This window comes from Trachemys scripta, chromosome 24 (assembly GCF_013100865.1).
Source record: "Trachemys scripta elegans isolate TJP31775 chromosome 24, CAS_Tse_1.0, whole genome shotgun sequence".
NCBI classification, from domain to species: Eukaryota; Metazoa; Chordata; order Testudines; family Emydidae; genus Trachemys; species Trachemys scripta.
The window spans coordinates 11,319,067-11,389,849 of NC_048321.1; the positions used below are offsets into that span (position 1 = coordinate 11,319,067).

Consider the following 70,783-nt stretch of genomic DNA (forward strand, 5'->3'; position numbering starts at 1 on the left):
TTGTTGCCCCGAGGCCCTTGACACCTGCACCCACATGCAGCATCTCGGAAGGGGCCATGCTGGGGGTGGAGCAGGAACAGGGCGTGGGAGGACCAAAGGAGAGAGGGCGTGGTCAAGTTGGGAGGGGGCGTGTTCCTCTGGCCCCATGGCAGGGATGCATGTTAGGGCAAAGACCGCCCGAAATGCAAACCCCGTGTCTCTCTCCCTGGAGGGGGCTGGCACAAGGAGACAGGGCAATTTGGCTCCTGTCTTAGCTCTGGCCCCAAGATGTTTGCTCCAATGGTTTAGCAGACTTGGTGATCTGGAGGCCCCTTCTTTGCTAGTGTAGACGTGCCCAGAGTCTGTCAGCCAATCTCGCACAGCTGGGCTGAGCACGGCGGCTGGGATGGGGGGGTTGTTTACAGAAGCACCATGGTCTGTAGCAGATTTGTTGCAGGACTAGTCCACCAGCAGGGTATTAACAGCGCCTTCAGCCTCCTACCCCACGCACTTCCTAGCATACAGACCTGATTCCCCAGCACACTGGACCACACACAGCCATTTGCACTGGTGCAAACTGAGTGTGAGAAGCTGCTGGTTCCAAGTGCTGGCGTTTCACGCTCCGGTGCCATGGAGAATTACATCCAGGGGCATGAGGGTACCCCCAACTCCAAATGAGTTTGCTGCTGTCCACAGTCCTCTCTGAGGAAGAGACGGGGCTGGATCTTCCATGGAAAAGGTGGAAGGGGAAAATAAGACAATGCAAAAGCCAAAGGAAATGACTCATGCCCCAAAACCATGGCACCTTTGTCAGGTGACTCATTCTGAGGACGATGAAGCACAAGTGGATTGGTGGGGGCAATGGGCCTGGGGTCTGGTTTCAAAGAAAACCGGATGATTTGGGGTGAGTGGGGGGGAAGACTCCCCCCCCACCTTGTTCTATTTGCTTAGCAAACTCTCCCTTGCACCCCCCCCGGAGCTCCTGCCATGAAATGGCAGGTGCTGATCACTGGATCATTCTGCAGCACATGTGCATGCACACACACGTGTTTGTGTGTCACGCATGTGCTCATGTGTACATGAACACACAATGATCTACTCTGCTGCTGCTAACGCTGAACTTTTCGTAGCTGACATTTCCGCGGGGTGCATCTTTTTATAGTTGTTGTCTGCAAAAAAGCAAGGTGCTATTTGCATACTCACACGTCCCCCACGGGCGTGGGATTTCTGGGGGCGGAGGATGGTGTGCTGGGGGTTATAAATGGAATATCCTGTCCCCACCGCCCCCAACTGGTGAGTGAGCGGCAGGCCATTCCCACAGGCCCTCTGTGGCTATGACTAAAGCCCCTGCTCTGGGCCAGGGGCCGTGACCTTAGACACATGAAATTACACTGGGGGCTTGCCCAGATTTCAGCCATCAGTGGTTATTCACCAAGGGAGCTACCCTGGTTCAAACCTGGCCTTTCGGGCCCCTGGCGTAAATTAGAGCTGCCTCTGAACGCTCTAGTTTACTGCCGCCTCTGGCCACGCCCCCTACTCTGGCCACGCCCCCTACTCTGGCCGGGCCATTGACCGAATTAGGCTAACTCTCTATAATCCAGCTGTGAGCAGTGCCCAGGCAGGGCCTTGCACTGGGCCAACTAACCTGATTTTACTTATACCAGGGCAACGTTTGTGTGTCAACCAGCTCTTAGTTTCCTGCCTCGGCTCCGCCGCCTAAGCGTCCAGCAGGTGCGATGGCCAGTGCTGTCAGGAGTCTGTCACCAGAGCCACGCAGGGGAGAGACTTGCTGGGGAAGCTCCAGATGCCTCCCCATCGACTCTGGCCAGCCAGTCCCCTGGGCTTTGGAGGCGCCAGCCGCTTCAGACGAGCGCGTTAGACGGACGAGCTGCTCCCCGTACTGGCATCGGGTATTCCACAGGCCTTCGCTGACTCCTCTGTTCTGTGGCGCAAATCAGGCACCTGGCCCACCTCCCTCTCCTTTGCCGTGAGGCCCCCAACAAACTCCATGAGCTGAGACCTGCCCATCAGAACCTGTATTGGCTGTTTCCTTGTGCTCCCCCGTCTGTCTGGAGCCACCTGTCGTCTCTTGTCTTATGCTGTAAGCTCTTTGGGGCATGCCTCATCTTTCTGTTCTGTGTCCGTACAGCGCCTAGCACTGTGGGGGGCTTGGTCCACGAGGAAGGCTCCCTCCCGGCGCTACCGTAAGACAAATAAACTACCGGCGGGGGGAGGCAGGGAGGGGGTGTATGGCCCAAATGGGGGAGGGGAATTTCACTGGCTATTTCTGAGCCTCGGAAATGTTCGGCTATTCCAGGGAGCCCATGGGGAAGGTGGGTTTGATTTATTTGGCCCCTCCCCTAGCTATTGATCCGAGACTTGCTCCCCCTGTAGGATCTGAGCTGCTGATTATCCGCAGAGCCCCCGTGGGGTTAGAATAAAGTCCCACTGCTCTGCAAGGCCTTTTAAACAAGTGTCCTGGATGGGGGGAGGGGGGAGGGAGGGCGGGACGTTGTATGTAAATCTCCAATTCCCTCTGATTTGGCTCAAATATTTCCCCCAGAAATTGCAGCTCTGGGCTGCTGCCTGAGTGGCGCCCGACCCCTAACGGCTGGCTCCAGTATGGGGTGCAGAGACATGTGCTTTCTTTTTTTGGTTGGAGCCCCCTCTTGGGGCAGATTCCTGTCATCACATGTTCACTGTCATCTCTCCTTTCTTCCAATTATATTGAGCCTTCTGGCCTCTAGTTTCCCTCTTGACTCCAGTCCCCTTCCCCATTCAACTGCTCTGTAATCAACAGTCCTAGGGCCAGATCCCCAGCTGGTGGAAATCCCCGTTACTCCGCTGGAGAGCTCCAAGCTGGGGAAACAGAAGCACGCAGAGAGGAAACGACTAACGATACACAGTGTGTCTCAGGCAGAGCTGGGACTGGACCTCAGGTCTGCCAAGGCCCAGTTAAGTGCTTTGTCCGCCTAGGAGCCTCGCAGTCAGAGTCGCCCTTGAAGAATGACACCAGGTCCGAGAGTAGGTGGCAAAGTTCCCAGGGAACAAACAACAAAGGTGCAATGGAAAAAAATAATGCAGAACGACGGGGGAGACTCCACCAGAGAGGGAAAAACATGCTCCGTGATGCAAGCTCTCCATCAATTAGATTTCTGCCCCATGGTCTCATCTCAAACATATCCTCTGCGTCTGCCTTAATGGAACTTAATTAGCGAATTAACTGGCTTTACTCATAAAGGCCCCAGGGGAGTGGAGCAACGATGGGCAAGGGCTTCAGCCGTGCAGCTCGAGGCGTGTCACAGACTAACATTGCTCAGAATGATCCACCAAGGGGGACACTGGCCATCGGCACAGGCCGCCTGGGTGGGGAGGGCGTCTGAGATCCAGCTCTTCTCCTGGAATGAGCCAGCACTGGGGGAAAAGGGAGAAAATACAGGATGTTTCCAGTGCCACGCAGTGCTCAGGGAGGCGTCCAGAAAACTCCAAAACCCCTCCCTTGTCATCTTTTCACTCCCCCCCCCTCACCTTCCTAGTTTTCCCTTTTAGTTAAATATCTTCTTGTCTTCCCTTGTCACGACAACATTCCCGTTGGTCACAGAGGGAGTGGAACCTTTAAATTAGGGGACAAATATGGAGGGAAAACAGCGGCTTAGAATCCAGTCCAGGCAGAAACCGATTAAAAGTAGCTCGAGCTACCCCCGCCCTGGCTAACTGGCGTGTTTTCTACAATCACATTTTCCTATTTTTCAAGCGGTTCTTTCCCCGCTCTGGGTAGGTTGGTTTACACACCAAGGGAAACTGACTAGGGGAGCCGCTCTGTGTAGGTGGACCGCTCTGCGCCAGGAGACTGAGCCAAGTCACTGAGGCTCCGAACTGGGGCAAGGGTGTGAGCTCCTTGAGTCCTAACTCCCATTGTGCCTAAACCTCTGACTGCCAGATGCTGGGACTGGACGACAGGGGCTGGATCACTGGATCATCGCCCTGTTCTGCTCATTCCCTCTGAAGCACCTGGCACTGGGCACGGTCAGAGACAGGACCCTGGGCTAGATGGACCATTGGTCTGACCGAGTTCGACCGATCACGTTCTTATTTTAGGATCTGGATCTTTGTGGCTATACCAGGGAACCAGTGAAACTAACTACACCCCAAACGACCTGATTCTCAATTACACTACCCCCGCCCACCCGACACTTGGCTTGTCTTCATGGCACCGTTAACTCCCCTGCAGTTAGCCTAGCTTGAGTGAGACCCGTGGCACAACCACCACCCCCTGCTGTACCCAGTAGAGTTTAAGCACCACTCCCCTGTAGCTGACACCTCAGTGAAGGCCAGGCCTGGTACATTTATGGCAAAAAGCTAGACAGATGTAACTGCATCCACGCTACAGCTTGTACAGTTTTCATTATACCAGTGTAGTTAAAGCAGTTTACTTGTGTGTGTAGCCAAGGTCTTATAAATGAGAAGCTGGCCTTCTGTGATCATGCCCTGTTTCTTTAAAATTGTAACAGGAAGTCTGGCAAGAGCGGGGAAGGTTATGGGGCAGAAACTCCACAGTGCAGCCAGAAGGAGAATGCATTTTCCCTTACTGGGATAAAGTTTCCTGTTCAGTGTTTGAAGAAACGCTCTGTGGTGGTCACATGATCCATCTCCCCCCACCCCCAGCAGTCTGTTCTGAGATTCTTTGCACTCACTGGAAAAAGCGTGCATAGCCCGTGATCACAGAGTGAGCTTAGAGGAAAAAGCAACTTCCCTCCATCACCCCACCTCCTCCCCCACTACGCACACACCCAAACCCACAGCTGGTGGTTGTAAAAACAAACAGGCGTAATGTACAGGAACCAAGAATACTGGGGGAAACACTGTTACCCTCGCCTCTGCCTGTGTCCAGCCCAGCCCAATGGCAACATCTGCAGCACCGCAGCAGCTGAGAATCAGAGTTTACATCCCACAGAGCTGACACCACCTGAGTTTATGCGGACAATGAGATCTTTACCTGGGATATGGGCTCCTGTAGGAAGAGAGGGGAGGAGCTCTCTTGCTTAGTACCTAGGAACTGCCGGACTGAATCAGACCCATCATGGTCCATCTATCCCAGTATGCCATCTTGGACAGTGGTCCAGCACCAGCTGCTTCAGAGGAAGGTGGAAGAAATGTCACTCTAGGCAGAGGTGAGGTACTCTGCCCCCCATGATAGGTTCCCTCCTGACCGCTAAATAGTTAGACTAGCTTATGCCCTGAAGCATGCGGTTTAATAGCCCTGCCAGAATTTTCTTCTATTGGCATTATCAGCCCTGTTTTACAGATGGGGAAACTGAGGCACGGAGAGGGGAACTGACTGGCCCAAGGTTATCCAGCATCAAAGCTGGAAAGAGAGTTCCAGTCTAGTGCTCTAACCATTAGGTCATGCTGCCTGGCTGGACCATGCCACCCTTCCCATATTGGCACTGGTATGGTACACACTGAAAACACCAGCGTAGAGAAATCTCTATGTCTCAATTTAGTAACAAAGTCACAGGCAAAAGAAGGAAAAGGAAAATGTCAAATGTATTTATTTTATATAAAAAAAAAATTTGTACAGTTTTAGTTCCTATATTTATGAAAAAAAACCCGAAGTTCCTAACATGGCCATAATGCTTAGATTCACTGCAAACTGTAAAAACAAACTTTTTATATATTAAAAAACAATTTTACATTTTACAATTTTCTACACGCATGCACAAGGTATCAGCTCTGTAAAAAACAAAACAAAACAAAAAACCCCCAAAACCTTTTCCCCCCTAAACTCAGAGTGGAAAAACAACCCCCCTAAAACCTCTACATTTACAATCTCACTCCACTGAAGAGTCTGTATTTATTTTATTTTTTGGGGGGAACTTAAAAAAAAAAAAAATCTACCCCTGTAAATGTGCACATGGAAACATGACAAGATGATCACAGCGACGGTGACTGATCCGTAAAGCAGTGTCGGCGAAAGATCCCCCTGGAGGATCAGGAAAGGAGACATTAACAGATCATCTGGAGCAGAAGAAATGGTGAAAGTAAAGTAATCACCCTGATGGTGGAAGGCAGCAGTAATGGAAGCAGATGTTTGCATGAAGCATCTTCAATGATCCAGATGTTTTAGCTGGTTCCTCTTGTCCTTGGAATACTGAAGCTGAGGGTTTTCAGCGAAGGGCTTTGGTTTCTAGGGGATGGTGGAGGATGTTAAGGGATCTGAGAGATTGGAGCGATGGGCTCTGATTCTCGGTGGGCCTGCGCTTGGTCTCGTCGCGGACACCTGCTATGCATTGGTGTAAAGCTAGGCGCAGGGCAATGAGGAATCAAGCCCTAGATTCTGATCGTGGTTAAACAAGTGTAAAACCAGAGTCACTTCACTGCCCTCTGTGCTGTGACACGGATATCGGAATCTGGAGGTGAAGCTGGAGGCCGGTTTCTGATTTCAGTGAAACTGGTGTCAAGCCAGAGTCTCTCCAGGGACCCTCCTCACGGGACTCCACATGAGTGTTACTGGGATCGGAATCTGGCCCGAAGGATGGAAGCAAATGAAGTCGAGAGGACATGAAGCAAGACACTAATGGAGCCAGGCAAAGGGAGGGGGATCTCATCTTGGGGGATGACCCAGGAGGGAGGGATGGGGAAGCTGGCAGCTTGGTGTGGTGATGGAAAGGCCAAGGTACAGAGATCCAAAGCAAGGTGGAATGGGAGATAGAAACAAAGGGTTAAAAGCCCTGGAAGACTAAAGTCAGTCAGACTTGTCTCAGCTGCCCTTGTGCAAATCCAGAGTGACTCCAGATTTACATCAGTGTAACCAAGATCAAAATCAGACCCGGGCGGTAAGCAAAGAGGATGCTGGGAATAGGGAAGAGAGAGAGAGAGGGGATGGAGTTCCCCTGCTGTGCAGGTCGTGCACAGAGCAGTTGCACCAGCGATGTCCCACCAACGCTGTTTTAAAGGGTTTAGTGGTGCACGGACCTCAGCATAGGATGAACTTCAACCGCATGGTGAACCTGGTGCTAATTAAGTCAAAGAACAGTGAGAGAACAGGAGAGTGAGGAGAGCAGAGTATCTTTGTACAGACTTGGAGACCCAGATCCCCAGCTGGGCTCAACCTACCCCCAAGCCAAATTTTGACCCCGAGAAGGGCCATGAAATCCACTAGGGACTTTGCTATTGATCTTATGTGGAAGGTGCCCAGACACTACGGTGATGGGTGGCAAAACAACACCCTAGGACTGATAGGCGGACTGCTGGACAGATGTTACGGCAACTGGCACCAGCTGGGGGGCTAGCCTGGAGGAGCTGAGCTCAGAAAGGCAGTTGACATCCCAGAGGCTGTTAGAAAGATAGGGAGTTACCACAATTGTAAACCTCCGAGCAACAGCATGGAAGAGGGGGGGGAACCCCTACTTTTAAAAATAAAAGGAAAAACATTAACCACAGATCTGACTTCAAGAGCAAAATAGTGTCAATTTCCCCTCATGCCCCCACAAGTCACAGTCCTTTAATAACTTTAGTGCTTAAAAAAAAAAAAAAAAAAGTTGAAATCACAGTGACAAAATTGGCGAGCCCTACAACCCCCCCCCCAACCCCGACAGCGACCCGCCGTTTCTGAGTACCCTCACACAGCCCCGGTGTTCTCCTCACACCGAACACACACACAACCACAACGGCACAGACGGTAGAAAGGACCCAGTAGAAAACCCGTGAGGTATTTGTAACCAAAAAGACTTCGTGTCGGTTTGACTTAAAAAACAAACAAACAAACAAACAAACAAACGTCAGACGAAAACCCGCCAAGCGAGGGGCCCATCGTAAAGTTGCCACTTGCAGTTGGGGACGGCAGGCCTAGCCCAGGCCTCTCCCCAGCACTGAAGTTGGCATAGGCAGAATTCATACAGGCCCATGGCAAAGACGGACGGACAGTTCTAGTATCCACTGGGTGGGGAGTTCTAGACGCACGCACCAGCTGAGTGGGGAGACTGATACAAAGTGGGAGGCCAGGGCACGGTAACGAATTGCAGGTTTCTGATTCCAGGCTCCAGAGGACACGGGAGGGAAGAAGGAATGAATCTTTGGGGCCTTGAGAGAGACACCCCCGCGCACCCGCTGGACCTGATCCTTTGCAGCCTTGCACCCTGCCTTGCTTGGATCCTGACACTTGTGCATGTGAGCAGTCCCCTTGTGCCCACTTCTCCGCCACCCTGTGTCTGGTGCAGTCCGGGCCTGCTCCATTGAAGTCATTGGGAGCGTTGCCATGGATGCCGACAGGCACAGGGTCAGCCCTTCGCTGCACCAGTGCGACGCAGGTGTGAACGCACGACCATTCTGGTTTGCACTAGCGACCCGCGTTCACGACCGCACCGGGCGCCACAGAGGAGCAGGCCCAACGGGACACAAAGCTCAGCGTGTGTGTAGGAGCCGGCAGGGTCTGGGCCCTGGTCACTGAGGCATGTGCAAAGTCGGGTGCAAGATGCCAGCGGATCAGAACGGCTGCATCTCACGTGCTCGCTTTGGGCTGGCATAAAGGGGCAGGAAGGTCAGGAATTGGGCCCCCGGAGACTCCCGCAGGAGCCGGATCGGGCCCTTGATGCCCAGCAACGCTGCTCCAGAAACAAAACGAAAGGGGGAGACCAGGACAAAGTTTGCCAGGAGGAAGCAAAAATTATTTTTAAGTCAAGTGACTTGGCTTTAGCCCTGTTCCGTGGACAAGAGCCCTGTTTGTGCAGGGGGCCAGCTGGCGTGTTCAAACTAATTCAATCTACAAAGGGTGAGTAAGAGAAATGGACCTGGAGGCCTTTGTCTCTAGATCCGACCAGCTCAGTTTGTAACCAAGCCAAGAGCTGGATTTCATTAGCTGCGGCCAGCCCCGGGAACCAGCTGCAATCTCTGCATTTTTGTCCCCTTCTCGCACCAGCCGTGGAGACAAAAGAACCCGATTCTCCAGCGCCCTGGGTCACCGGTACAAAGGGAGGGCAAAAGACTGCCAGATCAAGAGGGGGAGCCTTTTACACTGGGCTGTGCACTGGTGCGAGGGACCGTGCGAGGCTTGGGGCACCGAGAACCAAGGCCAGAGATGCTGTCGTCAGGCTCTGTGGACGGTACAGGAGGAAGAACAGAACCCAGCTCGGTCTGACGCGCGCCACTGCAGGGTTCATGGGAGCAATGACTTGTTTGCATCCGTAAAGCCGGCAGATATGGGCGCACGGCCGGAGGGGCTGTTTTCGCACCAAACGTGCGTGTGATGATAGGCCCTGAACCAGCAAGGCCGTTAAAGCACACGCCTGACTTCCAGCACAAGAACATTCCATTTACATCCGCGGGCCAGAATCTCAGCGGGTGTAAATCAGCAAAGCGCCATTAGTTAATGGCCCTATGCTAGGTTACACCCGCTGGGGGGTCAGAGGAAGGATGGGACAGTGGTTAGACCACTGGGCCTGTGAGATCTGGGTTTGAGCCCCTTCACCGCCACAGATTCCTTGGGCAAGTCACTGAGTTGCAGAACGGGGACAACAGCACTGCCCGGCCGCACGGGGTGCTGTGAGCCCCCCAAATGCCGTGGTGATGGGGGCCATGTAAGTACCTTAGAGAGAGAACATTCGGCACGTACCTTGCTGAGTCATGACCTTTAACAAAAGCAAGTCACAGTTGCTTTATTTGCCTGGGGCTGGGGCTGGGGAGGAGTACTAGGGCCTGGGAGAGATTTGGGGCGGTTTTTCCTATAAATCCCAACAGCTAAACCAAAGCTGAGCCTCCAGACAAAGAAAAGCGCAAGGAGGATGAGTCATTCTGCTCAACTCCTGCAATTCAGCACATTCACCAACCTTATCATCGGGGGGCCTGATTCTCCTGGACACAAAGGCCCCTTTATGCCACTCCAGCAGCGTAACCCTACTTGACATCCCCTTACACTGCCGGAGGGGGGTAAAGATGCCCTTGCTGTAAAGGAGGAATAGGACTCAGTTAGTCAAGGAAGCGGAACTGGGCCAGTTTGAGTTGCTATTTACAAAAAACACAGGATTCCATTACAAAGCACAGAGATCAGCACACACGAAAAAAAAAATCGCTATTTAAAAAAACTGTTTAAAACTAGTCTTCTCGTCGTCGTTAAAAAACTGAGCTGGAAAACCCCAGAGAAGAGCCAAAGAGGAGGTTCCGATACCAGAGTCCGCATCGTTGGTTCGTCTTTTCCTGCCTGCAGGTGGAGCAGGGAGATTTCGATAGCAGCCACGATACTGGAGGGACGCTTGCAAATGCTCCAAAACCCTCGCGGGTGGGGATTTAAAAAACACACGCCAAACATCCGGGGAAGTTGTAAAAAAGGCCAGAATCGGGATAGTAATACAAAAAAGGAAACTGAGACGGTTCCTCAGACCCAGCCGCATTTGGAGACGCTGGTGAAGGAGGGAACAGAAGTAGCCCTTGAGTTTTGGCACCAAATGAGGGATCTTCCTGTTAAAACGCCAGCCTTCGCGTGACACGCCTTCTGACCTCCTGGGAGATTGCTACAAGAATCTGGGTTTTGGAGACAGCAGAGACAGGAAGGGGAAAGGGCTCTGCCCCCGACCCCCAAATGGGGGGCAAGCAGAGATGGAAGAGGGCAGAGAGAGGAGACGGAGCCCTAGGGCATGCACGCTGGTTCTGGGAGGTTCCTACAAGGCTCTCCCTGCATGATGGTCTCTCTAAGCTCCGGTCAAAAAAGGGAGAGTCCTGGATGCAACTCGCTCCTCCTCAGGCATGAGTCCATAACCTAACCCCCTTTGCAGTTCACACAGAGGTCTCCGACTGCAGCCTCATGACGAACTTATGTGACTTGGGGTCCACAAACTCCTCTGAGAGCTTGAAGAAGGGGATCTTCTTCGTGCTCACCACCAGGCTGAAGTCTTGGCGCTTGAGGACGAAGACTACCCCGTCCTTCAGGCCGTTGGTCACCGGCTCCTCGCTGACCAGCGTCCATTGCTTGGCCAGCCAGCGGTCCTTGTGGTACTGGATGGTGGGCCCAGCGCTCAGGTACCTCTCGAGGAAGGCCTGGGGGACAGGAGAAGAGACAGGAGGGGCATTTTTCAATGGATAGTGGTCTTTGGTGAGGCACCATTGGCTACCTGGTGGGTCAGGCCAGAAGGAGGCCTTGCAACGTCGCCATGGAAACCCACCAGCTCCATCACGACTGTATCCAGGGTTCTGACTGTAGGTAGGGCCCCTTCCAACCGCATTCCCAGCTCTCCCAAGGTGCACAGCACCATGCAAAAAACACCCACGATTCTCTCTGCCCCCAGGGGCCAGAGGCTAAGGTTGTATGGGATAGCTGGCCAGATCTTCCCAGCATGCACTGGTACAAACCCGGTAAGGATGGACTGGCCTACATGGCCGATGCACGGCTATGCTGGGAAACAAATCTGCTGCGCGGTTGTGTTGAACCACAATACAGCCTTGGGACTTCATATGGTGTTTATCAGCGCTGAAAACGCTGGAGCAACAGGCTCTGAAACACAGCCCTACGGTGTAGACGGGACCAGCGTTTTCGGCTGCTGGACTTCTCGCCCAAAGCTCAGCTACCTCAGTGATGGACGGACCCTCAACCCCCGAGCCAGCCAAGATGGGGAGGAGGAGAAAAGGGGTGCTGGGCAATGGCTCAGAATCCATGTTTAACGTGGATTCTGGTTTCATGGTCTGACCACGAACCTGCAGAAGTAATTCTCACTGGAGAAAAGTCTCCGGGGGTGGACTGCAGGTCTAGGGAGCAGGAGTGAGTTCGGGCTGGCCCACGGGAACTGGGGCTTCCCCCATCGGCCCCCGAGCTCCCCAGCCTACCCCTTCCCCCCCACCACCGCCCCCTCTGCCTACCTACCTTGGGAGTCATGTCGTGAGTGATGCAGAACTGCAGGTGCTGTAGGATGCTCTCCATGGTGTGGTAGGGCTGCTGCTTGGTGGTGCGCAGGTACTTCTGCATGGCCCGGGCCATGGAGGCGAAGATGGCCTGGGCAGCTTCTCGCGGGTCCATGATCTCCCGCGGGTTCTTCTGGTCCTCCTCCTGCAGCCGCTTGATGTGGGTGAAGGCTTCCTCCACGGCCACCACCAGCCTGGCGGGAGGAAGGCAGCGGTGACGACCCAGCTGGCTCCGCTTCGGAGCCTCTGCAGGGCTTCTGAGCCTGCATCTGCCCCAAACTGGCCCAACCCGTCCTGTACCTCAGCGAGCAATAACCTTGCTTATAGACCCAAAGTCCTGGGTTCAATCCCCAATCACGGCCCAACCTGTGAGGACTCTAGGGGGATTTGACCCGCGGTGGGCCAAAGAAGCTTAGGGGGAGCTTCCCCGGCCAGGCAGGATGTACAGCCCATGCTAATACAGTCGGTCTCTCTGTCTCCCAAGCCGAGAGCCGCACTGCCGGAGGAACTGCAGCGTTTGTCTGGGTCCAGCAGCCTCAGGTCAGAAGCCCCTTCACGGTCACCCCAGCCCAGCCCTGCCTCCTCTCCACCACAAGGGGGCACTGCACCCTCCCCCCCGCCCCCCGTCGACTCCCGTACCTGGCGCGGCGCTTCCGCACCCTGCGCTCGTGCTCGGCCTCCTCGTAGTAGTACTCGTTGTGGCTGTTGTCGCGCCTCCGGGCGGCCGCGGCGATAACGGCCCGAGACTGGCCTGTCGAGTTGTTCGTCGTGTTTTCTGGAAGGGGAAGGAGTGAGGGGGGGGTTAGACACAGGGGGAGAAGTTACACTCGCGCCTCTGCCGCTGGAACTAGCCGCTAACGCAGGCAGGGGAGAGGGCACGTCATGCAGCATCATGCTGAGATTTCTAGAGCCGTTGGCAAGCAGCACCCGCTCACGCCCATCACCCGGGCTGTCTCCGAAAGCCGGGAGCGCCCCAACTTTATAGCACCCCGGCACCTTGTGCTCAGCCCCTCCTGGCTTGCACCTGTGCAAAGAGCTCACCAGGCCACAGCGAGCCGCTGTGCACTCACGCTGCAGCTGGAGGAGGGGAAGACACCCGCTGGGTTTTAAGTCTCCGCAGCTTTTGTTCGTCAACGCTGCACCTGGCCTGGCACCAGACCCCTGGATCCAACCCCCTGTTCAGATCTAGATCTGAATGGCATGGCGGGCGGGGGGGGAAGAGCCACGTGCCCATTGCCCAGGTTTCTAGGTGGAACTACCTTCAAACACATCAAATATTAACAGGCTACTGAAAATCCCACCCTCCTGCTCCAAAGCCTTGTCTACAGTCAGAAAACTGTACCCGTTTAATGACACGGCTCTAGTTAATCAGGTGTGAGCCTCCTATTGTAGACACACTTAAACCGGTTCACGTGAGGTCAATAAGTTACCAAAACCTCTGCACTGGGGGGCGAAAGGTAGGGTATAAAACTTCTGTGTTGGTGTGAATAAATGCATTCAAATCCGAAGCCATTCCCAGCGAGACAGAGAATAATCCCACGCTCAGGCAGAGGAGAAAGGAGGGGAGGAAAGCTGGTAATAAAAGGGAGCTTTATCAAATAAAATCAGCTCCTTCTAACCAGAGCCGAGGCTGGGAGCACGGGGAGAAGTAAGCCGGTCAATTTCGCTCCCCCTGATAACATCACTACCATCAATGGAGCTACCGCAAGGTGCGGCTCCGGGGCCGGACACAGAGTGCGGGGAAACGAGTAAGAAGAGACAGTGAGGAGGGTGGACGGGAGAGAGACCCAAGCTCACCCTCGCCGAGCGAGTACACCTTGAACCCGGACATTTTCTTGGACAGGACGGATTTTGGCAGGTTGAGGAGGGCGGGGTTGTAGACGGGGAAATCGTGGTAATAATTCTCCAGGATCCACACTGCCACGCGCTGGATACTGCGGGGAGAGACACAGCCAGGGCACGGGGAGGGACACAAAATAACACGTTAGACTCGCGCTGCAGGGGGGTGTGGGGTAGGGAGGGGACGCACGTACACAGAAGGGGGAGAACAAAAGGGAGATTGATGGGTTGGATCTGTGAGCCGCACGCTGCAGGCAGAGAGCGCAGCATCAAACACGCCACGCCATTGGGATGGAGCGCTCTGTCCAGTGGCAGCAGCAAATCCCAACCACCACAATACAGACTGACTGCCGGCTGGCCTCTGTATGGTGATTACAACTAGACCTCAACTTTGATTGTTTTAGCATTTCAAGGGATAATATCCATGGTTGGTTTTAAGCAATTGTAAAGATTTTTATTGCGTTCTATTTTCACAATCGCAGGAAGCAGTGGGGGCGGACAGGTCAGAAAATAATTAGTTAATGGCAGACATTGGATGTTCAAAAAGCCAAAGCTTTGTAACCGTTAAAACACAAGCTGTCAACGTGACATGTCAAAAGAGTCAAAGTAAATCTCCTTAAATCCAACTCTACTAAGTTCTCAAGCAGCATTTTTCTTATTTTGCCTGGCTGTCAATTTCAGTGACCCTGGATGAAATGTTTTCAAGTGTGTTCGCATGTGGACAGTGAAATTGACACTTACTGGTATTTACCAATACAAATCTAATCCTATCAAGCCTCACTACAAGCCACGGGCAGGGGATTCGGTGCAGGCCCCAGAAAGGTCCCTGCAGCTGGAGCTAAAGGAGACATGGCATGGATGAGGCTGTTACCGTAGAGACAAGGTAGGTGAGTAATATCTTTGACTGCACCAAATTCCACTGTTGCCGGCAGGTGAAGATCCATGCAGCAGGGGACAGTAGCGCATGAATGTTCATGGGCGTGCACACGCACTTCCCCCAAGCAGGTGTGGATACAAAATGCATGCACGGGCCTACAAACACACACACTGCCGCCACCCCCCTCCCCGAGATTGCAACAGTGTGCGCAAACACACACACACAGGTCTAGTTCCCTCTAGCATAGAGCAACATTTTACACACACACACACACACACACTCCCCTTTGCTCCCATGCATGGGGCAGTCACACACACACACACGCACACACAATGGTGCCCACTCACACACTCCCCTTCTCCCCCAGCAGGGGGCAGTCACACACACACACACACACACTAATTCCCCCAGCAATGCCCCCTCCCGCCCCCCCAGCCGCCCCGCCCCTCACCTGAGGTGGCCCACGTTGTAGAAGTGGCTGGCCCCGTCGGTGGAGCGCACCACCTTGAGCGTGAACTGGGGCTGGAGCTGGCGCAACTCCAGCAGCACCACGGCCAGGTAGTGGACAAAGAGCAGCGCGTCCACCAGGGAGACGGCGTACTGCACCACACCCTGGTAGTTGCGATCGCGCGAGTCCAGGATGCGCACGCCGTAGAAGAGCCAGTAGGAGACGACGAGCAGGAAGACGAGCACCATGAGCAGGGCCCGGAAGACGAAGACGCGGGGGAAGAAGGCCTTGGGGCGGCGGAAGAAGAGGGCCCAGCTGCCCAGCAGAAGGATGAGGAGTTTGAAGGCCACAGAGATGAAGAGCCCCTCGCAGGGCGTGCCGCAGGGCTCCAGCTCCTCCCGCCACAGCAGCTGGGGCAGCAGCAGGAAGGCCAGCGGGGTGAGGAAGGAAAGCAGCGCCAGGGCCCCGCCCAGCGAGACGCCCACGTGGCGGGAGCAGTCCAGGCGGGCGCTGTCCTCCATGTCCTTGGTGATGTGCGTGAGGTCATCGTGCGAGATGCTGTGCTCCGAGGTGCCCGTCACCACCGTGGTGGTCTCGCCCCAGTTGTCGTCCTAGAGGGGGCGGGGAGAAAAGGGTTATGCACGGGGGCTGGCCTGTGGGAACAGACTCCGCCAGCCCCGTTCCCCCCGCCCCCCCCCCCCCCCCCCTCCAGCCCCCTGGATCAGACTCTCCCCCCGCCCCCCCATTGGATCAGAACTACCCCCAGCCCACCCAACCCGCTGCCCCACAGGATTAGACCATCCAAGCCCCATGGGATCAGAGCCCCATGGCCTCCCAGCCATGCCAGATCAACAGAACTAAGAATCAATCTGGTTCCTTGGTTTCCAGCCACAGATCTCAAACCCCTTTGCAAAGGGGGACAAGATCGTTGTTCCTATTTTACAGAAGGGAACACTGAGGCAGGGGGTGGGGCAGTGCCTTGCCCCAGGTCACACAGCCAGGCCTAGACCCCAGGCATCCTGTCTCCCTGTGCCGTTCCCAGTCCAAGGGACATGCTGCCTTCCCCCGCAAGTGACGCCTGACCAGCAGATAAACTCTGAAATGGGAATGTCAAAAGATTTTCACACAAATCCCCTTCGTAACAAGGGGAAAAGCAACTACGTCCACGTGCCAGTCCGACACTCACCCCTCCTCCACCACACGAGGCTGCACAAGAGGAGAGGGCCTTGAATTCAGCACCCACACCCAGCCCTCTGATTCCGATGGGTTAAATTTCAAGTCCCATCTCAGACTGCCCTCACTGACAACCAATGAAATCACATCCCCCCCATCACCATAGGCTCCTGACACCCCTAGCATCCCCTCCCCCATGGGCTGGTACCACGGACAAGGTTCATTGGCGACCTTTGCTGGCTCAGTACGTTTATTTTGGGTGCAGGTGCTGGTAGTACAATGGGCGCACCCTTGCTTGGAGACCCGAGATTCAACCACAAGCCCTTTAAAGGGGACTTGAAACCCAGCCTTCCTCCTCGGGGTGCGGATATATTTGCTCGTTAATTACCGCCCTGAGCCAGGTCCTTACCCCTTTGGGCGTTACTTTGCAGCAGATGGAGCACGGGCCAAATCCGGATTGGCAGTCGCTTTTGAACAGACCCCGAATCTTTATATTTATTATCATCATGAGTATTATTTTTGTATTATTATTTTCTCTGGAATCTGGACCTTGACCAAGAAATTTGGACCTTGACAAAAATAAAAATAAAAATGGACTACCCCGGCTTTACAGTGAAGGCCAAACATCTGGCAGGCAACAGCAGTCGGCGTCTGGTTCCCCATCGTCAAACCAGGCCTCCGGCAGCTGAGACACACCTTGCCGGATGCTGGGCATGAAGGGAAGCTGTAGGGCATTAGCCAACGCAAATTCCTCCCTGAACCCCGTGATGATGTCTTCATAGAGCAACCGCTCCCCTGGGCTGCTTCCTGAGATGACAGAGGGGATCCAGAGAGCCCCGGCAGGCTGCCGAGAGCAGAAGCCCGCTGATGTCCCTACTACACACGCACAAGGTGACATAAGGGGACCTTGAAAGCGGTTCAACCCCCAGAGGGCAGCTGTAGTTACACCAGTAATGAGGGTAGCGCACTCCTGCAATGCTACGCCTTGTCCATTGTCATTCGCTGGTTTCTTAGGTCTCTTACGGTAGTGGCTAGGAGTGCCAATCGCGGATCAGGGGGGCACCGTACGGCCAGGCCTTGCCCCAAAGACCTTACGCTAGCAGTGTGTAGCAGGGTCACCATTTACTGGGCACCCCGTCATGGGCAGGGGCACTCCGGCCCTATTGGCACCCCCTTGTGGGCCCCTTAAGAACTGCACGTGGACTTTTACGTGGCTAACACTTCCCCTAAGGGCAAGCCACCCTATTACAGAGCACTTGACCAGTATAGGAATCCCACTACAGAATACCAGCAAAGCGCTCCGAATGCGAACACAGCTTCTACCAGAAAAGTTGTACTTTTGCTGGAATAGCTTATCACCCTCCCCCGCCCCCCGCTCAACCCACGAGCATAATGAGCTATCCCAGTAACAAATGGGGCCAGCAGAACTTTGTGCACACTAGGGGCTTCGGCCAGCATGTGGGTCAGGGATCGCCAACAGAGCTGTGCTGGCAGACGTCTGTAGTTCAGACACAACCTTAGAGAAAGGTTTATGAGCTATCCTGAGATAGTTCTGTCCGTGTCACTCCCTCCTGGGGACCCAGTAAGGCCTCGTCTACCCTTAAAACTAGGCTCGGAAGGGTAAACGTCAATTTCAGCGGACACACAAACCGAGGAAAAATATTTCCATGGAGATTCATCGAAATTGACAAATGGACAAAGTAAGAAAAATGTGTTTTGTGAACAGAACAGAGTTTGATTGAAGGATATTTACTGTTTGTATTTTCACAGGTGATATTGACAATGTGTGTTTTAAGGGCGATAAAACTTTAACTTTTGGAATTTCAGCGTCTACGGTCACTAAATAATTGTCTGACCGTCGCCCCGTCACTTCCCACAACTGAGAAAATGTAAATCCATAAAAATAAAAAATAAATATTGATATTAGTCACCAAAATAACAAAAAATGTCACTTAACTTCTCCCAATCCTCCTTCAAGCACATACCAGCACAGCAACGTCGCTTCGGTGTGTGATTTTTTTTCACTGTCAAAACTAAGACCGAATAAGCACGACTGGACATGCAGTTATCTGAGCATAAAAGGCCTTTTCCTGGTTTGGCTTATTTCATTTGTGTATAAGCTATATTGGCAAACCCCTCCTAGTGCAGACAAGCCCGGAGTCTGCTATGAGAGTAGCTCTTTCCATTTTAGCTCAGACCCCGGCCCAAACGACACAACTTTCACTGAAAAACCCACCCCTGCTATGAAGAGTAAGGAGCGTCCACACAGGGAATACAGAGTTCTGACAGGCATTGACAAATTTGAAAACAGGCAAACAAAGGGGGTGTGCGGGACTGACTTTCTAACAAGGACAGATTAAAAGAGCTCAGTCTGTCTAGCTTGGCAGAGGGAGGATTAAAACAGGGGACGTAAATCTACAGCAATTGGAGGACTTCCTCTCCTCTGAGCTGCTGCATAGCACAGCCGGAGAATTGCATCCGGGGTTGGTCAGGGCGGTAACTTCCAGAGGCTCAGGTGCTAACCTGGGACTTGGGAGACCCTGTCTCTTTGTGATGTGTTTGTACAGCACCTTGCACGACGGGGACCCCCTAGGTGCAACGACAATACCACTAGCTGTCACTGCCGTTGGGTTACTCTGTTCAAACGCTCAGGGAGCAGATTCGTCTCTCATCCCAAGCCAGGATCGCCCTGGAATTTTCACCCCTCCACAATAACCCTCAGGCCCTTCCACGGGCTGGCTCAGGGGATGGCGAATAGGAGCTGCAGGCTTTCACCGCCAGGACCCCGGTTCAAAGCCAGCCGTGGGCCAGCCCGGACGGGCAGTGGTTATCGCATGTCTGCTTTGGCCGGGCGTGGCCCTGTTCCTAGAGGAGACAACAGGCCAAGGAACCGGAATTCAGAGCCGGCTGGAGAGGGGAGGGACTGGCAAGGGGACTGCATGGCGGAAATTGTTTGTCTATGCATGGTCCGTAGTTAGAGGAGATGGGTTTCCCGAGCTGCCCTCCCAGCACCTGGAGCCAGGCAGGCTAAGCTGTGGCTGTCAAAGCCGGTTTGAGCCCCTAAGGCACAACCGGAGCAGAGCTGCCGGGAAACATGAGTCCCTGTGTACCAGAGGCTGCTGCGCCTGGCTGCGTGGTGCGGGGACCCTGCCGGGGTCCTGGGAAACACAGGAGCTGCACCGCTGCTCTCACGATGCCACGCGCCCTCTGGAGCCCCCCACCAGGGAACTGCAGAGGGAGCCCTGCAGAGGGGACACGCTCCCCACTCGCCTTCGACATCCAGCCTGAGAGCCTCAGTGCACAGAGCTGGTGGAGCCTGGCTCCCAGTCCCTTGCATAGGGGGTGGATCGGGACCGTGGCTGAAGCATGCTGCACTCTGGGTATTCTCTGCTGCCCCAGGCCCGAAGTGGGAATCCAGAGCAGCCCTGAGGCTGCTCTATCTCATCCCAGGCACCCTGAGTGCAGCCCCACAATATGGGGAGTGTCAAGATGCGGGCTGGGAGCGGGGAGGGTTTGAAGCCATCCTGCTTCCATTCACCACCGCCCTGCGTTTGGAGCTGGAGGAACTGAGAATCAGGGCCAGAGTGTTTTAGGGGGTGAGGTGAGCCCAGTCACCCAGGCCACTATCTGGACCAGGGGAGTCTCGCTCAGCCACACCAGAAGGGGTCCTCCCCCACCCCATTTTCCCACAGCGTGAAGGAGGAAACGTGGCTTCAAAGCCTCCACCTCGGTTTCTTTGGCGACGGGGAGGCGATGGGCATGTAGTCCCCAAGGCTCCTCCCTCTCCCCCCCATCACCTCCACCCCAGAGACGAGGGAGGGGCAAAACACAGACCCCGCCTCCATCCCTTCATGCCCTATACATCTCCTCCTCCCCTCCCCCCAAAGCAACCTGCTAGCCCCACCCCCTCAGCCTGGCGCTCCCCACTCACCCTCTCATCTCCTCTGGTCGACTCATTATCCAGCAGGGGCTCCCCCGGGGCCTGGATGGTCACCGACTTGTCCCCCCGGCTCCCGTCCCGGCTTTTGGAGCGGTGCCGGTCCCGCCGGTCTCTGGAAGGGAGAGAGAGACGCCGGGGGTCAGAGGGGGAAGTGCAGGGGCTGATGGGTGCATGCGGCTGGGAGTGGGCCGAGAGGGGGAAATGGGGTACGTCCCTCCCAGACCCCACACAAGGGAGTCTCCCTTTCCTCCATGCACCACCCTGAAGATAGACAGCGGGGGGAGGGTTTCCCCACTAGGACAGACATAGGGGGAGCCAGGTCCCGGCTCTTTTAAGGCCACAAGGCCTTCCTGACACCCTACCACCTCCCCAAGAGCAGATACAGTCTGGGAGCATCACCCCTCTCCCATAGAGAGGGGGGGGGCAGTTTCCTCCTCCCCAAGGGCAAATGTGTGAGCATGGGGAAGTTGTTCACAGGGAGTAGGGCATTCTCCCCTGCCCGCCTCCAGGACGGATGCAGGGTCAGGGGGAGCCCCCGCCATTGGCTCTCCTGAAGATGCTCATGGGGTGAGGCCCCTCCCCAAGCCTGAGGCCAGATCTCGGTTAGTCCCCCTGAACCAGCTTAGCTCCCCTCCCCCCAAGCCAGGTCAGCCCCTCATCCCTCCCCCCACTGCGCAGGCCCAGGTGCAGGGCTCCCCCCCATCCCCCCCTCACCTGTGCTTGCGGGAGCTGCGCGAGTGCCCCGACTTGTAGGAATACCCCGAGTACTGCGACTCGTTGTCCATGTTGTCGGAGCGCCGCGCCTTGTAGCGCTCCACGTTGCCGGACTTGGGTCTCCCGACGGGGACAGCAGCCAAGGCGGCCGCTGCCTCCTTCAGCGCGGGCTTCTTCAGGCCAAGGGGCACCTTCAGGAAGTCGACTGTCACCTTGAGGGACTCTATTTTGATCAGCTGGCTGGGCTCCTCTCAGAAGAAAATGACGCCCTGCTGGGGAAGGGTGGGAGAGAATTAGACTCCCGGAGGGGATCCCCACTGGGTCTCAGATTAACTCCACCCTCCCTAAAAACACCGAGCGCCGAGCCACAGAGAGCCCCGAGGTCTGTCCGAGTCCAGCAGCCTGAACCATCCGTGACCAGTGAGAGAGACCAGCAAGGTGGAGAGACAATGGGGAGACGGCCACTGCAAACAGCAGGGGCTGCAGAGAAGGCTGCTCTGAACTGGCTGGGAGATTGCAGGAAATACCGCTCGCCGACAAGATCTTCCAACACCGCTTCCAAATTCCCTGAGCTGCGCTGTCAGCGGCTTGGCAGAAGCCGATTTCTGTGTGTAATTCTGACATCTCGATCTTTTTAAGCTTATTTTCATCCGTGTCAATGTTCGTGTCAAAAAATACAACGTTAAGCAGCCTTCACTCAAGCTCTCCTGAGTTCTCACACAGCAAGGGTCTAACTCTGCCGCTCTGTGAACTCCCATGATTCTCAGTGGAAATACTTCCCCCCTGTTTGCGCGCGTGCAGCGAAATGGACGTTTCCCGAGAAAAATCGAAGCCTTCCAACACACGACATTTCCAGCAACAAAGCGAGCGACTCCTGGCTGTTTGTTTTCCTCCGACCCCTTTTCTTAGTTAGGAGAAAGCAGCTTTTGTTTACAGAGGGGAAACAAAACGGCTCAATCCCATCAATCCTTCACCCAGCCCCCGGGGAACGAAGCGAAAGGCCCTTGTTAAAAACCTTTCCCCCGCGCCACACCACGTCCAGCTCCGCCCATCTTCCCCCCGACATTAGCCTCGGTAGAAAAGCAGGCCCTTATCAAGAGGCATTTTTAAGTCACTGGGTTGGGACCTAGGAGAGTTGGGTTCTATCCCCAGCTCTCTCACTGGTCCCAGTGCGACCCTGGTCAGATCACTCGGTCTCCCCCATTTCAACTAAACCCCTTGGGGGCAGGGTCTAACTCTCACTATGTGTCAGTGCAGCGCCTGGCACAGTGCGGCTCTGGATGATCGTAATACAGGTAATCAGTGATAACACATTCTTAGCAGCTAAAATAATCTATTGTAAAGAAAATGGCAGGGTCTGATTCTCCCTTCCATTAAGGCCCCTTTACACTATTTTGGCAGGGCAAAGGGAGTGAAAATGAGAATCAGGCTCTGATCATACTAACTCCCAGCAAGAACTGGCATTAACATGTTACGCTTGTTTGAGTTATTTCTCTCAGGGCATTTTCTCTTTTAGCATCAGCTAGAACTCTGAGCTCTCTGCCCCTTTTCTAAACGACACTGAAAGAGGAGCTTTTTCACGCACTGGTTTCGTGTAATTTATGTTTTAATTAATATCCTGATTGTTATTTTAATTGCCAGGAGAGCGCCCAGGGCAGGGACCAACTTACAAATAATGTACTCAACAAGGGCGGCGCTTCAGACCCATCTCAAAGCGGCAAGGCGCTGTTAGAACAAGACACGGCACAGACACGGAACCTCAGATCCAGAAAATCAATGCCAGAGTTTTGGCTTCTGCAAAGAACCACGGGAAAATCTCCTGGGCCCAATCCCGCAAAAGGTCCAGAGCGTGGAATTCACATTTAAGTCACTGGGAATGGCGCAGGGGAAATGCAGTTTGGGCCCATATTTGTAGGCTGTTCAACCCTAGTACCACTATTCTTCATGTTGTGGTAGTACCTAGTAACCACAGCCATGGACCAGAAACATGATCCCGCCCCCAGAAGCTCACGGCCAGGGAACTGCAGCACAGAAAGGCGAAGGGACTGGCTCAAGGGAGTCTGTGGCAGTGCAGGGAACTACACGCAGATCTCCCAAGTCGCAGAGGAGAACCCAAACCCCTGGCACACCCTTGCAGTGGGAAGAAGCCTTAAAAGGGGTAGAAATGAGTTAGATTCACTTTCGAGTCCTTTTGAGAACCAGGACTTGTGGGTTCTGTTCCTGCCTTGGGAAGGGGAGTGTGGTCTAGTGGTCAAAGCACAGAGGCGTGGGAATCAGAAGACCTGGGCTCTGCCACTGACTGTGTGTGAGAAGCTGGACAGGCCGTGTCACCACCGTGGCCTCCGTTTCCTCATGTGTAAAATGGGAGGAGATGGGGGAGAAATAACACAGATCAGCTTCACGGGGCTAAGATGACGCTTCCATTATCAGAATCTGCGAAATGCCTTGAGATTCAGAGCTAGCCCAGGCTGGAGAAAACAGGGATGGAATGGGTTAGGCATCAAATTCAGATATATTTTTTTAAAGTGTGGGGGGAAGAGGAGGGGAAGGGAGGGGTGTAACAAAACCATATTAATATAGAATAAACTCTAATAAAGGCTCTCTGTGCTATTGGCCTGGTAGCATAGCGATAGGCTACTCATCTCTAAGGGGGAAAGATCTGGAGTTCAAATCTGGTGGTGCAAGTTAAAATGTCTGAAAAGCACATCCAGGAATTAACACAGCAGAATGGCTGTTCCGAATGAAAGTGACCAAACTAGCATGCTGCCCTTCCAAGCCGAGTGCAGCATCGGGAGTGTAGGAGAATAACAATTAGAGGCTAAAATCTGAGATCCATTGATTTCCCTGGAATGAGATCAGTCAATGAGCTAGCTGCTAGATCATTCACTGGTCTCATGCCAGTGAAATCCATTCACAGCAGCTGGGAATCTGGCCCTAGATTTAAAAAGAATTCTTTCTGAACTAACAATCTGAGGATTTAACGGTAACTAAACAAAGGAATTTAAGCACCATTTTTAGATGCAGGATGGCCCATTCAGTGGATAACATAAGGAACAGGTCATAACAAATGGTATCAGGGCAGACTGGAACCAGTTGTAGGTTGCAGTAAATTGCTTTTGGGGGAAAAAGTCATATAGCTCCCAAATTGTGCTAGGCACTGAGAACACAGACAGAGACAGGGGTCTCTCTTCTCCAGAGAGGCTACAATCCGCCAAGAGAACACACAGAGCCAAAAGAGAATACAACACATTTTGTCTCCTCTTTCAGTATTTCCTCCCCCCAAGTTCTTGGCCCATTTACGGAGCCTCTCAGGCGTTTGATTCCTGCCCACTTGCTTTCTGATGGTGTCTGTACCCCTTCAGAGGAGGGTGGGTCAGTCATTAGGGGAGCTGGGAGCCTCCTCATCACAGGACACTCCAGCACACGTTGGCAAAGCACTCTGCAAGCTTCGGCTGGAAGGCGCTAAAGCAGGACAAGGATGCTAGGAGGGTGTAAAAACAGTGAGTTGTGTTACAGAAGCACTTAGAGGCGCCAACTGCGACTGAGGCCGATAACTGGGCGGCTGGCCCATAAAATGAACCTGGGCTGAGCGTTCCCGTCCAGGTGCTCCTCGTCAGGCCAATTAAGAGGGTGGGGTCCTGCCCGTCTCTTTCCAAGTTACAAACAGCTCGGGGACCTTCTTGTGGTAAGCCCCGCACGTGGTTTGTTTCACAGCCTTCTCCCCGTCACCTTTACAGCCTCGTGCAGCCCGTAGCTACGGTGACGTACAGCCCTTAGCTCCCGTGGCCAGAGGGAAGGTATCTTCCCTCTCTCACTCCTATGCGCTTCCTTCTGGATCTTCTCTACCCTCTGCCTCAGGGGCTAATTAGTCTCTTCGCTCTCCCCTGATCACCCCAATCCATCAAGTGGGCACAGTTCTGCTTAATGAGGTCCACTCTAGAGTAACTCACTGGAGTTGCCGTGACGGTGGGGCTGAATTCCAGCTCTGTCACGAGGCCCCACCGAGCCAGGCACTGCGCAGAGACATAGCGCAATACGATCCTTGCCCTGAAGATCTCGCCCTCTGAACAGCCAAGACAAAGGGTGCAAAGGGAAACAGAGCTAGCGATCTCTCCAGAGCCGGGACCAGCACGCCAGGTCTCCTGGTGCACTAGCCAATCGGTTGGAGGTTGCCTCCAAACCTACTAGAAAAGAAAAACGACCTTTGATTTGCTAACCAAGCTTTTCAGGCCTGGAACCTTCCTGAACAGAGCCAACAAACCCCACTGCGTCAATGTCACATCATTTCTCCCACCACTACAACTGCACTTTGGAGGAAAGGGTCTTGCGACATGCCCTGGATAATACTAGCCCAGTGGGATCTGCGTGTGCATCCAGGAGCCCCCTCCCAGGACTAACGGTGAACGCTGCAAAAGAGAATGGACCCCCTAAGGGTGGGAAACTGACTGGGATTTGTAGCTGCTACCCCTCTGCCTTGGGAATAGGCCAAAGATGGACCTTTGCAGAGAGGCTTCTGGGTCCTTTAAGAGGCAGATTGGTGGATAGAGCACTGGACTAGGACTCTGGAGATCTCGTTTCTATTCCCGGCTCTGCCACTGGCCTGCTGGGTGACCTTGGACATGGCCCTTCCTTGCCCCGTGCCTCAGTTTCCCCAGCTGTAAGGACAGAGCTCATGACACCTCCTTTGTTAGAGCACGTGGAGAGCTACTGATGAAAAGTGCTCTATGAAAGCTAGGGATTATCACTAAAGGAACCGTCTCCGTCCCCTATGACCTGACACCAGGGGGGGCTAGTCACAACCCTTCCATCCACACTGGGTGCCAGGTTAGCCTGCTAAAAGGGTGGGGAGCATAGGCAAGCCAGTGTGGGGGAGTCACGCAGCTGGGGTGAAGAAGTCCTGGCCCCGGGGGAAGGGGAAGTGGAAAGCTGCTCGGACCCCACCCCCAGCTGCCTGTGCAGTGCAGTGAATGTGCTTGCATGACTTGCATGACTCTCGCCTGCTTTTTAATTACACAGCAGCATCCGTTACTATGCCAGGCCTCCAGGTATGGATCACATGATCCAGCTAGCTGCTTGCCCCGAACACCCGCACACCCCTCGTTCTTCAGGAGGGCGGGGTGTCGCAGACCACGCTCCCCCTGCAGCTAGGAAGGGAGGGCACATCAGCACTGTGACTTTCACCACATGCTGCGGAAACCTCCCCCACCCACCCTGACGAGGTAATCTGACCTTGCACCCACGCACGGTTTGATGAGCACCGAGAGGGGTGTGAAAAAAGTTACCACGGCGTCGTCAGAGCACCAGGCTGCAGAGGCAATGACCCTTCGCGCTTACAGCTCCCGCTGCCCGAGGATCTCAAAGCGCTTCCCAAGTTAGTTAGAAGGGCGGCTTGACAGGTCATAAGGTGCTGGCAAAGAAACAGATCCACACCACCCGACCTGAGGAACCAACATCTGATGTAGTGGGGGGTGTTCTCCCTGGCACAGCGGGGTTACTTACTCCTTTGGGGGTGCGATTGCCCCCTTGAGTTTCAGTCCCTGAGGTCTCCTCCAAAACTCAAGTCTAAACTCTGCGTGTAGGTCAGATCCCAGCTACTCCAGCTTAGCTGCACTGCATGGGGAAGCCACACTGGTCTCAGTTAAGGAGTGACTCCAAATTGATCTAGGTAAACCAGTGCATCCTTCTTGGAGAAGGAGGGTGGTTCCCCATGTCCCAGGCTAACTCCCTATGTGACTAGGGCCAGAGAGTTTTAAAGGTATTTAGGTGCCAAAAGATGTAGATAGGAATTTCCAAAAGCAAAATCAACAGGAGTGCGGTGCCTAGGCCAGAACGAGGACCCCAGGAGCCAGGACTCCGGGGTTCCATTCCTGGCTGTTGGAGACCAGGGTTATCTACCACTTACCCTGTTCTGAACTCTAGAGCAGCAGCTCTCAACCTTTCAAGACAACTGTCCCCCTTTCAGGAGTCTGATTTGTCTTGCGTACCCCCAGGTTTCACCTCCCTTAAAAACGACTTGCTTACAAAATCAGCCCTAAAAATACAGCTGTGTGACAGCTCACTGTTACTGAACAATTGCTGACTTTCTCCCTTTTACCATCTAATTATCACATAAATCAATTGGGATATAAATCTTGTACTTACATTTCAGCACATAGCACACAGAGCAGTCTAACCGAGTCATTGTCTGTATGACATTTTAGTTTGTTCTGATGTTGCTAGTGCTTTTTAATGTCGCTTGTTTTAAAACTCAGCAAATATCTAGATAAGTTGATGCACCCTCTGGAAGACCTCGGTGTACCCCTGCTCCAGACCAAACTCTGCTCTCGGAGCCAGGCATGCAACCGACGAGTCCCGAGGTCCTGTTCCCCTGCTTACACCCTTTCTGTCCCACTCTCTCCTCCCCACAAGCTGAGCCCCGAACCCAGGAGTCCTGGCTCATACAGATTTGGATCTGCATGCAAAGGCATGACAGAACGCTATCAGCCTGCAGAAGGAAAAAGGCCAGGTGTTAGCAGAAGTTCTCTGCTACTCCTGGATTTCCAGTTTATGTAAGATCCCGGCCCAGGACTGAGTTTAAGGCCAAAGGGGTGGCGATGGTGCGGAAATCAGCCAGCCAAGCGGCCTCAACGTACACGGGAGCAGGAAGGGTGGAAACATGGGGTGGGGGACCCCCAGTTTGGCTTGTCTGTGTTCGTATCCTTGAGGTTTAATGGGGCATAGAGGGTGGTTTTGAGGAGGGGAGGCAGAAACAGCGAGGGGATCTCCACCCTGGAAGATGGGGGGGGGCACAGATGGGAGAGGACAGCCCCACTGCAAGAGGGTGTTTGAGTCAGGACCTGGAGCCATTCAAGGTGATGCCCGGCCCGAAGTTGTTGCAAAATCCAGTCAAATCGTTCCTCACAAATCCTCCCCAGAAACGAGCTCTCGGGCTCCCAGAGAGCCCCCCGGCCGGTGACAGGCTTGCTTGCCCCACGTGAGTGAGCATTGCTGGACTGAAACCCCACACACCAAGGGCAGTTGCTTGATTCAAGCAGGGAGAGGGTGTCATGGCAGATTTCAGACCCTAAATCCAACCCCAGACCTCTCCCACATTCAGGGCAAGCAGTAATCAGACCCCCCAGCCCTGTCCCCCACTATTCAGACCCCAACTTGGTCCCCCGCAAAAATCCTCCTTAAATTCTGGGGTAGGCGATACCCTACCACGGCTTCCCCCACCCCCACGAACCCAGTTTTCCTGCGGCAGTGGGTAAGAGAGAAACCGGGCTCAGGGCTGGGGGCAGCAGGGCACAGAGAGACGAGTTACCAAGGAAATGCCATTTCAGTCAAATAAAACTCAAAATGTCTTTTGGCCTCTCCCAAGGTCCCTCTGCTTTGGGGAGGGGAGATGGGCTGGGGACGGGACGGGACGGGGGGAGTCTTTTGTCCCAGATGCTGGATTCTCTCACATTTATCACTATGGAAACAAAAGCCCCCCCACCCCGGTTGTCTAGGAGATGGCATGGAGGCCGGGGAGCTTGGTGTCCCAAGCGGTGGGGGAAGGAGGGGGAGGAAACACAAGCAGAAAGAGGGAGGGCCTGACCCCCTCCCCCCATGTCCCCCTTTTGGGGCTTTGTCTGAAAGGAGGAATCGGATTTCTGCAGGGAACAATAGGGGCGCAGGGCCGAGGCCGGCGGAGAAGCAGCCCTCCCCACGCAGGGGACGCCTGCGTCACCGGCCTATTGACTAGCGCCAGTAGATTTACGCCGGGGCCGTGTTCCCTGCTGTCTGTTCCCAACGCTAGCGGGGCCTGCAGCGAGACAGCCCCCCGCACCCTCTGCCAACAGCGCCAGGCCTGCGCATGCCCCCTTGCACCCAGCCCCCGAGCCACACGCATGTGCAACTGCACATGTGAATGCATCCTCTCACATGTGCACCCCCTGCTCACACAGGCACGCAGACCTACACCCAGACTCACCCGTGCATCCCTCCATGCATCCTGCAGGCATCCCCCCATGCCCCGGGACCCAGACTCGCACGTCCACCCCCTTGCACTAACCTGGTCATAGCCCCACCTGCACGCCCCACCCTTAGTGCATGCCTGCACATGGATTCACACGCATGCACACGGATTCCCCCATTCGCACACCCACTCTCACTCCGCCACCACCTCCACCCCCCGCCTTTGCACACCTCCTCAGGCACGTCTGCACATGGACATACCCTCTGACATGCATGCACCCCAGGCCCCCTAGATTTTCACCCCCACATGCCAGTGCAAACTGAGCCCCATCCCCCTCCCCATGGCTCCCAGCTGAGATGTCACCACGGATATCAGTGACACTCGCCCAGCTGGGAGTTAAAGACAAACCCTGGGTAGGGACCAGTTGCAGCTCCCTTTAAAGAAGGAGATCTGCCAGCAGATCGAGGAACGTGATCGTTCCCCTTTATTCGACATTGGTGAAGCCTCATCTGGAATAGTGTGTCCAGTTTTGGTCCCCACACTACAAGAAGGATGTGGAAAAATTGGAAAGAGTCCAGCGGAGGGCAACAAAAATGATTAGGGGTCTGGAGCACATGACTTATGAGGAGAGGCTGAGGGAACTGGGATTGTTTAGTCTCCAGAAGAGAAGAATGAGGGGGGATTTGATAGCAGCCTTCAACTACCTGAAGGGGGGTTCCAAAGAGGATGTAGCTCGGCTGTTCTCAGTGGTGGCAGATGACAGAACAAGGAGCAATGGTCTCAAGTTGCAGTGGGGGAGGTCCAGGTTGGATATCAGGAAAAACTATTTCACTAGGAGGGTGGTGAAACACTGGAATGCGTTACCTAGGGAGGTGGTGGAGTCCCCTTCCTTGGAGGTTTTTAAGGCCCGGCTTGACAAAGCCCTGGCTGGGATGATTTAGCTGGGAATTGGTCCTGCTTTGAGCAGGGGGTTGGACTAGATGACCTCTTGAGGTCCCTTCCAACCCTGATATTCTATGATTCTATGATTCTATGGAGCCAGGGGAGACACGCCAGAGCTGAGGAAGGGGAAGGCCACCCGCCTTCTGAACCCAGGAGCCCTGCCCCGCCCGCGTGGAGGGAACTCACCGACACAGTGGCGCAGTGGGAGGGGGGTGGGCACCGCGACAGAGAAGGATCCTTTCCCCCCCCGGTCTGATCAGTCGCCGAGACGCCGGTGCATCCCGATCCCGTGAAAGAAACCGGTGGGCAGATGCCGATCCCGCTTGGTCCGGCCGGCTGCGGGACTCCGCATCTGGAGCAGCTCAGGCACTGGGCTTCTGCTCCGGGGTCCCGCTGGGAAGCTGCAGGAAAGCCAGAGAGAAAGGGAATCAGCAGACGAAGGCCCTCCTGCAGCCAATACGACACCGGGGTACCCCGGCCCGGCCCAGGAACCCTGGAGACCGAGCATGGATCCACAGAACTTCCCCTGTCATACAAACACTGCTTTAGCCTTGCCCAGCTCCAATGTCCACCAGCGCTTGGGCTGAGACCCAGCAAACTCATTGCACGTAAGCCACCAAACCACCAGCTGATGATGGGAAGATATTCAAGGAACGGGCAGTCAGGCGTAGAGGCAAAAGGCTGCACCGACGCCCCGATGCCAATGCCCTGAGTCCCCCCAGCTCCCTCTGTCCTAATGAGCCTGCCAGACTCGTTAAGATCAGAGTCCGCAAACTGTCCCACGCTGTTTAAGAAACACCAGCTGCCTTCCAAGGGCGAAGCCAAGGTTTTGCAGAACCGACCGCTAATTCTGGACGTCCAACCCCACACCTGGGCAACGGGCTCCCGCGGGACTGGAGCACTAGGTGGCAGGTTAGGTGCCCGAAATGACGGGCCACTTCCTCAGCTCCTGCCAGCTCCATCAGCAGCTCCTGACCCAGCCAGCATGAGAGCAGGTCAAAACGTGTCTTCCCACCAACCTGGACTTGTTTGTGGTTGCCAAAACGTAGCCTCAAAATGAAACACGTTGGCTAGGTCGGAAACTAAACAAAAAGGGTTCATTTCTCCTCTTTTAGGAGAGGGCTTCCGTGGGGAAGGGGGAATAAATCCAAGGGATGAAAAACAAAACCAAGGACATCTTTCTCTTTCTGTATTTATTTGGCAGAAACATGCACCGTTTTCCAACCAGCCCGAGCCATCATCAAAGGCCTATCCTCCCCACAGAGGTTGCACCTAACTCCGCTGGTACCTGTAGAGCCGTACAAGCCCTTGACCACGATACGAGTGCCAACCTGGCGTACGGGTGCAATTCATCGCGTGTCTAAAAAAGCCAAAATATGGCTGATAACGTCCAAACCGGGGTGGTAACAGCCAGGGAACCCCCACGAGATTCAACCTGGGGACAGTCGGAACAAAATGCGCTCTCAGCCTTGCTTGTGGTTGCTTCCATCATTTCACACTGACTCAGCAGACAGTCGAGCCATCCGAGTGACAAGCCTGGAATCCGATTATATAAAGACGCTTATCCTGGTGTCGCTATTCCCACACAGCAAGGAGAACCAGGCCTCATGGGCACAGTTATACCGGTAGCCTAGGCCAGTCATTGCTCCACTTGCGGACAATGCTTTCGCCAGTGGAGTTATTCCAGCTCCCCCGACCCACATAAGAGAGACACCTGGTAAAATGTCCTACCCAGCTCTAATCCCCACCCCTGTAAGATCGGGGAAGTGGACGGCAGTATAAAATCATAGCAACATAGGGCCGGATGGGACCTTGAGTCCAGCCCCTCCCCTGGGCCCTGAGGCCGGGCCAAGTAAACCTAGACCATCCCTGATGGGTGTTTGTCCAACTGGTTCTTTAAAAATCTCCAGTGATGGAGATGCCACAACTTCCCTTGGAAGCTTGTTCCAGAGTTTAGCTACCTGAGAGTTTGAAAGTTTTTCCTAATATCTCACCTACACCTCCCTTGCTGTGGATTAAGCCCATTGCTTCTTGTCCTACCTCCATTGGCCATGGAGAACCATCAATCCCTATTCCCTGTATAACACATTTGAAGGTTTAGCAGGTCCCCGCTCAGTCTTCTTTTCTCAAGACTAAACCTGCCCAGATTTTTTAAACTTTTCCTCCTAGGTCCGGTTTTCTAAACCTCTGACCATTTTTGTTGCTCTCCTCTGGACTCTCTCCAGTTTGTCCCCATCTTTCCTGAAGTCTGGTACCCAGAACTGGTGTGAGCTTGTTAGTTCTCAAGACAGTTCTCCCAAAACCTCCTCGGCCACAAGCGTTTCAATCCAGACCCTGCAGCTGCACAACCCCAACCCCAAATCCAGTTTAAATACTTGGAAATGCAGCCCATGTTTGCCAGAGCTGGGCCCACATCTAATCTTGGGGAGACAGTGATGCCTAATGATAGTCCACGGAGGACTCCGGGGTTCCATTTCTGGCTCCGCCACTGGCCTCTTTGGTGACCTTGGGCAAGTCACTTCACTGCCCCGTGCCTCAGTTTCCCCACCTGTAAAATGAGGATAATGATAGCAACCGCCTTTGTAACATGCCTGGAGATCTATGGATGAAAAGCATGAGAGAAGAGCTAGGGATGGGCCAAAGTCTTGCTTTGAATTTCAGGTTCATTCGAACTGAGAAACACAAAGAGCAAGGACCCAGCCAAGGCAAACCCACTAACTTCCACATCATGCTGCTACGGTTCAAAATAACACCCGGAAAGAGGGACTTGGACGACGCCAGGTTCGAAGAAGTTCTTTCTGTTCTGCTGGTGCCCAGACGCCCTCACTGAGATGAGACCGCTGGGCACACCACATACATAGGCTGAGACAGTGCCTGCCCCGAAGAGCTCACCAGTGAAACGGGCAAGCCAGGATCATTCTCCCATGTGTACTGATGAGGAAATGAAGCAGAGGTATTGCTGAGAAGCAGCGGCCCAGCTGGGAACCGAGTGCAGATCTTCTCCATCCCCGGCCAGCGTCTTAACCTCAAAGCCACTTAACAACCCCCTCCCTGCAGCTCGCCCATGACGTACTCTGAGCTGCATTTTGCAGGAACAGGCAGCAAGATAAACACCCTGCCAAGTGCCAGACGGAGAGGTGAACATGGGTCTGCAGCAAGCAAACCGCAGGCCTCCTTCACGGCTCTGGTTCACAGCCAGGCCACATGAACGCTGCAGCAGATTAGCACCGGAGTTAAGGGACTCGATTGCCTGGTGGGGTTGGGAGTTTGCAGCTGCTCTCACGCCCCAACACCCAACGTGCTGGCTCGGCCACATGCAATCCTCCCCTGCTCCTTTGGGCCAGGCCCAGCGCCAGCAGGAAACCCGGCCAGCGGCTTGTGGCATAGCTCAGCGGATCTGCTCTGGCGAGAGAGGGAAGAACCCCTCCCCATCCCTGATCTCTCCCACCCCCTGAAGTCACGATTCAAAGGCTGACCCCTGCTAGTTTAGATGTTAGCCACTGACTGAGAAAAAAAGGGGAGCAGGCGAGGATCCCCACTGCTTCCTGGTCATTCGTTGCATTTAAAGGGGAGGTCAATATTAGGGGCTCTGAATCTCGAGTCCTCTTTAAACTGTCAAGGGGCCTAAAGGTGAGTGCCCCAGTAACTGATGCCCACTTTACGGCCCCTAGATAGGGCCTGCTGCTGCTGACGGGCAGTGTTGGTAGAACCCATGCGGAGCCTTTGCCAGCGGCGGGCATCCTCACCGCAAGAGGCAGTATGGGGCAAACAAGGCGCTGCACTGTGGATAGCATCCCAGCCCCCATCTGGTCCCCCTGCCCCAAGATCTAGTGGTTACAAAAACCAGGCTGGGTGAATAGGAGATAAAGCTCCTCCCACCTGACAGATCTTCACCGCCCTGCTGCAGGGCCCCTCATTGCTAATTATTATTCCTCGTTAGCCCTGGCAAAAGTGAGCTGGATTCTTATCCCGCCCCCATGGACCAGGAAAATCCCAGTTACAGACGCGGTGTTACTGGAAGAGGCTTAGGTTGCAAGGGTGGGTCCTAAGAGGTCACTTTGAGCTTCCTGCTAGAATCTGTAGCCCAGGACGTTAAGGCAGGAAGGGGAAAAATAATCATTCACCTCGCAAGCTAATCGCCTAACGTGAGCCCGCGCACACGCCCACTCCAAGAAAAGGGCAACAAAACCGATTAGGGGTATGGAACGGGTTCCACATGAGGAGAGATTAATAAGACAGGGACTTGTCAGCTTGGAAAAGAGAAGACTAAGGGGGGATATGATTGAGGTCTATACAGTGACGAGGGGTGTGGAGAAAGTAAATCAGGAAGTGTTATTTACTCCTTCTCAGAACACAAGAACTAGGGGGTCACCCAATGAAATTAATAGCAGCAGGTTTAAAACAAACAAAAGGAAGTATTTCTTCCCCCAGTGCACAGTCAACCTGTGGAACTCCTTGCCAGAGGATGTTGTGAAGGCCAAGACCATAACAGGGTTCAAAAAAGAACTAGATAAATTCATGGAGGATAGGTCCATCAATGGCTATTAGCCAGGCTGGGCAGGGATGGTGTCCCTAGCCTCTATTTGCCAGAAGCTGGGAATGGGCGACAGGGGATGGATCACTTGATGATCCCCTGTTCTGTTCATTCCCTCTGGGGCACCTGGCACTGGCCACTGTCGGAAGACAGGACACTGGGCTCGATGGACCCTTGGTCTGACCCAGTGTGGCCGTTCTTATGTTCAAGGAACAAAACACATATTTGTGCTCTTCAGGAGCCCAGGAAAGAAGTGTCTAGCGGTGTGCAAGCAGGACTGGGCATCAGGACACCTGGGTTCCATTCCTGCAACTGCTGTGTGCCCTTAAGCCAGGCAGGCATCTGCGTGCCTCCCTTCCTTCGTCTATACATGGAGAATAATACTGACTGAGGGCTTGAAAACAAGCCACTCCTCAGTAGCAAGGAAGTCGCTTCTCCCCCGATCAGCAGGGAAGCCCATGCCAATGATTTCTACAGAATTTAAACTTCAGCAGCAACCACAGAAAGTTTCCAGCCCTTCCAGCCGCGAAGAACGTCACCTGCCAAACGGGGCCCAGTGCAGCGCTAGAAAGAAAAGTTTCAGCTGTTCAGACAAAAATGACTGCAGAAGGGCCAAGATTTCCAAAAGCCAGGGGTGTCCGGAGCCCAATTTAAGATGCTTTAAAGGAGCATGGTTTTCAGAGCATGGATGCTTGGTGCTTTCTGAGTATTTAAGGCGTCTCCAATTGGGCATCCCCCCCCCCGCCATAATGTTAGCCATCCAAAATTACTACTTATTTTGGAAAATCTCAGCTAAGGTTTTCCGAGGCAGGAGCTGAAAGTTAGGGGAAATGAGACGAGCACAGCTAATCGAGTATAATTTAGCTATTCCAGCATGCACACATGCCCTGGAATAAAATCACTTTCATTGCAGAACAGTGTCCACCCACAAAACAGCTTATTCTGCAATAGTGACGCTGGTCAATTTCTCCACGTAGACCACCCTGGACTTCTAAATCGTGCTCTTGCCGGCTGCACTCACGGACATCGATAAGAGCTGTGGGTGCTCACTACATTTCAAAGCCAGGCTGCTGATTTAGGAGCCGACGTACGGAGTCAGCGGTGGGATTTGTCAAAATGACTTCGGAGCATAGGTCGCGATGAAAGTCAGTGGGACTCGTGCGTCTAGATCACTGCCCTTCTCCGGGCGTCCAAAAACTCAGCCTTGTGAAGGTACGCCCTGAGCAGAGACCTGTTGTCTATTAATCACCTGCTCCTGGAATCTCTAGATCAAAGAGCCCAGCTGGATAAAGACCAGGCTGATTTATTCACGCAGCCAAACCTGTTATGAACTTGTAACCGCTGGGAAACCCTGGGTGAGGTTTGAAGGACTGACCCCTCCCAGAGCCCTTGCTGGAGCTGGGGGAAGATCTCTGCTAAGTTTATTAACATGCGGGTGGGTTCTTTTATTGTGTTTTCTCTGTAGGGCTTTCACCTTAAAAATAAATGTGCTTACTAAGGGCAGGGCGCCGACACGGAGAAAGCAAAGCGAGCAGGCTGGCTCACAGTGCAGACAGGGAGCTGTGCATCCCGGAAATACCCCGGTCGGGGGGACCACACGTCTCCGCCCAGAGGGGTGACGGCCGAGGAGCCAGGAGTCTAGAAGTGGGTGTCCTTGCTGGACGATGAGGGGGGAATACAGGTGCTGCTGCCCTGGCTGTGACATAGGCACGGTCCAGCCAGCGGTTATGGGCTTGATGCAGAAAACCCCGGGTGGGTTCTCTGGCCTGTGGGATGCAGGCGGTCAGACTAGATGATCACAATGGTCCCTTTGCGTCTTGATCTGGACCTGGGGACCAGCCAGAGCAGACCCAGCTGTCCCTAAAGAAGTTACCTCCACGAAAAGGGGAGGCTGCAGAGACCCGCAGCTGCCACTGAGCCCAGAGAGAGAAAACTTGCTCCGAAGAGCGGGACCAAAGCCAGATGGGCTGGGGGCGGAGGAGGTGGAAATCAATCCATCACTTTTGCAAAGTCTGTTTGTAAATAAAGAAGCCAGCTGGCATTTCCCTGCTGGTCTCCCATCTTCCCACCTCAGCACCTGCCCCCCTCCTGGCTGGCTTCCACCTACACACACACTGGCCATCACAGCGTGTGTCACGGGGGAGTAACGCAGAACCAGCAAGGAGGCGTACGGGAGGGCAGCGTCTGCCACTTGTCCCAGCACAAGACCTTGAGGGGCTGTCAGCTGGGACTGGCCTGGCTCCATCAGCATTTCAGGGATACCGGGGATGGGGAAAAAAATGTCCATGGGGTTGGATCTAATTATTCGTGTGTTCCCCACCCCCAGTATTTATAAAAGTTAAAAATCTTTCCCCACTGGGAATCGCAGCCCAACAGCACTGGGGTCCAGGGGTGAGCTAGATACGTCTGCAGCATTTACAGCGTCTATGCTTGGCACGGGGGATTTTCGCCCCAAGAAGGAAGGGCTCCGTAAGCTAGTGGACAAAGGCAGAACAAGAACCAGTGGCACCAAGTTAAAGCCAGACAAATTGCAATTCGAAATAAGGCCCAGATTTTTTTTTTTTTTTTTAAAACAGCAAGGGTGATTAACCACTGGAACAAACCGCCACAGGAAGTGGGGGGGGTCTCCATCTCTTCAGAGCTTCAGCTCTAGCCCAGATGCCTGTCTGGAAGAGATGGTTAGTCAAACGCAAGTGATTGGGCCCAGTACAGGGTAAGTAGGTGAAATTCTCCGGCCTGCAATAACCTGGACATCTGAGTAGGTGATCTAATGGTCCCGTCTAAGGCCCAGATTTGTCAAGATATTTCGGCACTGCTGTGCTCAGCATTGCAACACCAAACTGATTTAGGAGCTTCTTGCTCATTTACAAAAGGGATTTAGGCACCTTGGGAGCCAAAATCCCATTGACACCTCAGTGCTTGCATCCCTTTCGAAAGTGATCTAGGCATTGCAAAGGCTGAGCAGCGCAAGGCCGAAGGACCATTGCAAATCAGGGGGTCAGAGCCTAAAAAAGGAAAATTCAAAATTTGACCAAAAAGTGGCCAAAACCAATAAAATCCATGATTTTGTTCACAGAAAACCCTTCGTTTTTTGGCCCTGCTCCAGGGAGAGCCCAGAAAAGGAATCTGCCCAACACCCGCCAGGAAGGCAGCGCGGCCTAATGCACAGGGCACCAGACTAGGAATGACGAAAGCTGAGTTCCATTCCCACCTCTGCCACAGACATGTGGGCAAGTCACTGCCTCGCTCTGTGACTCAGTTTCCCCTCTCACCTTTTGTCTATCCAAAGTGCAAGCTCTTTGGGGCAGGGACCGTCTCTCACTACGTGTCTGTGCAGCACCTGGCACAATGGGGCACTCCTCTAGACGGGGGATTTTTAGATGCTAATGTAACGTCAGAGATTATGACCCATAAGCGAGAGGCCGTGTCTGCCCTAGGACACCTATCCGCTGGGTTCCCTCCACCCTCAAAGCAGTATCAAAATTAGCTTAAGAGCAAACCAGGACATCCCCGTTTCAGGATTCGTAGATCTTACACCACAAGGACTGACCTCCTGCATAACTCAGGCCAGACAAGTCCTCCCAAGTCCTCTACTGAGCCACGGAAGCCAGTCTGGTTCTGAAGACGTCAGGAGACCGAGAAGCCACCACTTCTCTTGGGAAATTCTTCCCACAAAGAGCTGTAGGGGGGCTTTGGGGCTGAACCATGGTTTATTCCTGCCTTTATTGACAGGGGCAAGACGCCTCCATGCTGGAACGCTCCAGGATCCAGGTTTTACCCTAGGTGTTCCCCATGCAGGCATCTGAAAACGGGGACGGGTAGCACAGGAGGGAAGGTGAGTTTTAAACTGCCCAGCTCCCTGGAGATGGGTCATGTTACATCGAGCTACTGCACTTAGGAGGGATTTGTGATTCATGCCACTGGCGCCACCTTCCATCTAAATCAAATAAACAAACATCACAGTTAAATCAGGATGGTTTTAATAAGGGTGAGATGACACAATGCTTCGCACACCTGCCACTGCCTTGAGTCCTGTCTCTCTGCTGGAGGAGCCAAACCAGAGATCGCACTAGTGGGAAACAGGAGCACAGACACAGCTCTATGGGACTGTTCACCTACGGACCTCCCAAGACACTGCAACAACAGGGAAACTGAGGCACAGACATCAGGTCACACAGGAATTGAGTGGGGAAGAGAACCTGGGAATCCTGGATCCCAGTGTAGGGCCGTCCCCACTGCACCACCCCGTCACCCTATTGCTTAGCCACGCAAAAGCAGGGCCTTCGATTAGAGATCTGTCACGTTTCATCTTTAGCTGGAGAATGCCTTAAAAACAGCGGTCCCATCAGCTCTGTGTAGCCATTAAAGACTGCACTGCGCTTTTCATTTGGGGAGGGCGGGGTGAGAAGAGACTGCCCTTGGCTAATGTTCCCTCTCCCATACCGCTCACGCCGTACACGGTGCTGGTCGCCTACCCCTTTCCCCACCAGAGGCGGCTGCATTCTAGTGACGGGTGAAGGGCTTACCACCAGAATGCAACCGGCAAAGCACTTCGGGATCTGAAGGCGCCCCGTCGGGAGGATCCCACTTCGGGGCTCCAATCAACCCGCAGGCCAAGCAGTGCACAGGATTCAACGCCACACAACACCAGGGAGGAGTAGCCAGGCGGGTCTACACTGCACACAAGGGCGTGGCGGCAGCATGCCAAGGCAGACCCGTGCTGGCTTTAATCTAGCTAGCACAGGCAACAACAGTAGTGAAGACAGGCTGGCACGCACTTCATCCCGGGCGAGCCTGGGTACATGTGGGGGTTGCTAACACTTGCTGCCTACGCTCTCGTACCTATGCCAGCTAGATCAGAACTCCCCCGCACGGCACTCGCAGTGCAGACAGACCCCGACAATGTGAGGGGCGTGGGTGTAACTTACGCTCACTTGAAAGCTCCTGTAACCCGGTCCAGCAGAGGAAGGGGCCAAAGGCCACCCCTACCCCACCGCAGCACAGATACGGAGGAGCAGCTGTGCCGCGGCATGGACGCTTCCTGCATCGACGGAAGGGGTTTGTGGTGAGCTCCGAGAGGCAGTGGCTTGGTAGATGGAAGAATGTTTCTGTCAACCTAGCCGTGTCCACGCCGGGGGCTATGGTGCTCAGACCACAGGATATTTCACAGCCCAGTCGATCTCATCTTTAACTGCAGACCAGTGCTTAGCATCAATGAGAAGCACACCCACTGCTTCTTGGGCAAGCCACTTCCCTGCTCCGTGCCTCGGTTTCCCCATCTTACGGACGGGGCTAAGGATACTGCGCTCCTGTGGAAAGCGCTTCGAGATCTATCGATGAAAATGGCTAGATAAGAGCTAGAGGGTTATTTATTATTATTAGCATCATTGATTATCAATGGCCTGGATCAGCCTGCCTGAGAGATCGTCTCTCTCTCCCCATGACATGCTGGAGCTCAGCGGAGGCCCTGATGCTACAGCCCTCTCGATAGGACAGAGAGGGGTGGCTAGCACGGGGTTCTGTGCAAGGGCCCGCGGGCCTGCCCTACCTGTTGACGTCCAGGGCACCTAGCAGTGACCTGCTCTTTGAAGCAAGGCAGGGGGACCAGCACGCAGGTCGGCGTGAGGGGGCGGGGAGCGGACAGTTCTGTCCATCTTAGGGTACGTCTACCCTGTAATAAAACCCGAATGGCTACACCGCAATTGTAGAGCCCGCAGCCCGAGTCAGCGGACACAGGCCAGCCACAGGTGTAGAGAAACCCTTAGGCACTTACATGGCCCCTCATTATCACAGCCCTGGGGGAAACCGAGCCACAGAGAGACCAAGCACCCGAAGTCACACGGGGAGTCAGAGAGAGCAGGGGATTGAATCTAGAGCTGCCTAGGACTTGGGCGATCTAACCACTGGGCCATCCTCTCTCTCGGATAGAACTTGGTTGCTAGCTGCTGTCTAGCAGAGGAGCCGAGAGGACTGAGCAGCCTGGTTGTTTTTGTCATTTAGACGCCAGACAGGGGCTGGGACCCTTCGCCTGGGGGGGAGGGGGAGGGGAAGGGGGAAGGAATTGCTATTCCAAAGTGAAAGAAAGTTCAAAGGACCAGAAGGGACCATTGTGATCATCTAGTGTGGCCTTTTTGTTCTGTGTCTGTACAGCTCCTAGTGCCACAAGGTCCTAGCGAATGACTAGGGCACCTAGGCACTACCGTAATACACCTAATAGACAATAATGTACAGCGCCCAGCACAGCGGGGGCCTGGTCCCTGACGGGCACCTAGGCACTACCGTAATACACCTAATAACTATTAATAATCACACCCACGATAGAGGCCAGAGAATCGTTCCCCCATGTCCCAGGATGTCTGTAGAAGCCGGGTCGAATCTTTGAGAAAGAGACGCCCAATCTCAATGTAAGGACTCCAAGCGACGCAGAATAAAGGAGTAAACGTTCCAGCTTAGTAGCCGAACGATTCCCTCCTGCCCCCGGAAGACCTGGGATAGGAGACAACGCCCACTTGCGTTCCAAACGCTATTTTTTTGGTGCCATACGGCTAGCTGGCTGGATACAATAGGACAGCTTTCCCCTGCTGTCCACCACATCACGGCCATCTCCCGCCCCCGCCGGGCCTGTGCAGCGGGCGCCCCTCGGCTGGAGCAGGGGGGCAGCTGGTTAAGAGGTGGGGGGGGCAAGGCATGGGCAGAAGAACCAGGATCTCACATGGGCACTCGATGATACAGCCACGTCCTATGGGAAGCTAGGGCTGTTGCCAGCTCCGCTAATCAGACGCCCGCAGATGGCAGGCCAAGCCTCAGAGAGCACCCCTGTTAAAACCCACATGTGCCCGCCCCGGTGAGATGCTCAGGGTGCCGCGCTGGCTAGAGAGGGGCTTAGGTTGCCTAAGTACCCCAGCAGGGAGGGAGGAGGGGAGGGCATACCAGACGGCTGTTCCACTCGGGCAGATAAACTCCAGCCCTTCCCAGGTAAAAGCACCGAGAAGTAGGTCACCAAGATGCTTTTCTCACTGGCTGGGGAAAGCTGCGGCTATTCATAGCCCTGAACGCCAGCTCCACGTCCCCACCTCTCCTCAGCTGAGAAGCTGGAAAGAGGCCACCAACAAAATTTACTTAACTCTCCATTGTTTGCAGTTCCCTCCTAGAAGCTCAAACACCAAGAAAAAAAAAATCTTTCTTCCCCACCCACCGGGTCTCCTCCAGCCCTCACCCTCTCCCGGATACAACCAGCTGAGCTTGGAGCTTTGCAAGACTTCAAGCATTTCGCCTCCTGGTTCTGATCCGCCAGCCAGACCTCTCCCACCGTCAAAAACCAGGCAGCAGTCCCCACTCGGTTTTACGGTGAAATCTGGTGTTGCAACACCCACCCACCCTGCCGCCCCAACTTCATACACACACGTGGAATCAGAGGCCAGGTACAATCCCAGTGCTGCCAGCTCATGATTTTGTTGCAAGTTTCACAATTTTTGGTGGAACAGAAGAATTGCCAGACTGGAACAGGTCCATCTAGCCAGGATCCTGTGTCTCACAGCGGCCAGCACCAGCGGCTTCAGAGGAAGGTGGAAGAACCCCCCATATTAGAGAGATGTGGGATAATCTGTCTCCCTCCTCTCCACAATAGTCTAATCATGATCTCTAATTATTAGAGATTGGCTTAAACCCTGAAGCACGAGATTTAATGTCCCTGCCTAAATTTGTTGTCAGTCATTACGATAACCCTGGATATTCATGTTATCCATATAAAGGTCCAATCCCTTTTTGGATCCTGCTAAATTCTTGGCCTCAATGACTTCCTGTGGAGGTGAGTTCCACAGGCTAATCAAACAGTGGGTGAAAAAGAATTTCCTTTTGTCAGCGTTTAATTTCCACCTTGTTCCTGTGTTATGAGATGGGGAGAACCGACATTCCCGACCAGCCTTCTCTAGGCTTTGTTTTCATTAGCGTATATATTCTTTGATCACTTCCCATGTTTTCTTCGGAAAGCCACAGCTCCCAGAGGCATGCGATTACAAGACTTAGTATTGCCAATGTCAAGTATTCAAAAAATCTTGAGTTGGGTCCAAAAAGCGTGAGATTTGTGATTTTTTTTAAGCCAGACTTTTTTTTAAAATTATATACTGTGTGGGTTTTTTTATTTGCCTGCTAGATTTTGAGCTTTTATGGCGCATTCTGGACATATTTTCAAGCTTCTCTCTGCAACCACAAAAACTAGACACTTTACTTTAAAAAATAAAAGCTGGGATTCTCACGCAGTCACGTGATTCCCAGCACAGGGGCTTCACCAAATATTATGAGACATGGGATAAAATTGTGAGAGTTCACGAAGTATGTTTCTAGCGCTCCCGATTCAAGGGAGGCAAAAACCAGAACCCCAATTTCATTAGTCCCCTGCCTAAAACTCATGATTTTAAGCCTATCTCAGGATTTGGGGGGGAAGGGATCGTTTGAGTTTTCTACCAGGTCCCTTTGGCCTTGTCTATATGAGAAAAGTTGTATTGGTTTAACTAAAATCTATATTAAATCCATCCAGTTAAATCAGTGCAAATCCCCTAATGCAGATGCACCTAAAACCGCTTAAATCAGTAAATTACAGGCGCGAGCGGATGCAAGCATGGGTTTGCACCAATTTAACTAAATCTATCTAAAAACTGATTGAATTACACTGGTGCAACTTTCCTCATAGAGATCAGAACTGGACTGGAAAACCGGCTTCTAATCCAGATAGCCCGAATAGCAACCGTGTGGTGCACTTAGCCGCAGTGCACCACTGCAAATCCCTGGAGAGCGATTCTCCAACGCCCTGCACTTAGTGCATTCATTTACACCAGTGCAAACTGCCTGTAAAAGGCAACTAAATCACAGTGCTTTCACAGCCACTCCACCCTCCCTTTGCACGGGTGTTACACCAGCCCGCACGACTTTGCACAAGCGAATCACACTGTAAAATGGGCCTGCTTTGTACCCACGCCAGGGGTTGAAACAGGCAGCTTTGGTTGAGACCCAGAGCAGCCCTGGGCTGGATTATTTGCTCCCTCGCTTCTCCTATCTCAGTCCTCTAGTTAAACAACCCCCCGCTCGTACTGGCAGCAAGAACCCCGCTTGGGCCCTCTCCGATTCACAAGCAGGCGCTCCAGAGAGAGACCCGTCATAACATGCCCTCCGGGCCCAGATCCAAGCTCCAAGGAGGAACAGCATGGCATTGGCCAGCGTGCTTAACCTAACCGCAGTGCAGACACGGGGCATTTCCAGGGGCAGGGGCAGAGAAGTCCCGTTTCCTACGCAGTCCCGTCTCCCCGCCCCCAATAACATCAGTTCCCAAACTCCCCACAGTTTGCAATGGAGAGCTCACCCCCACCCCACTGGCTCACTCTCAGCCCATCCTCACACGCTGCCAACTGCAACTTCCAGACCATTGTGTCTCCTCTTTCCACCCCGGCCCCTTCCCAGCAGCCCTCCTTGCAGATCAAAACCTTGGACAGGCAAAGCCACCTCGTTAGCCCCAGACAACTTGAGCGGGGAAGCGAGCAGCCCCGGGACACCGCCCGATCTTCACCCCAAGGACAGGGCAAAGGCTTGGAACGGAAGGCCAGCTGCTCCCATCGCCATCACTTTAACCTCTGCGTCCACCCCACCCAACCCGGGCACCAGCCGTGCAGAAATAATTTATATGAACTTATCCTCAGAGCACCCCGCCCTCCCCCATGTAGCAGGGCAGGGCTACTGTCCCCAGTGTACAGATGGGAAACTGAGGCACAGAGAGACTAGACCCAGGGTCACGCAGGAAGTCTGTGGCAAGGGAGGGATTTGACCCCAGGCCTGCCAGGAACTAGGCCAACACCCGCTTGCCCATCAGGCTTGGCAAAGCTAAGCCATTCATGTTTGAGACGTGGGGCTGGCTTCCTGGAGGGAAGGTTTTACACTCTTTAGCAGCACACATTCTGAAGCAAATGTGCGGGGGGGTGGGGGGATTTTTGTTTCTTTACAAACTCCTATTAGTAAATATTTATATTTCAGTGGCCCTCAGCAGTCCCAGCCAAGATTGGGCCCCACTGTGCCAGGCGTTGTACAAACCTAGCAAGTGACAGTTCCTGCCCCAAATTCACTTCACCCAACTAACCAAGCCTGGTCAACCCACCAGACCTCTAATCCCAGAATCTCCAAGTGTCCGAGTAACTCGCCACTGACGTCAGGTCAGAATTAGCCTCATCTCCCCGACCAGGAGGCAGAGTTGCGGAGAGGGAAAGTGATTTGCCATCCAGCAGCCAAGCCGGGAATGGCACTCAGGGGAGCCCTGCTCCCCCAGAGACGGGAAGAGAACCCAGCAGGGCCAACTCCTGCTCCTTCTTCTAACCACCAGACCACACTGCCCCCTTCCCACCCACGGAGACCCAGTCACGTCTGGAGGAGCTGGCGGCAGCTGCTCGGCCGCTGGCACCGAGACCGCGTGGCGTTTTAGGGCTGGAATATTACGCGGCCATAATTACAGCTCCCGCACCCCGGGACTCGTCCACCAACGCGCTCGGGCGGCGGGGAGAACGGAGGGTGAGACTGCACCTACGGGGCAACGCAGAACAGGCCTTCGAAGGCGCCTAGAGCGCAGGAGGCCAGATGCTGTTTGCAGTTTAGACTGGTGCAATTCCAGAGCCGCATCGATGGATTCGCTTTGGGTTTACACCTGTGAGGCTGCAAACAGAATCTGGCCAGGTGGCTGCCTACGCCGGAGCACGGGCAGTCACCCGCAGCCGTGCAAAGGGAGCGCAGAATGCTACCAGATCACAAGGGCGATACGCTCCCTTCGCACGGCTGCAGACAACCATGCTACCAGATCACAAGGGCGATACGCTCCCTTCGCACGGCTGCAGACAACCATGCTACCAGATCACAAGGGCGATTCGCTCCCTTCGCACGGCTGCAGACAACCACACCAAGGGCAGGACAATGACGAGTCAGGCCCCTATTGGACCCGGTCACTGGGGTGCCATATAGGACAGGGGTCCACCTCGCATGGAGGCCCTAAATGAGCAGCGCAGCAGCCTGCAGGATCCCCAGGTCTAGGCACACAAGTAGCCTATTTGCTCTCCTCCCGCTCCCGCGATTCACGCAGCCCGTGTGCCTTTGGCAACGGATTCACCTTCATAACTCCCTGCTTTGCGTCTCCACAGGATGACCCTTGCAGTCGAGCTCAAAGACACCCATAGAAGATCAGAGACCCATGGCGCTGCACGCACAGTGAGACACTAAGAGCTTACATTCAAAAGAGACAAGCCCAGCAAAGGGCAGGAAGGGAAACTGAGGCACAGAGGGCACAGGCAAAGTTAGGAACAGAACCCAGGTCTCCTGACTCCCAGTCCAGTACCCTACCCTCTAGACCATGCAGCCACTCATAGAAGGCTCACCATTTCTCCCCTCTATTGCGCCACACATCTCCTCTCCGCAGCACACTTGGTGGGACCCTCGCTGAGCCATGAGACTCCACAGCTCCCTGCCTTTGCAGGTTCTTCGCCTCCCCAAGGCAGGTAACCGGAGCTCCACGTTTGATTTAACAAGTGTTCAGGGGCGCTGGGACACTGGGTCTCGCTGGGGGGCTGAGAACCATTGAACCAAACTGTAAACCCTGCACAGGATGGAAACCACTTCCAGCCAGGCTGCCCCCCTAGTTCCAGCCCCCCTGCAAGCCTTGGTCATCTCTCCTCTGCATGAACGCGCACCAAAGCTAGGGCTTCACCTACAGCTCACTAGCAATGCCACAAGCACGGAGCTCTTCCAGGCCAGGCCTCGGTCACTAGTTCTCCCCCGGAAAGCAAATTCCACCCCATGCTCGTAGGTTTAATAGAAGAATCACTGAGTGATGTTCTCTGGCCTGTATAATGCGTGAGGTCAGGCCAGATGATCCGACGCATCCCTTCCAGCCTTGAAATCCATGAAGTAAAGTTCAGTCGAGTTTTGCTTGAAGGTCTCTGACATCACTTGAACCCTGGATTACTATTCTTCCCGTCCGCAGCACCACAAACTAAACACCCCAGGCAACCAGGCTCCCCTGAGCCTCCCAGCCAGGAAAGGAGCCATCTCCTCATCGAAATGAAGTCATCTGTTCATTAAGTCGGAGGGATTCGGAGCACAGAGCAGCCGTAACTCCAGGGGAGTCATGCTGGTGTTAAGGGAGATCGGGATCAGCTCCGGCTGCCTCCGAGCCCAGATGAGTCCCAACCCAATCCAGAACGGCTGTGATTAAGCAACAGCCAACCCCAGCGGCCCGGTGAAGCTAATTTTTTTAAACCTCCTCTTCAGTTATTACTTCAAGGCCTGAAGGGGAAATCAACTCACACACCCTTCCATGATGAGAAAAGCTTCCCAACCCAGACAGAGACCTGGGGCCGGATTCTGGTCTCACACCTGGGGTAAATCGGGAGTAACTCCTTAGTAGTTAACTTTGGTGCACCGGAGTAGGGCTGGTGCAAGCGGGATCAGAATCCAGCCCCTCGCTCTCACAGATCCGGGTGAGCAAAGCTGGCAGAGGGAAGCATGACAGGCAGATCCCAGTGAACGTGACTGGGAGCATCAAACAGTCACACCTCTCCCCACCCCCAATCTAAACTTATTTTTGCTACTGCCTCAAAAAAGGGGACTATCACCCCGGGTGAAAAAGCTACAAAGTCTCCCAGCCTGCCCCACATCAAGGTGGTATTAACCCAGTCGCCAGGCCAGGCCAGATCACCATCTTTCGTTTGCACAAATCGTGCAATGATACGTGAGGCTACTAGGGTTTTCTGAATTTGCACCAGCTCTGAGAAATTCCCCCTCTGCACCACAGGGGCATTCAAGTCTTGTCTAGACTGGGGAATTTTTGCACTGATGTAGTTACTCCAATGCAAAGCCCTAGTGTAGACACACTAGCGCTAGTGTAAAAAAAAAAAAAAGGTGATTTACGCCAGTGCTGGCTTACCCTGATTTCACCTGGATGGGGGCACACCACTGTTTACACCAGCACGTGCCACTTTTTGCACTGAGGTTTGCACTCGTGCAGCTATAATCATGCACAGACCAGCCCTACACCGCATGGATAACCCAGACATTAAAACACACCCAGCTTTTCTGTATGGGGGGAGGGTCTCAAACACCTCCTCGTTTTTCCACCTGGCAGGCACTTAAATTCACACCATGAATTTCACATTTCATTTTTCCAGGGCAAATAATTTTTAAATCAAAGGCCAAAAAAATAAAAAAATGACATAGGCATATACTCAGACCACATCCCCCCATCCTCCCCTGACCCCCTGTGTCCCCACTTTGATCCCTCCAGCCTCACCTATAATGCATGTGGTATCTATTCCACCCGGGGGAAGGGGGGCACACAATATAAGAGTGGTTTTGATCATTCAAAAGGGACCCAGCAGACAACCCCCCTCTTGAAAATGCTCCATCTGCAAAGGCCAGGGAGTGAGGAAATGAGCCATGTACCATGCCCCCCCTCGTACAAACAAAATAAACACCCCCCCCACACACACACACACAGAAGAGGTGGGAAATAAACAGCAGCTCGCTTTTCATCTGATCAGGATCCCTCCTTTAAAAAAAAAAATCTTTCCCTCTCCATCCACCAGCTCTTCCCCACCGCATGCATCCCCACCTGGCCACAACCCCAGGAAAGTCCCTGGCTTTTAAGGCCTTTTTGTGGTTGGGGGGGGAGGGGAGGAAGCAACAATTCAAATCATGCCCATTATACGAGCCCACAAACAATCCACCCCCCGTGTGAAGGGCGAATCTCCTCCTGTAAACCTTCCCCGCCATTCCCACGCCCCCCCCCCTCCTGCGTGGGGCTCACCCCGACCACGGGAGCCTGCTCTGTCGCTTTGCATTTTCGGGGGGGTGGATGCAAACTTTGATCCGACGCTCCAGCAGGCTTCACACCGTATTGTTCACTCACCATTGCAGCGCCAACCAGCCCGCGGCCAATTCGGATCCAAAGCAGGACGCGGTTTCTCTTTTGTATCTTCCTTTGCCTTTTGTTAGCTCCCAACCCCCCTCCACACACACACACAACTGCAACTGACTTGTGGGCTTTGTCTTCCTCCCCACATACACTTTCTTCCAGCAACTGGGAAAGCAAAAAGCGTCGCTTCCAAAATAAATCCACGGGAAATGCCCGACGTTTCCCAGGCTGCGGCTCCCCTCCCTTGGAGCTACCCGCAAAAGGTAAAAACTAAAACACTCCGGCTGGGAAATTGCAGATTCCTCCGGCCAGGCTGCGTGTGTGTGTGTGTGTGTGTGCGTGTGTGTGTGTGTGAACACCAGTCCCGGAGCCCGGCACCCCCCCCAGGCTGTTCTAGGAACCGGTTCCTTCTCCCTCCAGCGCTCCCATTGTCTCCGAGATGAAGTTCCCAGAGCCCCCCCGCATTCTGTTGTAGTGTGTCGGTGTTAAAGGGAAAGAGCAGGCGACAGGGGGAGGGAAGAGCATTGTCTGGCAGCTTTCTTTCTTTCTTTCTTTTTAAGATTCCTGGCAGAGGAAGGGGCCATCCAGCCCTCCCAGATTTCAGCGGGGGGGGGGGGGGGGGGACTGAAATTATTGCACGCGACTTTCCTGGGATTTTCTCACAAGCAAGAGGGGCGGGGGAATGAGATGGATCCCTAACCTGGCGCAGTCCCTGGGCATCGGTGTGTCCGCCCTGCTGCATGGTTAAGTCCCTTGAGGGTTGGAGGCGATGGGGGAAGATGGGGGTAAAGCCACAGAGAGAGACCCCCACAGGCTGAAAATAATGACTGGTGGCAGAAAATAAGGGCCCCGATCCTGTAAATATTTACCATGGCTGCGTGACTTCAATGGCACCACTCGTGGCTTTAGAGTGACCAGACAGCAAATGTGAAAAATCAGGACAGGGGGTGGGGGAATAGGAGCCTATAAAAAGCCCCAAATATTGGGACTGTCCCTATACAATCAGGACATCTGGTCACTCTACATGGCTTCTGTCCTGCAAATGGAGCCATGGAGACTGACCCCAATGCAAGCTGGGCTAGTTTGCAGGTTCAGGGGCCCCTGGATTCAATCAGGGGCTTCAGCTGTTCCATTCATTTCTGTTTTGCAGGGTCAAGCCCAATCCTGCAAGCCCTTCCCCCAGGGAGCAGCCTTGGCCCAAGCACCTAGTTCCATTAGTCTGGGCTCTGATGCCCCCGTCCCTCGCCCTGAACTTTGGGTCATCCCTTGCAGCAGGGAGTGAGGGTCAAAGTGGGTGTAGACGCCCCCAGCTCAGAGAGGTTGTATTCCACAGCCAGTGTGTGCTGGTGTACATGACTGGGCAAAATACCAGGGCAGCTGTGGCATGCTGACCCAAGGGCCAGATTTACTCATGGTGCTTGCACCCTGCAACTCCCCTAGTTCTCAATGGGGGGATTCTCCATAGTTCTCAATGGGGGGCAGTGGCCATTGTTCTCAATGGGGGGATTCTCCATAGTTCTCAATGGGGGGGCAATGGCCATTGATATCAATGGGGGGATACTCCATAGGTCTCAATGGGGGGCAGTGGCCCTTGTTCTCAATGGGGGGGATTCTCCATTGTTCTCAATGGGGGCAATGGCCATTATTCTCAATGAGGATTCTCCATTGTTCTCAATGTGGGGAATTTTTAGGGTTTTTTTTCCATTTTCATTGGAACTGCTCACAGAAAGATGTGGCTGATTGGTTTTTGGTGTGTGTGTGTGTGTGTGTGTGGGGGGGGGGGGGTTAATGTAAACCTGAACATTTTACAGTTCTCTAAAACAAACCAATTTTTTAACCCAAAACGTGAATCTTTGACCGATGGTGTCTGGCGTGCCAGGCCCCCCCGATCTCGGTGGGGTCTCTTGGTGCCACTGTGCTACTTACTGCAATAAGAAATCAATCATTCCTCCCGACATCCTCCGTTGAGTAACGCACAGGAAAGCAGGAGGGATTACACTTGTTCTCAATGTCAGTGCCGGGAGGAAAACCCAGCTCTCCTGAGCTGTGCCCTAACCACTAGGCCCCATCACCTCTTTATGCTTTTGTTGTTGTTGTTGTTACTGAGGCTCCTGTATTCAAGCCCAGCCAAAAGGTGATGTGTGGGGTTGTTACATTCGGAAAATTCCCCTCCCCCCACTTCACACATGTTCCATTATTTTTATAGAGACAAAAATTATGCTTGGTCTGAGACCCCACTAACTCATACCACACGGGCCGTCGGATGACAACCGATTGTGAGCCGTGCTAGAGTGAATGTAAAACCGTTGTTAGAAGCTCCAAGTCCCGGTTACTTATCCCCTGAACCATGCATACACTCTCCTCCCTCCCCGCTCCCCGCGGGCACCTGAACTGACAAATTGCAGCAGGTCCTAAAGAGATTAGCAGAAATGATGAAAGGTTGGAGAAATGAGCGCTCCAAGGAGGTGGCACGGGAGAGCTAGAACGCGGGGGGGGGGGGGGTGAAAGACACGTTCGCTGTCTATAAACTCATAACCAAATCTTAGGTGGTGGCCGTCCCTTACAGTTATTTGCTTGAGAGGACAGCTGGGGGAATTAGGTTGCATCTCAAGGAAACCTTTATTTTAGAAAAAAAACATGACAATAGTGCAAGGGAAGTTTGGAATAAATTCTCTGGGCCGAACCTAGGCACCAGCCTACCCCCACTGGGACGCAGAAGGACATCAGTACATTGCTTGAGGGGAGCTGATAATTACGCCAGACCCAGACCCTACCCTCTCCCTGCAGGGGGCGCTGTAGTGTGCAGGATGTGAGCATTGGCTGTGGGGAGCAACACCAGTCCTGGTCTCTTCCAGCAGGGGGTGCTGTGGGAGCGAGGCAGGAGCCCAAGCTGTGTGTGGGGAGGGCTCCCCGATACTCCAGTTCCAGCCTCTCCCAGCAGGGGGTGCTATAGAGAGCAGGACAAGAACTTTGGATGGGGGGTTTCCCAGCTACCGGCTTCTCCCAGCAGGGGGTGCTGTGGGAAGCAGGGTAGTAGTGCGGGCTGTGGGAGGAACTCCCAGTTACTCCAGTTCCAGCCTCTCCTGGCCGGGTGTTGAGCAAAGATGGAAAAGCTGAGGGCACCTGCTGCCGTTACAGGCCCTGCTAATGCACATTAGACATGGAGTTAATAGATGGAGGCCGGCATGGCAGGATTGAGACAAATAGATATGTAGGTAACAGAGATGAACAGAGGGGTGTGTAAGATAGATAGATAGAGGGGGTGTATGGGGATAGATAGATAGACGGGGTGTGCGGGGATAGATAGATAGAGGGGGTGGATGGGGATAGATAGATAGATAGATAGATAGAGGGGGTGTATGGGGATAGATAGATAGAGGGGGTGGATGGGGATAGATAGATAGATAGATAGATAGATAGATAGATAGATAGATAGAAGGGGTGAATGGGGATAGATAGATAGATGCCAGCACCTGGATGGACAGAAGATACATGTAAATACGATATACATGTGTATATGTCTATAGGCATAGGGAGAAAGGTGGCAAAATTACAGGCCCTAGCTAGGCAGTGGAGAGTCATAGGGAAGGTGGGGGTACGGGTTAGAGGGGTAGATAGGGGTGTTTAGGTGACTGATAGGCTGACAGACGCAGCGGCGTGCTAGGCCCTGGATAGGTGGATACACACTGTGCCTGGGTGTTCTCACATGTACCCTACAGAGGTCCCCCTACTCCTCCCATCTCTCTCTCCCCAGCTGGATATTAAAGGAGGCGGGGGCGGGGGAGATCACAGGAATCAGCCGTGGGAAAAGCCCATTCAATCATCCTGCTCTGGCCACGTGTCCCCGCCTCGTACCAGCCACCCTTCCAGCCCAGGCCGTGGGGCCGGCTTCCCTGTCCCCAGCATACCAGTTTCCTACCACGCCACGTTTGCCGTCCCGTCAAGAGACATTTGGGACCCTGGTATATTGCGTTCGTAGGGCCCCACCCCCTCACATTTCACTTTAGTTACACAGACGTTACAGACGTTTGGGGGGGCCCTGAGCTCGGAGCCTGGGTACAATTGTTCCCCCCTTTCAGTCCTGCACACAGGGCCCGGAGGTGGCTGGCTTTGTTCCCAGCAGCCAGGCTGTTCGGAGCAGGGGACCAGCAGCACTGGGGCTCGGGGAGGGGGCTGCCTAGAATAACCCCTTGGCCCTGCTTGGAGGATCAGTGGGGAGACCGGGCAGCACAAAGCCCCTGTCCAGCCCCTCACCCTATCCATCCGTCAACCTCAATCACAAGCTACAACCTCCACCTTCCCGGCCACTTTTATTCAATGGGACAGGCCCGAGGGGGGGCGGAGCTCATCTTCCCCCACCCCCACCGACCAATCCCCAAGCGAGCCTGGCTCGGCCCCACGCCATTGGTGGGATTTAAATGGATTGGTTTCTCTTAAAGGGGAGGAGGAGGAGATGTGGAGGGGAGGGATGGGGAAGAGGAAGGCGTGAGAGAGGGGGAGAAAAGATGGGGAGAGCTCAGGAAGGGTGGGGGCAGGGGAGGGCGAGGCAGACAGATGGGGAGTGGGTGGAAGAGGGGATTGTGTCAGCAGCCCAGCCCCCCTTATAAACGGAGCACGGGGGAAGGGGGGGGCTTCTCAGCCTGGGCACGGAGTCTAGGCCGATGGGGCTGAGCTCGAAGGGCAAATGAGGAGATGCCACAGGCTTCCCCCCCGCCCCAGCTGCCTCCTGTCCAACCCCGTCCATATCCATTGCTCTGCGTCAATTGTATCAGACAGTCCTTGATACAAAGAGCACACAATGTAACAGACGAGGCAGGATCACTAGCCCCAGCCAAGGGGAAACTGAGGCACAGAGAGACAGCGAGCTGGGAGCAGATTCACAAGAAAGCTCAGTGCGTTGGGTGGGCATAGCGCCTTGGAGGACCGGGCCCTTGCTATCCAACAGCCCTTGGAGATTGTCTGGGGAGCCGGACGTGGCTTCCCACAACCCAGCTGCCCCATCCCAGCCGCTCGCTCGGGAGGCAGAGGTGATTAATGGGCCTGTCAGGAGAACTCCCAGCCAGCTGGGATCCTCAGCAGCGGCTCCGCCATCTGGGGAGGGGCTCGTTGTTCCGCCCCGTGATTTTACACAGATCCCCCACCTCTCCCAGCGGCACGGCCCCCTCAGGATTGGGGAGTGCTCCTGCAGGCAGCTGGGCCCAACTCCATCCCCAGGGCATGAGCTCAGCCCCTTCTCCTGGGCAGGCTGTGCGGGGACACGGGGAGGCCTCTATGTCCTGTTCCTCCACCTCCCAGGGACACAGCGCCAAGGTCGAACTCCTGCCTTCGCTTGTTCATGGGCCCCTCGGCCTGGGCGCTGTCAGGGCCACTGCGCTAGTGTCCCCTCAAACTGGTGTTTTGACCCTGACATCTCCAGCTTTCCTCCTTCCCTCCTTCCCTTCCCCCTACAGCTTCGTCTCCTCCATACATCCAGGGAAACCGAGGCACAGAGCAGGACGAGAGGTCATATAGGGAACCTGCTGCAGAGTAGGGGAGAGAACCCAGGATCCTGCTCACAGTCCCCTGACCGAACCCTTCCCTCTCACACCCAAGGTCGGAGCCCATGAATCCTGCTCTAAACCACTAGATCCCACAACTTGCCAGAGCTGGGAGCAGAACTCAGGAATCCCCCCCCACTCCCTGTTCCAGCCCCACACCCCTCACAGAACTGCAAATCTTTTCTCTGTTCACAGCTCCTCTCTCTTCTCCAAACAATCATTAAAAAAAAACAATGATCTTTTTACAGATGGGGAAACTGAGGCACAAAGCAGTGACATGGCCTGTCCCAGGTGATTCAGCAGGCGGGGACTAGAACCTAGATCATCTGAGCCCGTGGGTCTACCCACTAGGCCACATGGCTTCCCAAAAACGATGTGGTGGCCTTTGCCACGTGAAACGGCTGGTGGCTCCCAACCCGGCTCCCGCGTCTCAGCAGAGAAGGGGCAAGTCTTGACTGAGGCCCAGAGACTGAGGCCCAGTTCCTCACAGGTATTTAGGCCCATGGATATTAGGGGCTTAAGGAACTTTGCGGGTCTGAGTTACTAATGGGGGGTGTCTCTCCAGGGCAAGGCGGGAGCACGGTCAGAGGCCTGTGCTGCCCTGGTTTTGCGGATGGAGACGGGATTCCAGCTTCCAGCCTGGCCCATCCTCCCCCGGCACCATCGAAATATCCCGCCGGCGCCCCACCAGGGCAGCAGAGACCAGTGGGGGCCAGCGGGGCGGGCTGGCTGTGCTGGGAATCCCACTAGGCAGAGCGAGCTAAGGCCCAGGGTCACAGCTCAGGTTAGAAACAGCGGCAAAGGCAGAGCCCTGCCCAGGTTGCAGGTCAGGGAGTGGAGGACCCATTGTGCTGGCGACCGGTTCCCTCTTGTGGCCGAGAAGGAGAATTGCTATTAGGGCAGGTAGGGGAGCAGCGTGGTACAGGTTTATCCAGGCTGGCCAGAATCTGTCACTTCAGCCTGTCTCGGTGGGAGCAGCCCATTAGCATTGCTGCCCGGTTTCCCAGGAGAAATGGATTCAGTTCCTAGCTCTGCGACAGACTCCCCCTGGGAATCATCTAACGTCCCTTTGCTTCTCTTCCCAGTCATGGGATCACGGTACCCCCGTCTATGTGTAGAGTAAGCTCTCCGGGGCAGGGACCGTCTTCTCATGTGTCTGTGCAGCACCCAGGACAATAGGGCCCTGATCGGTACTGAGGGCTCTGGGCACTGCCATGCTAGAAATAATCAGAATTTAAAATGATGGGTCACTGAAGGAGCTTTCAGTGGGCAAAGGGCAGTCAGGGCTCTGGCTGGAATCGGAAACAGAGGGTCTGAGCCAGGAATTGAACTATGAACCCCCCCTCCCCCCCCCCACACACACATACACACAGCACTGAAATTCAACGGGATCGGGAATAGAATTTTTTGACAAACTGTTTTTTGGCCCCCCCAAAATGCCGATTCAGCAACACCCCAAACTGTTTGCAAAACAGGGTTTGTTTTGATGAATCTCCTGCCTGGACGTTTTTTGGGGGGAAAAGTTTAGAAAGTGTTGAAAGGTCCTGGTTTGTCGTTTTGGTTTTTCGAGCCTAACTGACTTTTTGTTTTGAAATTTTAGTAAATTTAGACTTAAAAAAAAAAGGTCAACACTGAAACAAGATGTTTTGAAATTATCCAAATGAGACATTTCAATTGTCCAGACGGGAACAATTTTTGGTTTGTCGGTTTGCAGAAATCTGAGATTTTGACTTTTTCGGTCCCAATTTGGGATGGGGAAAAATTCTGAAATCTCAAACCTTTTTCATGGGCTGGGAAACGGTTTCCTGCCAGGCCCAGGGAATCTGGCACCTCTAGCAGAGATGAGCTAAGTCCCATGTGCTTCGATCTCCAAGCTATGGATCGTCTAGTCTGACCCCGATGATTCCTGCCATGGGGGATTAATTCTTCCCTACTGTGTACGTGACACTATGGAGCCCAGTAGCTAGTGGCTGAACTATTTAGACCAAGGGGTCTCCACTAGGGGTGGGGGGCAGGTTTCCGGGGGTCCTGAGGACCCCGCTTAGCAGTGCTGAGTTTGTAAAGAAAGAGGGATTGGGGGTTTATGTTGCAGACCGTGCTCTCTGCCCTCAGGACTTCACATGCATGGTGGACGCCATAACAGAAGAGGTGCCATGAAAAGACATGTTGGGGCTAAGCTCCTTTGCTTAGATGGGATGGGGTCACGATAGCAAATGCCTGACCCTTTGGAAAGACATTTCGGCTCAATTTAGAGTCTCTATCACGCCCCTTGGGGAGCTGATCCAATGGTTAGTTACCCTCCCTGAAGCGGTACATCTCGGGGTCCCTTTTTCCTTGTGCTCCCCATGTCGGCTGTAACCACCTGTTGGCTGTAATCTTCTTGTAAGTTCCTTGAGGCAGAGCCCATCTCTATATTTGTACAGCACCTGGCGCAGTGCTATATAAGTCATCAGTGGGGCAAGGGCAGGGGGCTCAGGACTCCTGGGTTCTTTTCCCGGCTCTGCCGCCGCCCTGGGCAAGTCTCTGTGTGGCTGTAAAAATGACGGTAGGCTGTCCGACCCTCGGAAAATGCTTTGAGGTCTACGAGAGAGAGATGGTGAACAGTGTTATTATAAAAACAACGAGGCGTCCTTGTGGCACCTTAGAGACTAACACATTTATTTGGGCATAAGCTTTCATGGGCTAAAACCCACTTCATCAGATGCATGGAGGGAAAAATACAGTAGAGAGGTATAAATACACAGCACATGAAAAGATGGGAGTTGCCTTATGCCCAAAATAATGGGTTAGTCTCTATGGTTGTTTTTGCTGCTGCAGACTAACACGGCTCCCGCTCTGAAACCAGTGTTGTTATAGTCACCAAAAGGCCTGGCACTCAACAGAGACCTAGAGAGAAGGTGTCTCGTCTGAGAGGCCAGCAGAGGGCACTGCAGACTCAGAGCAGAGAGTCGGCCACCCCAGGGAATACGAGCCACACCTGCTAACCAAGGACACTGGAGAGTCATAGCTGAGGTCCATAGGGACCTGTCAGAAACAGGGGAGACGGGGAAGACGTCTCTGGGCTAGACTGGAAGAGGGGTCCCCTTCCTCCCCCAAAAAACAAATAGACAAGGGAAGGTCAGATCCTGCCCAAACTGACACCCCATTGGCCTCAATGGAGTGTGCAGGGGCGTGTCAGCACAAAATCAGTGTGTGTGTGTAATTCCATGGAGATCAGACCTGTGTGTGTGTGTGTCAGTTGCCACCTCCAGCTAATCCTCCCCCCGCCCCCCCAGTGGTGACGGAGGCAGACAATGCCGCTGGCTTTTCACAGGGAATTCAACAAATAATGACGGCATTTGGTTTTCACCAGAATTTCCCCCGAAAATATCTTTTCTTGGAAAAAGTCTTTGTTTTAAATATAAAAAACCCCGCCTGTTTTTAGTTTTAAAAAAATTGGCTTGTGGCAAAAATGTTCTGTTTCTGAAAATAAAAAAATAAGGTACGGAAATGTTCTCGTTTTTAGTAAAAAAAAATAAATAATAATACACCCCCAAACCCCTCTGCAAGTTTGGTGGCAAATTTGCATTTTTCTGCCGAACTCTTCTTTGGGGAGAAAAAGTCATTTTGCATAAAACTCACTTTTCACTACAAAACTCTCAGCTGGCTCTAGACAGGGGGGGCCCGGCTTGGCCTTCCCTCGTTACCCAGCTGCGTTAATTGACATGCACAATCCTTGTCACAAGGGAGCGCGATCTCAGCCCAGCTCCTCCTGGCCTGGGGTGGGGGGGCGGCGTGGCAGCAGGAGAGGGGAATATACCAAGGAAGACACTGATCATGCTCCCCTGCCACCACCAAGATGGGAAGAGGCACTTTTGCTGCCTACCCTGGCTCTGAGAGAGATGGTGAACAGTGTTATTATAAAAACAACGAGGTGTCCTTGTGGCACCTTAGAGACTAACACATTTATTTGGGCATCAGAGGCCTGATTTTAGCCAGGTGTCCGGCCTGCCCTGGGACTTTGCTCATTGTCTCCACGTGGGGAGATGAGCTAAGTGGCTCACAGGTGGGGCCGGGCCCATCGCTCCCTAAAAGGCTAGTCCCCCTGTGCCAGAGCTGTTCCCCTTCGTGTCAATAATGAACTGTTCAGTGGGTCAGCGACCGAATGAGAGACTCCATAGCCTGGCGATTCAAGCAGGCATGGGGGAGACCCAGGTTTGAGTCCCGGCTTGGAGCAGAGACTTGAGGCTGGGTTTCTACATCCCAGTTGACTGCACTACCCACAGCGCTGCTAGCTACCCTGGGGTGCTCTTGTTTTCATGCTTTTCCCTAGAAAATGCCAAAGGGTCTCCGCTCTCTGCTCTGTTCTGCACAACACAACAACAAACATCCAACTTGCAGCGTTTTGCATGAAGCAGAATTCTGGTTTTCCAGCCAGTCCTCAACTAGACACCGAAATATGGGTATGTACACACCCACCCCCAGACATCCACACGCCCAGAAGCAGGTATATGTAAGTCCAGCCATGCTCTCCCAGACCCACAGGCCATAGGATGAGAGTGTGGACTGCGGAGAAAATCCTGTGTGTGATCTCAAAAGGCGACTTTTCCCCTCTCTCTAGCATCGTAGGATACAGCCTGGGGGACCCCCATTAACTATTCTGCCCTAAGGATCCACGCTGCAGTGTGCAAGCAGTGTGAGCTAATGGGTAGTGCGGGGGATTCGGTGTCATTTCTGGGTTTTGCCAGTGACCTACAGGATGATTTTTGCATAAGTCATTCCCCCCTCCCAGCCCCGGTCCGCCTTGTCTCTTTGGGGCAGGGCTGTCTCTCACTATGTGTATGTACAGCGCCTAGCACGATGGGGACCTGAGCTCAGCGGAGGCCTTGGGGTGCTAATGTAATTTGGATAATAATAGCACAGGGCAATCCTGGTTTATGGACAGAATTACCAGCAGCTTTTCATCCAGAATAGTGACTAGTGTAGCACCCAGAATTGACCTGCCTTGTGGATGATGGAAAACCAAGAGAGGAGATGACTTTTGGAAGGAGTTGAATTTGTCCGGGGTGCTTTATATGCTATGAAATGAGCTGGCATCTGTCAATTCTTAGGTACCACAGTGACGGGTGCTGGAGACAACCTACGATTACACACACAGAAAGACTGTTGGTGGGAGGAGAGATGCTACCCAGAGCTAGTCAATAGGTGGACCGTGCTTTTGAATGGCTGGATCCCAAAATCTTTTTATTTACTTATTAATTATTAATTATTATTATTATCTCTGAAGTCTGGGCCTTGACTATACTTTGACCAAGAAATTTGGACCTTGACAAAAAGTCATTGACTACCCCTGTAATAGACTGACATACTACAGAGGGGAGGAAGGAGAGAACCAGTGGATGGACACATAGATAAAAACCAGATAGGTTATAACAGATAGATAATAATCTTACAGGTCAGATAGATACATACTTAGATAACCATTTTAAAGATTAGATAGATGTACAGCCCCTTATGATATTAGATAGATAGATAGATAGATAGATAGATAGATAGATAGAGGGGGTGTATAGAGATAGATAGATAGATAGATAGATAGATAGATAGATAGATAGATAGAGGGGGTGTATAAGTATAGATAGATAGATAGATAGATAGATAATCCCTTTCTGATATTAGACAGACAGACAGACAATCCTCTTGTGGTGACAGATAGATGGACAGATCCCCTTATGATAGTTGAGCAAGAGAAACTGATTTGAGGCCAGTGCAAAACTTTCTAAGAAAAATACACTGAAAAATGAACAAGAAGCAAAATTGGTTTTTTTGTCCCCATTGGCAAAAGAACACTTAGGTGAGGGCCGTTGCCCCAATCTGTGGGAGGAGACATCAAGGCCAGAGTCAGTGTCTAAATTAGCATGAAGTGTTTCCATTGTGCGCTGCACAATGTGGCCCATATGTCAGGGACTTGGCTGGCAGGGCGGGGAACAATGGGCACCACAGCCGGTTGGGAAATAGCGACAGAATGTTCACACTTTCATAACGTGATTAATCTGTTCTCACTTCGGCTGCCCCTGGAAAGGGCCTGCTCTCTCCGGCGCAGCCCGGGAGGGCTTGGGAACAAGACAGCATCCACCACACGGGGCCCCTGGGACGGAGAGACAGAGTTTAAGTCCGGGGCAGGCTCCCCGGGAAAGGCTGGAGGCATATCAGAGAACCTAGCTTGAGGCTGTGGCCAGGACGAGCACCAGGCTGACGGTGAGGGAGGTCCGGAGTCAGAGCCAACGTTGGAACACAGGCCCAGAAAGGGGAAGTGACGCGCCCCGGGTCCAGGGGAGTCACAGCTAGGAATAAAACTCCCATTAGACCCCACTCCCCTCCCAGACCTTATGACAGAGGCCAGGAGTCCTGACACCAAGCCCCCTGCTCTATTAGCCCCTCCCCCGCAACCAGGAAGGGAACCCAGGAGTCCTGATGCCAAGCCCCATACTCTAATCACAGACCCCTTGTGGGCTGGAGGTGACGCGGATGAAGGATATGGCAGCCCTTGCCCCGAGGGTACGTCTACGCTGCAGAGGGCAGTGAGTCTCCGAGCCCGGGCACACAGCCTGGTGGCAGCAGGGCTTGCGTGAGTGCACTAAGAAGAGCTCTGTGGACGCTGCGGTACTGCCAGAGGCTTGGGCTAGTCACTGAGTTCAAGCCCACCTTACCCCCGGCTTCCCCGAGCCTCCGCTGGCACGGCCACAGCCCCAGGGTTATTTTTAGCGTGCTACCACAAGCCCCGCTAACCCAAAGCTGTCCCCCCTGAGCGGGGAGTCTGCACAGAACCCAGATCCGCTAGCTGCCTTTTTTTTTTCTTTCCCTTCATTAATGCGTGGCCAAGCTTGGCCTGTGTCACATCTCTGCCCTTGGGGACCTAGCTGTAACCCTTGGGCAATTGCAGGCTCTTGCAAGGACAGAGCCGTCACCGTCTCTCTGTGTTTCCCTCCCCCCGCCATGCTTTTCATTTCCCCTTTAATGTGTCCCGCGGAGCCGAGGCCAATCGATTACGTAAAGAAATTTGGAGCAAGTCAACGAACAGCTGCAACTTGTCCCGTGGGGACCCGTCCGTCAGAGGACAGGGACGAAGGGCGAGGAGCAGCACGCTCTCTCCCCTGCTTCAGCCAGAGGGGCTGGGAGGGACAGAGGTGGGCATTTGCGACCCTGGAGCCCCTCGGTGCTAGCTGGCAGAGGCCCACCCCATTGTAACGCCTCTCAGGCCTGACACTCTCATCACCCCCAACACACTGCTGCCATAACAGGTACCTAAAAAGTGTCATGTGTAAACGGGTGACGTGCTAGTCCCAAAAACCATTGCATGATGTGTGTGTGGGTTGTGGACCAAGAAATATAGATGTCTGCTGGAAATGTGTTCTTAAGGGTGTATTTAAGGCAGTGCATAAACCCAGCCTGCCCTAGACAAAGGAACATGTATTTACCTGCCTGTCCGGCTTGATTACAGGCAGAGGACAATGGAAGTACATTTATATATAAGGTAAACAAAGCCATCAAGCTAACAAGTGAAGACAGGCGCCACCGGGGGACGGAATCTGCACTGCAGGAAGATTTCCTGGCTCTTGAGGCAGAGACAATGGACTCTGGGTAATACAAAGGGAGCAAAAAGGCATTTTCATGACCATCACTTAGGGGACAGAGGGGACAGCACCCTCTGAGCCGGGGAAAGTTGTATCCCCTAGTCTGGAGGGTTTCATGGGGCAGTTGCATGTGATTTGGGGGCTCACTTTGGCTCAGATCCCCCCTCCCCCGTTGCTTCCATTCCTGCAGCTGTCACGGTGACCCAAACTGGGAGGGGCTCTTTCATTGCTGCTGAGCCAGGAGTGAGGTACGGAGATGCTGATCCACAGGGCTCAAAGTCCCTTTGCTCTACATGCCCTTCCTCGTCCGCCTCCTGCTTCCCAAAGTAGCTGGTCCCTGCTCTGAGCGTGCAATGTGGAGCCTCCAAGGGGAGGCACTGGGGCTGGGGGCGGGGGGATATAAGGAGTCATGGTGGGGGGCACTACATGCCTCATCTCACTCCTCTGGAGGGGCGGGATCCCCCTTCCCTCTCCCACTGGTTGGAGCTTTCTTGTGTGTCTGTTTCAACAAGTTCTTTTAAAGCCTCGAGCTCACTGGGGTCGTTCGGGTTCAAAGGCCCCCGGGAGATTCTAGAGCGGCTGCAGTGCCGGACAGGGTGGGGGTCAGACGTGGAGGGAGATGGGGGTGCTGAGTTTTTGGTGCATCTGTCCCTGCCCTGCACTCCCCGCTCCGAGTTCAGAGTCTCCCTGACCCTGCTGAGCCGTCCCAGCCTTGCGAACTGAGGGCAAGGGAGAGCATGTGGGGCAGAGGGTGAGAATGGGCTGGCCCCATGACCCATCTACCCCACTGGTGCTTCAGGACCTGGGGCTGATACGCCCTCCCCTCCCCTTTGTCTCCCACTTTGAGGGAGGTGATTTTGTCATATAGGAACATAGGTTTGCTGCACCCAGTCAGACCATCCACCAGTGGCAGAACTCAACACAGGAGAGAGGAAGGCTGGTCCAGGGGTTAGGATGCTAGCCTTGGGCTTCAGAGACCTGGCTCCAGTTCCCAGCTCTGCTGCGGACTCCCTATGTGAGCTTGGGCCAATCACTTAGCTTCTTTCTCCGTGCCTCAGTTTCCCCATCTGTACAATTCCCAGATGCTACAGTGATGGGAGACGGGCAGAGAAGTACCATAAACAGATGATGCTTCAGAGGGAGGCAAATTATGGTAGAAATCGGCCTTCAACAGAACCCCAGAAACTCTCTGGGAGCCCTCCAGTTCAGATCCAGGTTCAAGGTGTGGGCCCATCTGGACTCATGATGCACCTGGACCCTGTCTGAGCCGGCGTCTTGCCACGTTGGATCAGCACCCTCCGCCAGTTGTGTGTGGCAGGAGGAAAATCCATGCCCCCTGCTGTGATCATTTCATGCGTCTGAGCATGAGATTCGATTACCCACGAGTCTTAACAGGCATAGCTGCAACCGGCCATTACCGCTCACAAAATGACCCGGCTGCAACAGGAAAGACAAGAAGGAGATACTAAGAAAAGAAAGAAAGAAAGAAAGAAGCGTCTTTTTTCCAAAGCCAAGATCTCTCTTTTTCTGTGGCACAGTTTAATTCCATTCCTCACCTCCCCAAATTTCTTATGCAATAATAAATAATAAATCCTCATACATTCTAAACAGCCAAGATACACACACACACAAGGGCATGTTATTTACAAGGGATATTTTTTCCCTCCACAGTTGCTTTTCATTTCTTTTTTTTTTTTTAAAAGTGCACAACCCCACAAATAAATAGCAACATTTATCAATAAATTAATTCAATAAATAGCCTTGTGGCACAGAGACGGGACTGATGAGTGAAGGAGGGGCGGGTCGGCCCCGCTCTCCCCGTCCATCGGCTTCCCCTGCTGAACTGCGTGAGGATGGGAAATCCATCCCTGTCTTCACTATTCATAACACCCTGCCATCCAGGGATCTCAAAGCACGTGGTGGACGTTCGCTGACGAGTCCACATGAGGCCGAGGTAGGTAGCATTCTCCCTGTTTATACAGAGGGGGAAACTGAGACAGAGAGGAGGGAAGTGGCTCACCCCAGTGAATCAGCTGCAGAGCTGGGAACTGAACCCAAAAGGCCTGATTAGAACAGCGTGTTGGGAAAAAACCCTCTTTTCCTCAGTTTTTTCCACTGAATTTCATCTGAACCCCCAAATGGAACTGGAAAGATTCAGCTGTGGTGGCTGTGGTGAAATGCCTAGAGAGACAGACAGAAGATCATAGACAGATAGACACAGAGAAGGAGAGTAGATATGTAGATAAAAGGATACGTATTGTGATAGATCGATATAGATGGGTGTGTATGGGGATAGATAGATATACAGATATGTATGAGGACAGACAGACAGAGTAGATGGAGGAGTATGGTGATGGATAGATAGATAGACAGAGGGGGTGTATGGGGATAGATAGATAGAGGGGGCGGATGGGGATAGATAGATAGATAGATAGATGGGGTATATTGGGATAGATAGATAGATAGATAGATAGATAGATAGATAGAGGGTGTGTATGGGTAGAGGGGGCGGATGGAGATAGATAGATAGATAGAGGGGGTGTCTGGGGATAGATAGATAGATAGATAGATAGATAGATGATGGGCACTATCTATATGGAGATAGGTAGGCGTGTATGGGGATAAATGATAAATAGATGTTCTGACCCTGTAGACCCTTAGCCACAGGAATGATCCCATTGAAGCCAATAGGTGGATTTTTGCAGGCTCAGACCCATAAAGTTCATGCTTGTTTACTTGTCTGCGCCAGCTCTTTTTCGATTGGCGGCAGGCCCTGTGTTTTGTTTACAGTTCGCTCATGCAGCGATCGGATTGGCCAAACACCATTTCTCTTTGGTTCTAATGTCTACCAATCAGATTCTCTTTCTCCGACAATAACCATGGCTTGGCTTTGCCATTGGAAAGGGGGGACGGATTTGCTGAGCTAGGCACCGCCTGCCCCCCAGGGCTGGGGCCAGGACTCCCAGGAGGGGACTAGAGAGAGATCCTGCTCTGTGCTGGGGGGCTGGAATCCCGCACTGTCTGCGGATGCCTTCACTTGGGGCTACCGCGCCTGCTTCTCTGCTTCTGATTTACAGCCGGGAGCATGAGAAGACACGCAGCCCCATAGGTCAACGGCCTGGGGGGTTTGGTCACCCAGTTCCCATTCATTTAGCCCCGTGGCCGTCATTTGCACCAGTGCAAACTGGGTGCACAGATCCCTCTAAGGAGCAGCCGTCCCAGTGCAAACCCATCGCAGATCATAGTTTACACCAGGATAAACTGCACTGGTGAAAACTGCCCTGTTGGGGTAAATTGTGTCCCACTAAGGGGTTAAAACCAGTGACTGGAATCCCAGTGGAGGCGAGGCCTGACGCCTGCTTCACATGGAGGTTAATGACAACACAAGGTGCATGGCAAAGGAGAGTCGAGGCCTGAAGCCCTAAGAGAGGTGTGAATTAACTACTCCCATTCATTGCAACCAGATGTTCACTCTGGAGGCTAATGATGGCAAGGTAGAGGTCAGCCTTACTTATTCACTGTGCACTGATCATTACAGCTGGCAAATCCAGTCATCTGAGATTGCCAGTGTAGTTTGGGATTATATCTGGAACTTAAGTAGAGAGTCACCACCTTTTCCCCAGTTTGACCCCTCTTACTAGGAGACATGAAACAGCTTTAGGGACCAGAGCTTGCTGCCATCAAACACTCACTGGGCTCGACTGCCTGTTGTCCACCTTGTCCAGTCACTTATACCGGTGCAAAGCAGGTGCAAAACACTCCTGAGTCAGGATGGGCCCCATTCACACTCACTTTGCACCACTATAAAAACAGCAGGACAATGGAGATTGGGGCCTATTAACTGCAACGGGCGCAAACTCTGACCTTTGAGACGCTGAAGTGGGTACTGGCTTGGGAGATCGAGATCCAGTTTTGTTGGTAGTTCTCACCCTGTGGGGCACTGAAATTCCCGCGGGGGACAGACTCACAGCCAGTTTTCCCTTGCCCTCATTGGAGAAGGGATGGGGTCATGACAAAGGACAAGGTTTATGCCTTCTAGAGTGGATCTAAGCAAGGAAGTGCCCTCTTTCCCATCCATCTATGGGAACCTCCCACCCTTCGTTAGGTTCTGGATCATGCAAGAAAGCTGCTGCTTTCTCATCTTTGTGGGGCCAGGGCTGGGGGCTGCCCCATGTCTTCCATTTTTGCAGCATGTTTGGTATTTCTTTTCAGGGCAGGAAAAGCTGGGAGCCCTGCGGCTGTGCAAGGAATGCCAGAGCTCCCAGGGGGTCAAGCTCCCTTCCTTGTCTGCCTAGATCTGGGAGTTGCCGGGGGCATCACGCTCAGATGGCGTAGCAGCCCCTCGAGACAGGGCGCTTTTGTGGTGTCAGCGGGGAGAGATGCAGCCGACAGACAAAAGGCCTGAAACGTTCCTGCTGTTGGCACGTCACCAATCCAGGCCATGGCTCAGGTAGAAGAAAGAGCAGACGGACACATGGGCTAGAGCCCAGGACTGTTGAGTAAGAGATGGAGCAGACAGATGGATGGAGGGGTGGACGGACATGAGTTCGGAGGCTCAAGATGTCCTGCATGTGGTTCAGGTAGCAGCTAGACAGATGGATGTAGGTTTGGTGGCTCAGATGACCAGTAGGAGATGTAGCAGAAACACGGACAGATGGATGTAGGCTCAGTGGCTCAGACTCCAGCAAGAAGTCAGGTAGGATATATGGTAAACGCATGGACAAACAGACAGACAGAGATGGGCTTGGTGGCTCACATGTCTGGCAGGATCTGTAGAGAAATACGGACAGACAGATGGACAATCGTTGGCTCAGACATCCAGATAGGAGATGCAGCAGACAGATGGACAGACAGACGTGTGCTCGGTGGCTCAGACGTCCAGCATGTGGTTCAGGTCAGAGATGTAGCAGACAGATGGACAGACGGACATGGGCTCGATGGCTCAAAAGTCCAGCACGTGGTTCAGGTAGGAGATGTAGCAGTCAGATGGACAGACGGACGTGGGCTCGGTGGCTCAGATGTCCAGCACGTGGTTCAGGTAGGAGATGTAGCGGACAGATGGCCGTGGGCTCGGTGGCTCAGACACCCAGCATGTGGTTCAGGGAGGAGATGTAGCAGACAGAAGGACAGACGGCCGTGGGCTTGGTGGCTCAGATATCCAGCATGTGGTTCAGGTAGGAGATGTAGCAGACAGACGGACAGATGGACGTGGGCTCAGTGGCTCAGACGTCCAGCACATGGTTCAGGTAGGAGATGTAGCAGACAGACAGACAGACGGACATGGGCTCGGTGGCTCAGACGTCCAGCACGTGGTTCAGGTAGGAGATGTAGCAGACAGATGGACAGACGGACATGGGCTCGGTGGCTCAGACGTCCAGCACATGGTTCAGGTAGGAGATGTAGCAGACAGACGGACAGACGGACGTGGGCTCGGTGGCTCAGACGTCCAGCACGTGATTCAGGTAGGAGATGTAGCAGATGGCCAGCCTGAGGATCTCGATCTTGGAGAGCTTCTTGTCAGGGGGAAGGGTGGGTAGCAGCTTGCGCAGCTCAGCGAAGGCCATGTTGAAAGCCTCGACGCGGATGCGCTCCCGCGTGGCGTGGGCTGTCCGGTACTTAGCCGTGGCACGCCGCCGCCGCCGCCGCTCCTCTCGGCTCAGGTGCTGCAGGTCCTTTTTCAGAGCCTCGCCCGGCTCCGCTAGCCGGGACTGGGCACACAAGCTGATGCCGCCGGCCTCCTCCGCTCCAGCCCCACGGCCACCGCCCCCACCACAGTCGCTAAAAACTGACTCTGTCTCTGAGTGAGACGGGGGCACGTCGATTTCCGTCTGGTCTGAATTGAGCATCATCTTTTCAAAGGATGGATGGATAGATAGACTGATGGGTGTGTATCGGGATAGATAGATAGATAGATAGATAGATAGATAGATAGATAGATAGATAGATGTGTGTGTATCGGGATAGATAGATAGATAGATAGATAGATAGATAGATAGATAGATAGATGGGTGTGTATCGGGATAGATAGATAGATAGATAGATAGATAGATAGAATGAATTCCAAAATAAAATTGCTCTGCTTCTAATATTTTGTTCTCTGGTTCACATCATCATCATTAAAAAAAAAAAAATCCTTCCAAGGAAATTTCAAAGCTGATTACTCTCTCCAGGGAATGAGTCACACAATCAACAATCTTCCAAATAAATCATTTAAATACATTTCCAATAAATATATAAATTAAATAAATAAATCTCTCCTCTCTGTGCGCGTGTAGATTGCTGGGCCCGTCTTCGGCACGCTTTGCGACGTGGTTTGCCTTCTTCAGCTGTCAGTCTCTGCAATTGCCTCCAAAGTGCTCTAGAAAACAGAAACAAAGGAGTTCTCACTAACTTTCTGCTCCCACTTAACAAACAGACAGAAAGACAGAAAGAAAGAGAGTTTATTTCATCTGTCCCTTTAGGACAAGCAAACAGTTCCAGTTACAAGCCAGCAAAGCACCCTGTCCCCGTGCAGAGGACGGACGCAGCTCGACCCATGCATGGCTGCCAGCAATGTGGGCAGTGGGCAGGGACTCAGGGGTTGCAGAAGCCCGTGGCTGCAGGGAAAGGCCCAGAGGGGAGAGGCTGTGGGACTAGATGGAAGCCGTTTCTCCTGGCTCTCTGGAGAGATGACAGGTGGTGGATTGGAGTGAGGGGGGAAAAGACAGACTGCGGGGCTGGGGGGGCTTATTGTATATTAAATGAGCCCGTATGTCATGGATTCTGGCACCCCAGACATATGGAACCCAACACAGCTGCTTTGCTTGACGTGTCCAAATGGAAGTTGGCTCCCTGCTCCCCCCGGGACTCCACGTGCAGGCCAGGAACACTGGCTCTCCATCTCCCCTCCCTCCGCTGCCTTCACAGCCCCGCTCTGCAGAGCCCATGTCACACAGAGATGCTTCCAAAGCAGGGACTGTGGGTCTGGGGAAAGGGCAGGCCGGGCCTGAGCCACCCCTCCCAACCAGGCTGGGACAGAACCAGGCAAGGGGCAGAGCCAAATGGGAAAGGGAAACAAAGTTTGGAGTGAGTGGAATGAAGAGGGGTTAGAAAGAAAGATCTCAGCGCTAGAGAGAGCTGTTACTGCTAGCAGAGACTGTAAACTGGATAGATAGACAGATAGCTAGCTACAGGGGGTGGTTGGAGATAGATAGATAGATAGATAGATAGATAGATAGATAGATAGATAGATAATGTGTATAAAATATTATTCTTGTATAACATCTTTTGCACATGGCGAGATGCTTTTGAATTTTAACAAGCCATATGATTATAAGAAACTGAAAGAGAATGGCGGAATGAACAGAATGGATAAACAGAGGCAATGAAATGAAAGAAATATTCTGAGTCGGACTTTAAAAGACTGACATGTACAAACACAGCCTCGTGAATGTGTAGAAACGCACCCAGAGAAGGACATATGCAAACTCAGAGAGGGAAACTCACAGGCATATACACTCAAATTTGTACACACAAAAATACCCTCCGAAATTCACACACAGAGAAATTAATGCACACAAAACCCACACACATATGTACACAGTAATTCACCCACAGGCTCACATACACACACAGAGTCACGCACATGAAAAACAGACACAGTATGTGAACACACACAAATTCATACACACAAAACCACACATATATACACACACAGTAATTCACCCACACACGTGCACACACACACACAGAAATAAATATACACAGCCAAACTCACACAAATGTACACAGAGACGCACACAGAGACACAAACACACACTTACATTGCAATATGGGGAAACACCTGTCAAATACGTTCCCTAGAAATCTTGTACCAAATAAAATAAAAATCCAGAAAGCCAATTATTTCACTCACACGGCACATTTTAATTAAAAACAAATTAAAAGTTATTCTAGTGAAGGTCGAGGGTTCGGGGAGCAAAGATGGAGCCGTTTTTGGGTGGAACTGCTTTTCAGGCACTGCTTGTAGCTGGATCCAATGCTCCCTTCTCCCTCAAAGATCTGAGCTTTGCACCCTGAAGTGTGTGAGGGGGGGAGGAATTGGGGGACCTTGGTCTGGGGGGAAGGAGCACACAGAACCCCTGCAATGGCGGGGGATTGGGGAGAGTTGCTGGGACTCCCTAGAATAGAGAGGGATGGGAGGGGGACACCCAGAGAGTTTGTGGGGTCGGGTGGGAGGGAACCAGTGAGCCCCGGGGCTGTGCAATGAGCTACAAAGTGTGCGACCCACTAGTAACTTACCCTCCTTGTGGCAAGGTCCAGAGACACCAGTTCAGGTGTCAATCAAGAAGGCCCCGATCCAGCCGAGTGCTTAGGCATGTGTTTAAATTCTCTAAGTGTGTCTGTCTCCCGTCACCAGTGTGTGCTGTGTCTGTCTAATGTAATGTTTTCTCTTCCATTTCCCTACCCCACCTCGTCTCTCTCTCTCTCCATTGCTCTCTCATTCCTGTTTTCTCAAGGATGTTCCCCGATCTCCCACTTCTAAGCCCGAGAGGGGAGACCAGACCCCCTCTCTCCCCGCTTGGCCTTGGGAGCAGCGTGCTGGGAGAGCGAACAATAGTGAGGGAAAGTCTGCGTGCCGCGGGGGCAGCCGGGAGCCGCTTTTCTTTCCCGAGCGCTTGGGCACACATGGAGCGAGACACGGTCCCTGCCCCAAAGAGTTCACAATCCTGGCTCACAATTACTGTCCATGGAGAGCTGCAGCATCACCAAGCCATGGGAACAGGTAGTGCTTACATCCCTGGACCGCGCTTAGAAGGAGGTGGCTCTTCATGCTCCTGCCTCAGGCAAGGGCTGCGTTCCTTGCAGCCAGGTCTCCGCAGCCCCTGAGAGCTGCTGCCTGGCTTTGGCGGACTCACACTGGATTTGCACCCATAACCCTTGTCTGTCAAACCTACAGCTCTTTCTAACCATGCCCCACACTCCCCGGGACCGTAGACTTTGATGCCCTGGGACTGCCCCACTGCTCGCTTAGCCCAGTTTGACACCAGCATCACTGTGCTGAAGACAACGGGCGGGATTCTCTGTCGCCCTGTGCCTCGCACCCCGTGCAAAGCGGGGGGCCCCAGCGCTTGCTCAGTGCTGGTGCGAGCGACTGCGCAAGGTGCATGGTGGTGCTGAAGTGACACCGGTGTCAAACTGGAGTGAGGCTGCAACCAAGTCTGGCTCTGTTGCTCCTGCACAGGGGTGGACGGGTGAGGTCACAAATATGGACCAGGCAGTTCATTTGCTCTGGGGCAAGTGGGGCTTTCCACCCCCCCAGACTTTCCATAGGTCTAGATGCTGTACTGTTTTACCCCCCGCCCCCCGACTTTGCAGGATATAATATAACCACATACAACGTTCCACACACTGACACAACTCCCTCCCCTTCCACAATTTTATTTT

The 70,783-nt window shown here is 53.4% G+C and overlaps 2 protein-coding genes across 3 annotated transcripts; both read right to left on the minus strand.

Moving 5' to 3' along the window:
• Window positions 1-9,965: 9,965 nt before the first annotated feature.
• On the minus strand, window positions 9,966-48,659 carry VANGL2 (VANGL planar cell polarity protein 2). Of its 2 annotated transcripts, none has more exons than XM_034756616.1 (9): window positions 48,202-48,659; window positions 29,924-30,138; window positions 20,857-21,125; window positions 20,134-20,254; window positions 15,033-15,640; window positions 13,663-13,799; window positions 12,505-12,640; window positions 11,828-12,059; window positions 9,966-11,007 (listed from the first exon to the last, which is right to left on the minus strand). In XM_034756616.1, exons 3-9 carry the CDS (start codon window positions 20,925-20,927, stop codon window positions 10,747-10,749), a joined length of 1,566 nt encoding a protein of 521 aa, XP_034612507.1. In that variant the 5' UTR covers window positions 20,928-21,125; window positions 29,924-30,138; window positions 48,202-48,659; the 3' UTR covers window positions 9,966-10,746. The 2 variants fall into 2 exon arrangements, with proteins under 2 accessions (XP_034612507.1, XP_034612506.1); XM_034756615.1 differs by having other exon boundaries at window positions 20,857-21,128.
• Window positions 48,660-65,501: 16,842 nt separating this feature from the next.
• On the minus strand, window positions 65,502-67,282 carry NHLH1 (nescient helix-loop-helix 1). The gene has a single exon (XM_034756305.1). It carries the CDS (start codon window positions 67,204-67,206, stop codon window positions 66,796-66,798), a length of 411 nt encoding a protein of 136 aa, XP_034612196.1. The 5' UTR covers window positions 67,207-67,282; the 3' UTR covers window positions 65,502-66,795.
• Between the last annotated feature and the right edge of the window lie 3,501 nt (window positions 67,283-70,783).

Coding starts and splice junctions, on each gene's coding strand:
- NHLH1 (XM_034756305.1), bottom strand. CDS start 67,206: ATGATGCTCAATTCAGACCAGACGGAAATCGACGTGCCCCCGTCTCAC.
- VANGL2 (XM_034756616.1), bottom strand. CDS start 20,927: ATGGACAACGAGTCGCAGTACTCGGGGTATTCCTACAAGTCGGGGCAC. Junction 12,641..13,662: donor GGTGTACTCGCTCGGCGAGG/GTGAGCTTGGGT, acceptor TTCCCCTTCCAG/AAAACACGACGAACAACTCG. Junction 12,060..12,504: donor GTGCGGAAGCGCCGCGCCAG/GTACGGGAGTCG, acceptor TCCTCCCGCCAG/GCTGGTGGTGGCCGTGGAGG.